The sequence below is a fragment of the Lutra lutra genome, chromosome 10 (genome assembly GCF_902655055.1).
Source record: "Lutra lutra chromosome 10, mLutLut1.2, whole genome shotgun sequence".
Classification (NCBI taxonomy): Eukaryota; Metazoa; Chordata; class Mammalia; order Carnivora; family Mustelidae; genus Lutra; species Lutra lutra.
In genome coordinates this window covers 100,599,850-100,671,938 of record NC_062287.1, presented here as the reverse complement: position 1 = coordinate 100,671,938, position 72,089 = coordinate 100,599,850, and the positions used below count along the sequence as shown (strand labels likewise).

Sequence of the window (72,089 nt, the reverse complement as noted above, 5' to 3'; positions counted from 1 at the left end):
AAATAAAACAAGTAGTAAGCAACCCAGTTGGGAAAACAAATGAATTACTAAAATGTCTACACGCTCATACCTGTGAGTCCTCACATTACAACTACTTATAGTTTATAAAATACAGTGTAGGAAATATATATCTTAAAATATTCTTTTTCAAATATTTCACTGGATATATTTATATGAAAGAATATTATTAAATATCATATAAGACATATACTGAAATTGTTATATGAAATTCATATGTATCTTGGCATTCTGTATTTTATCTAGAAATCCTAACTTTAACATTTTCTAGTTAATGAGACCAGTGATGATTTTTTTCAGATAGTTCTTTCTCTTCATTTATAATATCAAAATTCTACTATTGATTCTCACAAATCAAACAGATCGATGATGTCAGTCAATTCATAGGACTTAGTGTCCTAAAAAGACCATTCCTTTCCAGGAAACTACAGTTAACAAAAAATGTAATGGATTTTTTTGGTGTGTTAGAAAGAATTAGCTGTCAGTGTCCATGGTCAGAAGTCAGGAGTCATGGGAAATTGCCAAGACCCAGATGATAATCAAAATTAACAAGTCCTAGCCACTCACCTTTAATGAACTGGGTTTTCTTCTTCTAAATTACTTTTACTTTTTCTTTGGGTAGGGGCAATTTATGCTTTTCTTCTCCTTGTGATGCTCTCTGAGGAAATAGCATGCAATTCACCCAGATGATGATGCCCAAATCATCTGAGAGATTTTTAAAAATTGTTATGTGTCACCTACCAATTATCCAGAATACCCTACATATTCCCTAGTGAAAAATGTAAGAGACAACTCAAGGAAAGGAACAAACAGCATAGATGATCTGGATAGTTCCATGGAGACTTATGTGATAAAAGTGCACTTATGCATACAGAGCCAATGATTAAAGTAACAATGGAAAATACTTTGACATCAGCGTTAGCCCAGTAAAACTGGAACAGTTCCAGAAACCATGGATAACTTTGAAAATAACGTCATAATCAGACAGGATTTTTTCTTTGAATTTATTATTCAAATACAAATATATCAGTGGCCACTGGGTTAAAATATGTCATTTAACCTCAGTAAAATGGATGCTACTATTCCCATATTCAGAGAACCCCAAGCTCATGTAATTTGCCCAAAGTCACATGATTGACAAGTAGAAGTTTTGAAACAAAGTCTCATCTTTAAATGATTGATACATATGCCTTGTTCTTTCATATGGCAAACCTGTAATAATTACTGTAATGCAATTAGTTACTATAATGTTTACCTCAAGGGTGGTGTCTCCTGAGCTGAGATCCTACCAACCTTGGATCACTAATTCTTTTTCTGCAATGTCTAGTCTGCTGTTAAAAAGTGAACAATAAAATGTTTATGTCTGATATTACCACCTGCCCTTGGTAACACATTTAGATTCTCTATCATAATTCCTGTTTCTCTTTTTAATGTCCCTGTTTGCCTTTAAATTCTTGCAAATATTTGCAACTGTTTTAAAGCCCTTATCTGCTAGTTCTGCCCTTATCTGCTAATTCTATTATCTCTGTTGTTCCTAGGTCTAGTACTGATGATTTGTTTTTATCTGGGGTTATGTACAACTTTTTCCTCCTTCTTCAACCTGCAGAGAAATATAACTTTGCATGCTAAACACTGCAAACATTCTGCAGTTGAGTAGGGATTTTTTAAAAGATTTTATTTATTTATTTGACTTAAAAAAAAAAAAAAAGGCACAAGCAGAGGGAGCTGTGGAGGGACAAGCAGGCTCCTGCTGAGCAGGGAGTCCAATGCAGGGCTCCATTCCAGGACCGGGGGTTAGTGACCTGAGCCAAAGGCAGACACTTAACTGACTGAGCCACCCAGGGGGTCCCTGAGTAGGGAACTGTTCTTTAAACAATGTTGCATTTTAGCAAACTTTTTTTACTTGCAAATTGACTTAATCCTTCTGAGAGTTAGTGTTGAGCTCTGTTACAGTGCAGTATAGTGAATCTTTTCATCTGGGGCAAGTTCTCTCTTTTGCAGTCTGCACTGGAAGCTAGATATTCAATGTTTCCTCACTAAGGTTTGATAGAATTTGAATGTATCTCACCTGTGTGAATCACTCATTTTCATCATACAGATCCCTGGTAGATTCTTTTTCTTTTATAGTTGTTCCTGATCTGGGATTATGGGGTCTCACCTTAATATGTGCACTTTAGAAGTTATCCAAAATCTCAAACTCCATGCTGCATCCCTCTGCTTAGGTCTTCATAATCCTGTACTCAACTCCCATATTCCAGCGCTCAGCCCTTCCTAATCTGACCTTGTGCTTTCATTTCAACTTGACTACTGTGTTCTCCATGTGCCCCAACCACTGCCCCATGTCAGGAATCAGTTAAAATGCTCCTTTTCTCTAGATCGGAGTCCTGAACTGCCATTTGCCAAATACCTGAAAACATTTGTCACCTGTGTGTTAACAATTTTCCAGTTATTTCAGTAGCAGAGTTATTAAAATCCAATATTCCTGTTACAGAGATTGACAAGACTCCTGAGGAAACACATGCTACCAATTTCCCCTTATAGGTCTGATTTTTAGCATCCTTCTGGATGTAGGAAAGACGTTAGGGTTCAAAGCTCACAGCCAAGAAAGAATTCTTAAGATGTCTTTGAGGCAAAGAGGTGGTTTTATTAAAGCACAGGAGAGGATGCGTGGGGAGAAAGAGCTGCACTGGGGTCATGAGGAGTGGTCCATTTTATGCTTTCAAGTTGGGAGGGGTTAGGAATAATGTAAGCCTCCCAGGTATTTTGAAAACAAGGTTTCCAGGATCCTGAGGGGCTTGCTATTGTTAGGAAAGGTCAATAGTTAACTGTTGGGGTTGGGATAATGTTAAGCTAAGATTACCTTTTGCTTTTAGCAAAGTATTAACATCTAGACAGCTAAGTTCCTAGAGGAATGTCACTCTGTTATGGAACCTGGACTGGATCTGGTGGAAGAACCAAGGGCACTAAGAGACTTTGGAGGATCAAAGGTTTATTTAATACCAGTGGGCTCAAAAGAGGTTGTTCTCCAAGGGTCTGAGCCCCAGCACAAGCAGGGAGGGGAATTTATACCCTTCCACTTCTGCATACTTGGTACTTTCAGCGTGTAGGAAATGGGGTAGGGAAGAAGAACCCGGAAGGGCTTTGAGACAGGGACTGGATTCCCTTGCTGGTTTGGTCAGCCATCTTTAGAGCACAGTTTTTCCCTATCATTCCTCCCTTTGATTCCCCTTTAAACACCTAGTTTAGAGGGCATCATTATCATCTATTACAATGGCCTTGCAAGGCTAGTATTTGGGCAGTGGCTCACCTGGTAACAGTATTTTCTATGAACTTATCAATCCATCTTGTTTCCTAAGGCTGCCTAATAAGCAATAGTAATAACAAGTTTCTGTGAGAAGAGTCCAATCAGAAGGGGCAGCAATGTAAAGTCCAACTCCTGAGGTGAGGGTGTCCATGTCATGCTGACAAAAGCCAGGGACTACTGTGAACAGATGTCCATCAGTCAGTGGGGTCTCATCGAAGGTGTAGTCAGAGCAGGTCCATAGGATCTGGTTGGGTTTTCCATTGGTGTGATTCATCCAACTGGCGAAAACCTTCTTTACTCTAGAGTGGTGGACCCATTTGGTGACACCTAAGACCCTGAGGGCAGTAGGGGTGGTTAGAACAACAGTGTGGGTCCCTGTCCACCAGGGTTGGAGGGGGTCCTTTCTAAAGCTTCTCAGTAGATGTGTCTTCGAGTTTTTCCCAGGGCTTGGAGGTGTTGGGACACTTCTAAGTTTCCAATCTGTTCGAGGTCTCCTCTAAGCCTACTTACTATGGAGTGTGGTCTGCCATAGAGCCTTTGAGGTGAATTATAGCTGTGGCAATTTTTTAAATCCAGTTGAAGAGAATAAACAATATCAATGACCTCCAACAGTTATGCTCTACAGAAGTATGACATTCAGGTCCAGGCATAAAGGTAGTTGGATTTAAAGTCTGACATGTTTTAAGTATTATTTCAGGCATATCTATCAGTACAGCCTGGTATTTAGTAAGTTCTCCTCCATCATCCATCAGTGGCTTATGGTTTCTAAGATACTCTGGACCTGATGTGATGTTGTTAAAGTCAGGGGCTGTCCCATAACAAGCTTTGAGGCTCCTTTTACCAGGAGCACTGTTGTATGCTTAGCTAAAGCCTTTGTTTACAATTGTACCTCAATAAGGTGGCTTCTAGGATAAATATAACTGAAAAATACCATTAAGCTCTTTGTTTGAGGTATTAACATTCTAATTACAAAGGATCACTGGAAAGTGGGAGAAAACTTGTCTCAGGAGATAAGGCTATCCCCAAGTGCATTACCCAACCAATCATAAAGAAAGTGGTATTACCCATTATCTCCACAAGTCCATAGTTAACCCTATGGAGTGGGGTATGCTCTGGCTTTTAGGGAATGATTTCATTATCCCAGTCACACAGAACTGGTCAAGGTGATAAATTACACAATTGTTGGGGAGTCAGTCCCATTTTCCAGTTGTTTAATCATGTGCCATGGGGGCCTGTTATTTTTATCCCTGTTATTTTATTTATAATAAGCAAGAAGATTGTCTATGTATGAGTTACTGTGGTAATTTCTCTTAATTTTACCTCAAGTTATCTAGCCTTAGGTAAACAACAAACACTTAAAGAAAATCAAATCCATTATTTAACATCCACAAAGGTGGGGATTATTTCAACAATTTTTCCCTCTAAAATAACCCTCATTTCCAGAGGTACCCAAGTCAAGACTAATTTACTCAAGAAACAAGTCCAGTTCTAACCAACCTGGCCTAATTATTTACATAAGCTAAGCAAGAACAGTGAGTGATCAGATAGATCTTTTAGAATCTGCTTTGTTGGAACTTTATAAGAAATATCTAGGTTGAACATTTAGTAGCTTCTTTAGGCCAGAAGCCAAGCCATGTCCTAAGCCATGGACTTGCCATCAGACATGCCTGCAATACCTCTAAGATCTGGGCAGATTCCTCTTCATGAGGTCTTCAAAATATCCTGAACTTCCTGTACCTGCCAGGAAGTCACATTCTTTACTGACCTGGTAGGTTCCTGGGACCTCTGTAAGCAAGGTATCAGGCCAACAGTTCCAAAGGGCTTTATGGCTTCAGGTTTCATAAAGTCAACCTTAGCTCCTTAAAGCTGTCTGGTCATATCTGAGTCTATGTGTTTCTTTCTCAAATATGACTTTCCAGTAAAAGCCTTGGTAAAATAACCAATGTTTCTAATGGTGTCCTGTTACAGGTGAACAGATTCTTACTGAACTTATGCAAATGACTAGGATTGCCATGGAAGAAGGTATGCTTATGGAGACCTTTTTAGTTTAATTAGTTTAGTTTTCAGTTTCAGAGGGTTCATATAGAGGGAAAAAAGTTGCATGCTTTAATTTGCTTACAAATGATTGTTTTATCATGTCTCTGTAGGTCATAGAAATCTTACGTTTCCTTAAGCAGGAAGAGTGAACATTAAGGAACCAGCAATGTTTTTCAAACAAGGATCACAAAACTATAATCATCTTTTTAGTTCATTTAGTCCCATGTTACTGATTCTTGTTCAGTCTGAATGCAACTTCTTAGTTCTGGAAGTTCTTACTCATTTCAGTTTTAGGATTTTTAATATACTGAATACATATATCTCTCCTAAAAGTCCTTTATGTGAATCTCTTTGAAGATATAACTCACTTTATGAGAGAATTAGAACAATTTTAAGTGACAGACTCAAAATAGACATGGTTAATGATCTGATAGGAGAGTTCACTATAATACGATTGACAAGGAAACGCAGTTATTCTGTGATACATAACACTTCAACAGCCAGAACCAGAACATTACATACCAAAAAGGCAAGCCTAATTAGTCAACAAGACTTTGCTCATGATTTAAATCTTGGGGAAGTTTGTTTAAACCTTAGAACATTTTAAAGCACATGCCTACAGAGCATTAGGGATGTTAAAGTCCTGATAAACTCAAGACATAAAAACTGGTTTTTCTAAGCAGATGGAGGGAAAACAACTATTTGCGTTTTCTTATCAAGAGGAGACCAACAATTGAGAATACTTTGTCTTTTTGAACAGAGAGAAAATCAACTTTTTATACCAGTGTCTTTTAAAATTCATTTCAATCTTAGTCCATCCTGACCACACCTAAAATTCATTTCCAAAGATTTCCCATCACGAACCTTCTACAACTTTCTTTTGCATTCAGGTTTTGGTCCTAAGCCATTTCTTTCCAAACAAACATTCTCATTTAGGACAAAATTACCTTCTCTTACCTTCAACAAAATGTATTCCTACTTAACATATCTCCTGCTTTTCCATATGCAGAATTGTTTCCCTTATTTCCATCAGTCTTAGTTATAGTTAGCAGAATTTTGTACTCTTTAGAAACCTTAATCTCCAGTGAAGACTAAGGAGTAACCAATTGTGAACTGCTACACCAGAATTCTTAAACGGCAAATCTGTGAATCAGTTAAGCACAAAACATGTTTACCAACAGATTTAAATATCCTTAGTTCTTTGCAGTAAATCAAAAGTACAAACTTATGTCCAGTAATCACTGCTTTAGCACTTTATCCCATTTGGAAAAGACCTAGATGTTAAAAGATGTTAGATGTCCAACAAATTTAATTCCATTTATCATCCAACCAAAAGTTTAAGATTCAGGTTACCAAAGACTTTGAAAGCTACTTTAACAATCACCCATGAAAACTTTGATGAGACAATTACATTTTAGTCATCTTTTACTAACAACCCAACAGAGGTAATATAAGGTTATTTGACCTTCAGTAAACCTTGATAGAATAAAAGTTTCACATTTACCACTGATAACTTAAAAGACACATCTGTCTGAACTAAACCAACAAAGTTAGTTTAAATGCTGAATTGTGTTCCATCAGGATCTTCTCCATGGTCAATTTTCACCTGAGACACGTGGGGAAATCTGGAGTGGGTGATGATAGGTCCTGGGGAGCTCTTCTTGTTCCTTGACAGTGAAGGGAGGAGTCATGGTGCCTGAGGCACTGAGGATGGTCTAAAAGCCAGTTGCATGCTGCAACCAAGGTGGTACAGAAACAGGAAAAGGGGGGTGGGGAGGGGAAAGAGACAAAGTGCTTCCAGAGGGCAGAGAAGGCGTTCCTGGTTCAGGAGATCATTAGCTCCAGAGGAGCAGACTCCATGCTTTCCCACCCACAAGGGCAAGGGGTGGGGGTGGGGGATAGACAATCCATATTGGACCAGAGAAGATAGGGAATTTCCCAGAAACAAAGGAGTTTGGGTAGCTGCTTGGGAATATTCCTTCAAGTCCCCATCCTGAAGGATGCCTGGGATCGTGACCTGTGTGGAAGGCAGACACTTAACCGACTGAGCCATTCAGGTGCCTCCCCCACTTTCTCTTAAAGGTAAATATGAGAGCTCCTGTCATTTTACAGCCTGTTTCTGTCTGGATCAAGTTTCCTGTGGGCAGTCAGAGCTGCTAAATCAGGTATCTCCCCACACATGCCACTTACAAGAAGCAGGAGCACGGTCTTTCTGCAGCTCAGCTTTAGGCCCTGGGTGAGAGGACTGTGGTCCCCACACTTTCTGACAGGTTCATCCTTGTGCAGAGCTCATTCCTGTTGCTGCCCTTGATGCCCCCGGGCAAAGCCTCCCTGATAGACTTTTCTTCCTTACAGGTTTTGGGCTCTTTTACTTGGGTTACAAACGTCCTACTTTGGTCCTTCCTATTAGCACAGAATTGGACCCATGGGAGCAGACTTTGGGCTGTCTGAAGCCAAGAATCAATATACGGGAATTGGTCAGGGTGTCTGGGAGTCCAGACCATAATTTTGTAAATGACCTGGAGAGTGGGTAGGTCTTACGGTCCCTCAGCGGGCCAGATGACCCCAAAGATGGCCCATTCCAATTCACATAATGTGCCTAATTTTCCAGATGTTTTGATCCCATAGTCTCCTGAGAATCCCTTCTTAAAATTTTGAGCATACAGTCTAAGATGATAGGTTTTGAAGAGCTTCCACCCATGATGAACAGGGGGGCTCTCTTGGCATAAAGACAAATGAAGGGTGGGTGTCCCTCCAAAGGAGAGACCAGTCAGATGCCCACCTGTCTGCCATCCCAAAGGATACCTGTGTGCCTCTTAGCCATAGCGAGTCCATATAAACCCCGGACTGCTGCCCTGAAAGGGCTTGCCTTAGACCCTATGAAGTCACCACAGGAGCAGTTTAGGGTCACTCAGAATCCTTAGGCTTCTGGGTACCCTAAGGGAGCCCACCGTGGAGCCACAGAATCAGTCCGCCTGACAAACCAGGTCAAACTGCGCATTCACAAGGAAATTATTATAGTTCCTCCCCCCCAGGGGGCCCTGACCTGTGGAATTCCTTTTGGAAATTCCTTCTTGGCCCCCTTACAGGGGTGTTCCTGACCTGAAGGACCTCCCTGCCTGGGAGGCCCTACCTGTGAGACCTCTAAGAGGTCTCTGGGGAGGTGATCAGTCTTCCCATCCACCTTCAGCAGTAGGCCTGACTGGGTCCTGGGGCCCTGGGCTTTACTGGAATCCGACACTGGGACCAGGTCCTGACCTACCAAGTCTCCTTTGAGTCCAGGTGGGAACAGCGGGGTGGGCCAGCCTGAGGTAACTGGGTGGAAGACTGCCACAAATTAGGCAGGGCGCACCTTTTCCCTTAGATCCCTCATTACATCACTGCCCCACCATTGCCCCAAACCAGTGGCAACAATGTGCCAGCGCAGTTGGGTTTCCCAGTCAAGGAACCAAATGTTACAGAACCTGGACTGGATCCTGGTGGAAGAACCAAGTAGCACTGAGACTTTGGAGGATCAGAGGTTTATTTAACACTGGTAGGCTCAGAGGAGGTTGTTCTCCAAAGGTCTGAGCCCTGGCAGAAGCAGGCAAGGGAATTTATACCCTTCTACTCCCACATACTCGGTACTTTTGGCACATGGGGTATGGGGTAGGAAAGAAGAACCCGGAAGGGCTTTGAGACAGGGACTGGAATTCCCTTGTTGCTTTGGTCAGCCATCTTAGAGTACAGTTTTTCCCCTATCAAGTCTGCCTGTTTCAAGGACTTAATAATTTTTCTTCTGCCTTTGTTCTCCATATCACTTCTCATTATCCCTCATGATCATTATCCACTCTTTTTCAGATCAGATTTCTAAATATTCTGATGTAAATGTCTTTGGGAAGATACTTATTCTTCAATCTTTCTAAAAGTGAATGTTCCATTATTTTTGATAACCTCTTATCTCTAGTGCGCAGCATAATGCCTAGAGTATATCATCCATCAGTAAATATTAGCCTGATGAGTGTAAGTGATTTGGGAAGCAAAGGCAAAAGAAAAAAAAAAATTCCTAATTGCCTAAAGTTCATTGACAAGCACTTGAAACAAATACTGAGTCACCTTCCTCTGGGACCTCAGCTGCAACAAATGTTAATACTTTGCCAAAGGCAAAAGGCATTCTTAGCTTAACATAACCTTCCTCTGGGAGCTCAGATGCCTCATTGTTAATACTTTGCTAAGAGCAAAAGGCAATTTTAGCTTAACATTATCCCAACACCCCAGGGTCCTCTAAATCTACTTTAACATATAAAAATTCCTTTTGAAATTTCCTTTATCTCTATCCCTCAAGATGCATGTTCACAATCATCCTCCAAACATATGACTCACTGATCTCCATCTGAAGGGTCTCATGACTGAATTTTAACTAAACAGTAATAAATGACCTTTTCCTAACAATAGCTAGTCCCCTCAAGGTCCTAAAAACCTTGTTTCCAAAATACCTGGGATGCTTATGCTATCCTTAACCCACTCAACTTGAAAGTAAATAATGAGCAGCTCCTCATGACCCCAGTGCAGCTCTTTCTGCCCATGGATCCTGTCCCCATGCTTTAATAAAACCACCTTTTTGCACCAAAGATGTCTCAAGAATTCTATCTTGGCTGTTGGCTCTAAACCCCAACATCTTCCCTACATCATAAACACTGACTCTGAACAGGATTTCTAGCAAAATTTCTGCCAACTCATTCTGCATGTCAAACTGATGCATGTCAAACTGAGAATAGCGATAGGTGTCCTAACCATCAGAATTTGCTTGTTTACTGTGGATGTATGTGTTGCTTTGAAGTAGTAACATTTGTCAGTTTCCTTATCTTGAACATCTGGGTAAAGACAAAGTTTGTAACAAACCTAGAAACATCTATTTATCATTCCAGTAATTTACTTTTCTATTGAACAGCTTATCTTCATTATTGTTCCTATTATAGTTTGCTGAATTTCAAACATCTCCCCAAAGATAAAAAAAATTTTTGATTGATATTTTCTTAAGTTTTTTGTAGCATGTGAGTTATTATGCCCATTAGGGCAGTATACGAATCATGGGAAAATGTAAAGTCCTTTGAGAAATAGTGTTTCCTAAGCTTTCATTAGTTACCCTATAATGTGGGAGTGGTGCTTGAGTTCCTCAGAGGCCCTACTAAAGTGTATATATATAAATATATAGCTGTCCCCTATCCAAATATATTCAAATTCATCCTCTTAGAGGAAAAAAATTGAATATGCTAAAACTGTATTTATTAGTTTGTTATTCTGCTTTTTGTGCATTAATAGATACGATTTGCCTTCAATTATTGTACCTGGGGTTATCTTCAGATATATACTAATATAATCACTCTGTATATTCTATTATCATTAACTTATCATAAACTTAAATTGAAAAGCCAGAGAAAAAGATATGAAGTTTCTTTTTTTTTTTTTTAAAGATTTTATTTATTTGTCAGAGAGAGAGGGAGAGAGAGCGAGCACAGGCAGACAGAATGGCAGGCAGAGGCAGAGGGAGAAGCAGGCTCCCTGCTGAGCAAGGAGCCCGATGCGGGACTCGATCCCAGGATGCTGGGATCATGACCTGAGCCAAAGGCAGCTGCTTAACCAACTGAGCCACCCAGGCGTCCCAGATATGAAGTTTCTAAAACTGAAAGTTTAAAGTAGTTTTTGGTAAGTTCAACTTCTTTCATAATTTTTTAATCTGGAATTTCCTCATAGGAAGTAGATCAGTTAGAAAATTCGTTTTAAATCTGACAGAATCATATGGGTGTTAAAATGTTAGAGGTCGGGGCGCTTGGGTAGCTCAGGTTCCCCACAGGATCTGGTGGGGAATCTGGGCATGATCTTCATAATCCAAATCACTCCTAAGCTCCACACACCCATGTACTTTTTCCTCAGCTGCCTTTCATTTGTAGATGCCTGCTATTCCTCTGCAATTGGACCAAAAATGCTAATCAACCTTCTAGTTGTGAGGGGAACCATTACTTTCTCTGGGTGTATGGTACAACATTTGTGTTTTGGGGTGTTTGTTACCACAGAAGGCTTCTAGTTGTCAGTGATGGCCTATGACCGATATGTGGCCATTGTCAACCCTTTACTCTACAGGCTAGCCATGTCTAAGAGGAAATGTGTAGGGCTGGTCACTGGGTCATGGATATGTGGAATAATTAACTCATTAATACACACAGTAAGTTTAGGTAGACTGTCCTTCTGTAGGCTGAATGTTGTCAGTCACTTCTTCTGTGATATTCCCTCACTCCTAAAGCTGTCTTGTTCTGATACTTCCTTGAATGAATTGTTGCTCTTAACCTTCTCTGGAGTCATTGCCATCGCCACCTTCTTGATTGTGATCATTTCCTACATGTTCATTGTTTTCGCTATCCTGAAGATCCGGTCAGCAGCAGGCGGACAGAAAGCCTTCTCCACCTGTGCCTCCCACCTGACTGCTGTGACCATATTCTATGGTACCTTAAGCTTTAGTTACATCCAGCCAAGTTCCCAGTATTCCGTAGAACAGGAGAAGGTGGTTTCTGTGTTCTATACACTAGTGATTCCCATGTTAAACCCACTTATTTACAGTCTGAGAAACAAAGAGATAAAGGGTGCTGTGGGAAGGGCCATAGAAATGAAACATTTCCCCTGTTAATTTCAACAGGTTCCCTGCTAACCTACAACAGTCTACCAGTCAGTTCCTACCTCAGTGAATTTCATGAATGTGAAAGTTTTTAAGGATTGTACAGAACTTTTTATCCTACACACTTACACTTACTTGTAATACAAGCAGACAACCAGAAAAGGCAAGCTATTTTATTCATATAGTGGCATCATAAAAACAATAGTTTGTCATATAAGTCTTCTGATATTCTAGTGTGTGAATTTCTGAATCAATGCAAAATACTGTATTTCATATTTTGTGTGTGATTTAGAGAAAATAATTGTATAATAACATTTGCAAGTAAGGACATAAAAAGAGTATTTATTAAAAATATTTTTTTTCTCAAAAACCCAAGACTATAGATATAATCCTATAGCTGATATGTGCCTTCATTAACTTGTATTTTATTTTAAAGAGTGCTTGTGATATTGCAATTTGTAATAAGAAGTGTATATTTGGGGCACCTGGGTGGCTCAGTGTGTTAAGCCTCTGCCTTCTGCTCAGGTCATGATCTCAGGGTTCTGGGATCAAGCCCTGCATCCAGCTCTCTGCTCAGCAGGGAGCCTGCTCCCTCCTCTCTCTCTGCCTACTTGTGATCTCGGTCTGTCAAATAAATAAATCAAATCTTTGAAAAAAAAAAAAAAAGAAATGTATATTTGGTCTTCACCCAATTTCTGGCACAGAGCTCCAAAAACCCTTGGAATCTGGAAAGGGATAAGAGCAAAAAAGATGTTTTTTATTATGTTAATGAGGTAATTTTTGGAAAGTACCACAGGATGGGGGCTGTTGCTAGGGGAACAGAACATGAATAGATGGGTGGAAGTTTCAGTTCTACCCCCTGATTTCTGGGGATGAGAGAGGGGTTGGAGGTTAAATCAGTTATCAATGGCCAGTGATTTAATTAATCTTGCTGTGTAATAAAGCCTCCATAAATTCCCAGAAAGAATGGGTTTAGAAGGCTTCCCGGTTGGTGAACCGGAACACTTCCAAATGCCACTGTCCCAGGTCCTAAACTCCATGAGGGCAGAAGCTCCGTTCTTTGGGACCTTCCTCTGTGTATCTCTTCATTTGACTGTTGGTTTGTATCCCTTGGCATTCTTTGTAACACACCAGTAATCTACTGTCTGAACTGTTTATCTGAGTTCTGAGAGCTGCCTTAGGAAAGTATCAAGCCCATGAATGGGATCATTGGAACCTCTACTTTGGACTCAGTTAGTCAGAAACACCAGTAACAACCTGGTCTTGGGTTGGGTGAATTGTAGGACTTCTTGGTGGTGGGAATTTCTTGCCACTAACATCAGCAGAATTGAGCTGACGAGGAAGGCTTTTCAAAGGCTGCCAAGAGCTGCCTGAGCAATGTCAGAAGCTCTCAGTCCTGACCACCAGTATGTAATGTTCTGGCTGAAAATTATATAAAGATTTAACAGTGAAAAAAGAGGTGGGAAAACCACACACACACACACACACACACACACACACGCTGAAATTTGGGTACAGTCATTCCATTTCAGCGTTTCAAAAAGCTTATTTGGTCCATGTTTCTTGCTTTTCTAGGTTTACTTTCTGAAGAGAGAGGTTGGTTGTCCTCCCAGTACCTTTCGAGATTGTTACAGGAGCCTCAAGATTTCCATTTCAGATGTTTCATTTCTAGTTCTGTGTGTAGGATCACTAAAAGAGCAACTTTCTAATCAAATTCAAAACCTTCCCTCTTTTTAAGCATCCTCTTCCTCTTTATTCAAGATTTAAAAGCAAAAAATGGTAAGAACACATGCTGGAAACTTATCATTTACAAAAATTCCACTGAATAAACTTAAAAATCAGACTATGCAAGCTAACATGTACTTACTGGCTTAGTTCTGCAAGTACGCAGTGATTTGATAGCTTTCCTTCATTTAATAATGTCAACTTTTACTATTAACAAACAAAATAAATCTGAGGAAAATATATTTGCATTAAATTGAATGAATTAAAATTTTTCTGTATTTTTGAATTCTAATACCGTTAAGGTCAGTAGTTGCCATCTGCGATCCTCAAAGCCCATGAGTCAGTTGAAGAAATATTCAGGTGATTTTTTGTTGCTAATTTGTAAATGATAGGCCAGGCATATTAAACTGCTTAACAAAAATCTCTATAAACAAGAAAAAAATGACACCTCGGGGCTCAGTCGGTCAGGATTCTGCATTCTGTTCAGGTCATGATCCTGGGATCAAGACAGCAGGGAGTCTCCTTCTCCTCCTCCTTCCTGCTCATGCTTTCTCTCACTATCTCTGTCTCTCTCAAATAAATAAATTAAATAACTAAAAAAATTAATAAATAGGAAAAAATTTTCATATATTCCTGTAATAAAATTGTACAAATTTACAATTATAAAATGATTGTATTTACAAATAGATTTTGGAGTGCATATGATATGGATATAAATTGTTTAAAAATATTTATAACAATTAATCAGGAGAAATAAGAAGCTGGTGCCATAAAATTATTTCCAACAATGTAACAGTTGTCATAATTCTATTATTAACAAGGCATACTGTCAGTATATATACAGAAGGTATGCATAACTCATTTTACTGTGTTTCACTTGTTGCACTTCATAGATTGTTTTTTGTTTTGTTTTGTTTGTTTTTTCTTTTACAAATCAAAGGTTTGTGGCAATTCTGCATCAAGCAAGTGTATTGGCACCATTTTTCTTTCATTATTATTATATTTGAACTACTGCAATCTCATAATAAAACTTGAATGGATGTGAGGCAGATAGAACAGGGAAGTGCTGGGGAACTCTAGGAGGAGGAAGGGCTGAGAACAAGGCGTCAGGTCAGCATTTCCCCGTTCCATCTACTTCATTCTAGAAAGTCAGGATTTCCCTGTTCTACCTGCCTCATTCCAGAATTCCCCCAGTCTCCAGTATCAGATGGAGTTGTCTCTTCTGGATGAACAGAGGAAGTGGTTCTCTTGAGATGGACACTTCTCTTGGTAAAGATGCTGTGAAGATTGTTGAAAGGACAACAATGGATTTAAAATAGTACGTAGGGACACCTGGGTGGCTCAGTGGGTTGAGCCGCTGCCTTGGGCTGGGGTCATGATCCCGAGGTCCTGGGATCGAGTCCCGCATTGGGCTCCTTGCTCAGCGGGGAGCCTGCCTCTTGCTCCCCCTCTCTCTCCACCTCTGCCTGCATGTGTGCTTTCTCTCTCTCTTTCTGACAAATAAATAAAATCTTAAAAAAAATAATAAAATAAAATAGTACGTAAATGAAGTTGATAAAGCAGTGCAGGGTGTGAGAGGATTGATGCAAATTTTAAAGTAGTTCTACCATGGGAAAAATGCTATCAAAAAGAATTTTATGCTGCAGAGAAATTCATTTGTGAAAGGAAGAGTCCATCAATGCAAACAATTTCATTGTCTTATTTTAAGAGATTGTCTCAGCCCCCCAACCTTCAGAAACCACTGCCCCATCTGTCAGCAACCAGCAACACGGAGGTGCTACCCTCCACCAGCAAAAGGAAGCTCAGAGCTCTATCAGATGATGGTAGGCATTTTTATCAATAAATGATTTTTTATTTTTATTTATTTTTTAAAGATTTTATTTATTTATTTGACAGAGATAGAGAGAGAATGTATAAGGAGAGGGAACAGGAGATGGAGAGGGAGAAACAGGGTTTCTCCCGAGCAGGGAGTCCAATGTGGGGCTCCATCCCAGGACTCTGGCATCATGACCTGAGCTGAAGATAGTTGCTTATCTGACTGAGCCACCCAAGTGCCCCAATAACGTACCTTTTAAAATTAAGTTATGTACATGGTTTTTTAGACATAATGTCATCACATACTTAACAGAGTACGGTATAGTGTGAACACAACTTTTATAGGCGCTGGGAAATTCCTGAATTCATTTCAAGGACTTTAGTGTGATACTGGCTTTATTGTAGTAGTGGAACTTAATCTGCAATATTTCCAAGGTACGCCTATAGAGTATATTGAGTATTGTCCTGATTCATGTAACTATCCCAAAGCTGCCGACCACAATGATTAGGCAAATAAAAGGAACAATGTACAACTCAGAAATGTCTATCAACCCCATAAAAAGAAACTTCACGAATCAACTTTATATAGATTGTCATTGAAAGAGCTGCTGGAAACCAGAGGTGTCAACAGAAACCAAGTGGGGAATATGGACATATATTTTCATCTGGCAGTCATAATACAGTTCCCTCCCTCCCCTGCTAGAGCATTGTCAGAGAAAGTCAATTAAACAGGAATTATAATATAAAATCCAGTGTCTTATAATATAAAAATGCTCAAGTTTCAGATGTTAGAGACACCAGACACAAAGGTACAAATATTGTATAAATACACTTATATGACATGCCTGGATGGGTGAAGTCACAGGGGCAAGAAAGAAATTGTTGTTGCTTGAGGCTGGGGTTTGGAAGTATTGACAGGAAGTGAAGGCTAACTACTAATAAGCACAAGTCCTCTTTCTGGGATAATGAAATGTCAAACTGATTGTGCTGTTGTTTGTACAACTCTGTGAATACACCATAATCACTGAATTATTTAATAGGTACTAAATTCTTTTTTTTTTTAAGATTTTATTCAGTTTCTTGAAAGAGAGAGAGAGAGCACACAAGCCTGGGTTTGAGGGGGCAGAGGAAGAAGCAGACTCCCTAAAGAGCAGGAGCCCAGTGTGGAACTCAATCTCAGGACACTGGGATCATGACCTGAGTCAAAGGCAGCTACTTAACCGACTGAGCCACCCAGGCGCCCCAATAGGTATTAAATTCTTTATGGATAGACAAAATATGTCAAATTTGCTGACTTTGTAAAAAATAAAACCTTGAAAGATATCTTTTTATTGTTCTATTTCTAAATCACTTTTTAAAAAATAAGTCTAAAAAATGTGGTACAATGAAAAAAATAAAATAAAAATAAGTCTATAATTTTTATGGAATCAATGTGCACTGTCATGGCTGAGGAAGAATTCTATGAAGGGGTAGGTTTTTAAAATGCCAACATTTTCTATGTCAGAATAAAATCTGTATTTTTCCTTTGTCTACTCTATGGTTGACCTATTTCTATTATTCTGAGTTATAAACCAGTTTATTGAGCTATGAACTATATTAATAATCAGATTCCTCTGACCATATATTTTGCTATTATTTCATGCATCCCATCATGATATTTAAAGAATATCATGCAAAATACTTTAATCCTTCTCATCAAGGAGACAATAAAGGTAAGATTGACTGTAAATATAATAAGAACTTCTGTTCAGATATGACACAGGAAAGAATGGGACGGCATGCCCACATTGGGCATGTGTCACTCACACATACTACAAATTTGAATAGAGTTTCTCCTGTAACATGACTTCTGAGGCTTCTCTACCTCCCTGCATTCCTATCAAGCTCTCTAGTGGTTCCTCTTTCTCCAGGGAATGCTGAGATATACATGGCGCCTGCTGTCATTTCCCATATCCTTCTTTCCCAGTGGTGCTCTTCTCCAATTAAGAAATCATGTGCAGATGTAGTTAAACACCTGGGAGTATTATGATTATTGTGGGTCATTAAATATTTAATGAATCACATATCATTCCTTATTCTAAATAAAATAACATTTAAATTTATACTCAAGCTTCTTAACTAGTAATCTCTGTCTCATATTTTCAGGAGCTCTTTCAATGACAACCTGTATAGGCTGATTAGTAAATTTTTTTTTTCATTAGATTGATAGAACTATAGCTTATTATTTGTATCTGTATAATCACTGTGGTGGGCAGCCTTTGGATGCTTACATGAATCAGGGCAATCTTCAATATATTGTACTTCTTTGAGGAGAATGGCACGCTCTAAAATAATGTTGGCCAACCTTGCCAACTGCATTTGATGGTCTGCCTGTCCCCACTGTATCATTTAGGAATGTTTTTCCCATACATGTAATGGATCACTCCACAAATACTGGCTGAAGATAGAGAGTTTCATTTAAAAATAAGTGATGGGGGGCACCTGGGTGACTCAGTCGTTAACTGTCTGCCTTCAGCTCCTTCAGTCCTAGGATCAAGCCCTGCGTTGGACTCCTTGCTCTGCGGGAGGCCTGCTTCTCCTTCTCCCACTCCCCCTGCTTGTGTTTCCTCTCTCACTGCGTCTCTCTCTGTCAAATAAATAAATAAAATCTAAAAAAAAAAATAAAAATAAGTGATGGATTGTTGAGATTCATGGCTTTCACTAGCTCCATAGCACAACAATATCAGAGTCAATATATTCTTTTGTCCTAAGTGGATTTCCCAAAGGGCTGAAGCTCAGATAAAATTTCTGCAAAGCCGAAGGAGCAGAACATGGTAGAGAATAAGTATTTCCCTACAGGCCTCTCTTTCATTTGGGAAGGAATATCTATCTCTCATACTGTCCCTAGTAGAATTCCCATGACAAATCAACGGTAGACTTTTGGCATTTTTTGGAATTCTACTTCTTCTCCTCCTTACCCTTCATTTCTCAAAGGCAGCCAAATATCTTAGAACAGAAATCATTTCCTAAAATAAAACCTCCTTGTTCGTTTCTTTTCAGGATGTTTCTGACAACATAATGCCAATTCTTGTCCTTCTTCTGATGTATTACAGATTTACTCAGGCTTTGTCCTGCATTCACTTTACTACGGCTTTCTATTTGAGCAAAATTGCTCATATAAAATGCCTGATTAGTTAAGTACTGAGTTAATTTATTTATTTTTCACTAATTTTATTTTTTTTTAATTCTTTTTCATTCTTAAAGATCTTACATATTTATTTGACAGAGAGAGTGAAAGAGCACAGAAGTGGGGAAGGCAGAGGGGGAAGGAGACTCCTCGCTGAGCACGGAGCCCAACATGGAGCTTGGTCCCAGGACCCAGCGATCATGACCTGAGTCAAAGGCAAAGCCTTTACTGACTGACCCAACCAGGCGCCATATCTATGCAGATATGGCTTTCACTATTTTATTAATTTCTCTGCTGTTCCTCCTCTTCTAATCTGACATCTGGCAAAGTGACAGGTTATTCTCTGTCATCTTTGGGATGACATCAGTGAAGCATAAAAATGACATTAAGAGACAATTCTTAAAGGCATGAAGTCTCCAGTATGAACTAGACCCCCGGCTTTGAACCTAACACCTCATGCCTTGGTGTGTACTCTGACAATTAACTTCTCTGAAATAATATTTCATAATGTAAAAAATAAAAATTTTAATATACTCTATTTCAGACATCTGTTTTGAGGAAAATTAATCCATACTTGAAGGATGCCTGTTATATAGTACCCCAAAATGAGATATTATTACCCAATAATTTTTATGACAATCACACAGATTCTTTCAAGTAGATCAACAGTTTGATAATATTTATCATCCCATGACACTGTTCATGAAGTATTTTTTTTTCTATTTTGAGATTATTTTTTAGAGAAGTTCTAGCTTCACTGCAAACTTAAGAAGAACAGAAATTTCCCATATATTCCCTGACCCAACAAATGCCTAGTCTTCCATCCCATTACTCACATCTCCCACTAGAGTGGTACATTTGTTACAATCCATGAACCTACACGGTTACATCATTTTCACTGAAACTCCATCATTTACAACAGGGTTTCCTTTGGGGTTTTACTTTTTCTTTTTCTTTTGTAATTTTATTTTATTTTATTTTTTCAGTGTTCTAAGATTCACTGTTTATGCACCACACCCAGTGCTCCATGCAAGGGCTTTGACCTTCTATTGCTTTGAACAAATATATAATGACTTGTCTCTACCATTATCGTTTCATACAAAGTATTTCTGCTGCCCTAAAATTTTTCTTTGCTCCTCTATTCATCCCTTCCTCTGCTCTAACTCCTATCAGACATTGATCTTTGTACTGTCTCCATAGTTTTACCTTTTTCAGAGTGTTGTATAGTTGGAAGTTGGAATCATACATCTGTTCACTTAAGGTTGCACCATATCTTTTCATGGCGTGGTAGTTCCTTTTTACTGCTGAATACTATTCCATTTTCTGCATGTGTCCTAGTTGGCTTACCCATACACCTACTGAAGGGCATCTGTGTTGCTTTGCATCAGCCCTTTTAAAATTTTATTTCAATGAATTCTTTTTATTAAATGACCATTGGTTAAACAGAAGCTGTAGTAGGACCATCCTGGAGAAGCATATCAGTGCATGACACAGACTTCTTAGCACGTGTCTCAGGAGTATCATCATTTTGGGGGCTAAGATGATTATCTGGCGGTGACAAATCTCTTGATTTCTGAGTTCGAGACAACTCAATAGTAAGTCTCTCTTTAAGGTTATTTATTTGTTGGATGTAGCTAGTTTGTGCTAATTTTATTGCATAATGGTGAACAAACCAAATATTACAAAGAAATAACTTCAGTAAAATCCCAGAACTATTAATAAGAATAAGGAAATGAACGAATGGGAAATCAAAAATAAAAATAAGTGCATGGGAAAATGTGGAGTGATGTGGAGCAACTATGCACAAAAGGCAAGATCAGTATGTCTTTGCCATCTATTTGTCCTCATTCACCTTAGATATGTGGCATAGTGGGAGGATGGGGTGGCTGGAGGATGGACAATGGGGAAGGTGTGTGCTCTGGTGAGTGTTGTGAATTGTGTAAGACTGATGAGTCACAGACCTGTACCCCTGAAACAAATAATACATTATATGTTAATTAAAAAATAAAAATTTTTAAAAAAGAAAGAAATGTGACATAGTGCAAATGACAGGATTATTTCCCTCAGATTCCTCCAAGTAGGACAATCAATAAATGTAGTTAGATGATGACAACCAATTAAAATATAGTTTGCAATCAATATTGATAAATATTGGGAAAGATCAATCTAAGGAAAGAGAGGCAATACAATTAATGCACTATAGAATAGTCCTCTTATGCAAGGATACAAAAACAACAGAGGCATGCCTTTTAAGTAAGGATAATTATTCTTTTTAAAAAAGATAAGGAAATGTTACAATATTCTAAACCAAACAGCCAGTTATTAAGAAAGAACAGGAGCTCCTTGGTTAAGTGTTGGACACTTGGTTTTGGCTCAGGTCATGATCTTATGGGTTATGAAATAGAGCCCCACATCTGGGTCCACACTCAGCTTGCAATCTGATTGAAGATTCTCTCTCTCTGTGCCTCCCCCACCAAATAAATAAACAAATCTGAAAGATAAGAGAGAACGAAAGAAAGAAAGAAAGAAAGAAAAGGAAAAAGGGAAAGAAAGATGGATCACTGAGGAAAAAGTGCAAACTGAGAAGCCCTCAAAATATTACCTTAATTTGAATATCCTCTAATATCAACAACATGGACTTTTTGAGACAAACCAAGTGCCAGTCAGATTGCTGGATTACAAAGTATGTTCAGCTAATAGACTCATACACTGATGAGGAAAAAAATGGGATCCCAATGCTTGTAATAAGGATGTTTGAATAAACTAATGAGTACTTAAAATCATTAGGTATCACAGAAACAACCAGTATTGACTTTAATTCTAAAACATACCTGGGAAGCGTATGAAAGCTAAAACAGAAGGAAAGGGCTTACACATGCAAACAGACACATACACACACGCACACATGCACACACACATACATAGGGACTGCAATTTTATTCTAGTAGGTGAAAAAAACAGAATCTTTGACAACTTTGTGTGTGTGTGTGTGTGTGTGTACATTATCTACCATATTCTACAGTACTATAGTATCTATTTGATTAATGTATATACTCCACCTTTCTCTCTGAAGGAAGGCAATATTTTTTTAGGAAGGCAAATTTTTTACTGTTTTGTTCACAAATCAATTTACAGCAGTTTGAAGTGTCTAGCATATGTAAAACAAGAGATAAAGATTATAAATAGATAATATATGTTGAACTCATTTGTATTTATTTTCTTTGGAGACACATAGAACAAAATTTTAAGTCCATAACCTAGTTTATAGGAATCATATTAGACAGTGAATTTTAGGAAAAAATACTAGTTATTTTTTTCCACATCCTTTGTCTTGCATATTTTACATCCTTGTTCCTCAAGCTATAGATCAAGGGATTCAGCATGGGGATAACAAGGGTATAAAATACAGATGCCACTTTATCAGTGTCAGAGGAATGACTGGACTCGGGTTGCACATACATAAATATCAAAGTCCCATAGAACACTGTGGCCACTGTCAGGTGGGACCCACAGGTGGAAAATGCCTTGTGCCTACCCTCAGCTGAGTTCATCCTAATGATGGCTACCAGGATCAGCAGGTAAGACACAAGAACTATCAGAAGGGATGAAATCAAATCAAAGCCAGCTAAGACCAGAATAATTATTTCAGTGTCCTGTGTATTTGAGCAAAGCAAAGATAACAAGGGGACACAATCACAGTAAAAATGACTGATGACATTGTAGCCACAGAAGGATAAACTAAAAATATTTATGGTGACTAGGAGAGAAACAAATGTGCTGTAGAGGTAGGGGACGGCCACCAGCACATAACACACCCTTTGGGACATGATGACAGGGTACAGCAGAGGGTTACAGATGGCGACATAGCGGTCATAGGACATTGCTGTTAGAATAAAAAGTTCACTAACAATGAACACAAGAAAGAAAGCTAGCTGTACAGCACAAAAATAATAGGAAATTGTATTTTGATCCACAACAAAATTTACTAACATTTTGGGTCCCACAGTTGTTGAATAACCAAGATCCGTAAAAGCCAGGTGTCTGAGGAAGAAGTACATGGGTGTTTGGAGCCTGGAGTCCACCTTGGTGAGGATGATCATGCCCAGGTTGCCCACCACTGAGATCAAATAGATGATGAGGAACAGCCCAAATAATGGAGCCTGCAGCTCGGGTTTGTCTGTGATCCCCATGAGAATGAACTCATTGAGCACCGTAAGATTTTGAGTTTCCATGCAGGCTTATCAGGAAACCTATTCTGGATAGAGACATCAGCATGGTCAATAGATTTCATGCATTATCACCTGAGTGATTTTTAGCATGCAAAACTAGCATGAAAAATACATTCAAACTTTCCAATTTCAGATATTTGAAAATAAACCCTTCTTGAAAGAACACTAATACACATAAACACAGATAGTGGTTGTCAACTGAAATGATTTTACTAACCAGATAATATTTTATCAGAAGACATTTACGTTGTCACAACTGGAAGATAGGGTACTACTGGCTAATGACAGTTAAAGGTCAGTTATATTTCTGTTATATAATAAAATATAATGTATTATATTATATTTCTAAATATCCTACAAGACCCACTATCCTGCCCAAAATATGAATAGTGGCAAGTTTGAGAAACCAAGATGGTATTGATAGATAGATAATAGAGAGGGAGAGAGAGAAGGAGAAAAAGATACATAGGTAGATACAGACACATATAGATATATAAATATAGATACAGATATAGACATATAGACATATGAAACATTTAAAAAAATCAAAAGTATGTTAAAAATTTGAGTGTAACATATAAACTATTTTGTGCCATATTTTAAAGTTTTCTATTAAAAAAAGTTTTCTATTAGTCATTGATATAATTGTAATTACACATTGGTGTTTATAAGTTGCACTTAATGACTTAATACATGTCAATATATAATAAATTATATTATATATTGACATATGTATTATGTATTAAAAAAATGTACAGGACCACTACTTCAACACATACTCCCATAAAATCCTTTATACCCACAGGTGATACAGGCTGACAGGTGAAACAGTGGACACCTTTGACAGATATTGGACAAGTGAATAAATAAAACTATAACAGATTATACTTGAGAATTGTCTTTTTTGCATAAATATAAGATATATTTATATTGATATAGTCTGTGTTATACCCCTATTTATGGCATATATGAGGTTCACTTTGGGCCAATAATTTAACTTGTTTAAACCTTTTTATTCTCCTTTACAAAACAATACTTCCTACATAGAGCTATTGAGAGGGCTGAGTGAAAATCAAATGAACCAGTGTGCCTACGTAGTAGTTTTTTGTTTTTGTTTTTTAAATGGTGACCATAACTTAGTTCAAAGCAGATTTCTTTATGTGTATGTATGTAAATTCTTCTGCACTGTGAAATATATTCTTTGTCTGCACTATGAAGATGAACAGGAAATATGTCAAGTAATATGGAATGCGACGTAATGGAGGCACTGCCCTGACCCCTTCTCTGTAACTAAATTCAACCATCAAGTTGTTATTCTTTTAATTTTTATCTTTTAATTTTCTTAACTATTTTAACAAAATACTAATATTTTATTTTGATATAACATTTCTTTTTTTTTTTAAGATTTTATTTATTTATTTGAGAAAGAGAGAGTGAGAGAAACCATGAGAGGGGAGAGGGTCAGAGGGAGAAGCAGACCCCCCACTGAACAGGGGGCCTGAAGCAGGACTCGATCCTGAGACTCCAGGATCATGACCTGAGCCAAAGGCAGTCACCTAACTAACTGAGCCACCCAGGAGCCCTTGATATAATATTTCTTAATACATTAATCTTCCTCTAGGAGCATTTTCATTATAATTGTCATGTACTAACTTGCATGTGACAAATCAAATACATTTCATCATGCAAGAACCTATGAGAAAATGAGGAAACCCGGGAAAATTGGGAGAATGAGGAGCACCTGGATGGCTCAGTGGGTTACGTGTCTGCCTTGGGCTCAGCCATGATCTCAGGGTTCTGAGATTGAGCCCCCACTTCCTTACTCTTAGTCTCTCTCCTGGCTCTTCATCCCTTCTCCCTCTGCCCTTCCCCAGCTCCTGCTAGCTCTCTCAATCTGTCTCTCAAATAAATAAATAAAATCTTTTTTTTTTTTAATGGATGAATGAGCAGTCACTGGCATTGTTTTTATATGATAAAAATTCATTAAAAAACTCCTTTTGGATAAAGAGATACTGTAAAAAAATATTATACAATACCATAGAAGTGAAATAAAATAGACTAAAGATGAGATCTGCATGGATTTTTTTGATATTACATTAAATTCCTCTATACCTTAGGACCACAAGAACTTTCATAAGACATATATACATTATAATTAGATAAAAATGTGTTTGACTATTCCTAATGATAAACAGATTAAGAATATACCAGTAATAACTGGGTGGCAGATTAAGGTAAGAGAATTATTAAGTTTAAAATACTGCAAGCAGGATCCTTTCTTAAGAAAAAAGAAATAGAGGGGCACCTGAGTGGCTCAGTCAGTTAAAGCATCGGACTCTTGGTTTTGGCTGAGGTCATGAACTCAGGGTTCTGAGATCAAGCCCAGAGTCAGGTTCCCTGCTCAGTATGGAGTCAGCCTGTACCTCTTTCCCTGCTCCTCCCCTACTCATGTTCTTTTCCTCAAAAATAAATAAACAAACAAACAAACAAATAAATAAATAAATAAATGCAATCTTGAAGAAATAGAAATGGTACTGGTTATAATGATGAAAACTTACATTATGAAATAATGGAGCATTATAATTGATTTACATAATCACAGCAGTCTCTGCTCTATAAGAAATTAGAAACATATAATTTTATGACATTAACTATAACAATGATTCCATAAAATCTGCATTTAATTTGCTTAAAATATTGCTTCTAATGTTGTGACCTCCTGGTCACCCTGCCTTGATGTATGTGACTTTCTTACATCAGAAAGATGGAAACATGTATTAGTTGGTAGTAATTTTAGAAAACTATTTTCAGCAAATGTGATAAGAAGTGGTATAAACCTTGTTTTTTGTCTGTTTTGTTTTGCAAGTATGAAAAGTTGAGAAAAATCATACTAGGTAAGTTCTAATTGTCCTGTAAACTAAGGAAAGATAAACATGCATTTTTATTTTCCTCTAAGCTTTAGAGTTCTAGGGAAAGAACCAAATTGCTACTTCATATTTTAACACCTTTATTGAAGACCGATGGTAATTTTTTTTAAAGCTACATTCTTTGAGATAATTGTATCTGCTTCTTGTCAGATCCTACTTAAAATTGAAGAACATGCTGAACATTGTACCATCACCATAAAACTGGGTACTTAAAAGTCTGCTAATATCCAAATAATGCTTTTCACATCTCAGTGTGAGGTGGAAATCCCTTTTGTCTCATTAAGCAATCTGGAAAGAATCATACATATATTTTTATTTAAATAATCATTAAATCTTAAATTATCTTGAGAGAATCACAAAAAAGAACCTGGGGCAACTAAATAACTAAGAATTTGGAAAGATATTAAAATGCAAGGCTGAATACAGGCAGCTTCTTAATTTTGCCGATTTTTAAAAATGGATATCTCTTAGTTCTGCTTCATTTGCTCTCAATTTTGGCCTGCATTGGAGATAAAATTATTTACATAAAAAATAGTTTGCAAGCAATAGCATGACTTTGCTTCAAAGATGTTTCTGAATACTTAGTCTGCGGATCCAGGTGAAAAATACTCAGAAAAATAATGTGAATAGAAAAGGATAGGTGTCCAATTCCTGCTCAGGCATCATGGAGTAGTAGAAAGCAACGCAAAGCAAAACAAAACAAAACAAAAACCCAAAAACGAAATTATAAATGCCAGGTTTTACTGGAGCTTTGCTATTGAATTAAAGCATAACTTTGCTTATATCACTTGATTATTGTTGATGTTGGTAACATAAGATAGCCCATAAAATATTCTATCATTTTACCTGCAGTGAAGCCTCTGTTTTGACTCCCTCATGTGTTTCTTACACAGCATAGTGAGAACAATTTATGGATTTTTTTTAACCTTTTGAGACTCTCCCTGAGGAGATTCCAAGCAATTTGTTGACTATCCCTAATGTATTTCAGAGCATAACATAATATCTGGAGATTGTCTTTTTAATTATTAGAGAAAATTTGTACTTTCTGTCTTTTTAAATTTTTTCCATGTCTTTCTTTCTGACTTCCTTCCTGAATTCCTTCCTGACTTCCTCCCTTTACTCCCCCTCTCTCCCTACCTTCCTTGTTTCCTATTCTTTATTCTTGGTTAACTTTCCTTCTGTACCACAGGGGACTCTTGATTAAAATATCATATCTGTGGGACATACCATCAAGAATCTGCATTTCCATGGTGGTCTCCTCAAATGAATGGCACTGGGTAGAAGAGTTAAAATACTGTCCTGTCACATTATTTTAAAGTTTTTAGGGAAGTAAAATAATACACTATGAAAATTAAGGTGGGTGCTACTTCCTTGATTTGTTGCTCAAGTTGTTTCACTTTTCTTTCAGGGACAGAAAGTAGTTACTGTTACTTCTCATTTCCATCTGAGTTTCCATCTGTCTGTTTACCACTTCTCCTTTACTTTTTTTTTTTTTAAAGATTTTATTTATTTATTTGAAGGACAGAGATCACATGTAGGCAGAGGCCGGCAGAGAGAGAGAGAGAGAGAGAGAGAGAGAGAGAGAGAGGAGGAAGCAGGCTCTCCACTGAGCGGAGAGTCCGATGCGGGGCTCGATCCCAGGACCTTGAGATCATGACCTGAGCCGAAGGCAGAGGCTTAACCCGCTGAGCCACCCAGGTGCCCCCTCCTTTACTTTTTAATTTTTTTCCTTTTACTGTATATTGCACCATTTCAGTGATTCCATTCTGTGCATCCTCCCCCCCACTCCAAAATGGATCTATTTCCTTGCCAGAGAGTCCTATCCCGCTGTCCCCTTATAGCGATGCCCACTGACTCCCCCCGGCCACTGTTCCTAACTCCTAGTAATCACCAATCTCACTTCCATCACTATATTTTTGCCATTTAAAGCGTGTTTTATAAATAATATACCATTTGTAATCTTTTGAGATTAGATTTCTTTTTCATTCAACAGAATCCTCTTGAGATTCCCTTGTGTTTTGTGTAAATAAATCATTTGTTCCTTCATTGTTGCTGAGTAGTATTCCATGATATTAATGACAGAATTTCTTTAACCATTTACTCACTGAAAGGCATTTGGGTTCTTTCCAGTTTTCAACTATGATGAGTAAAACATCTATAAACATTCACTTAAAGATGATCGCATCTTTCCTTTAGGATAAATATCCGGGAGTATGACTGGTAGGTTGTTTTAATTTAGATCAAGTCCAGTTTATCAGTATTTACTTTCATAGATTATGCTTTTTATGTCATGTCTCCTTCACACTTTTTTTTTTCACCAACATCTTATTCATTTATTTGACAGAGAGAGAGAGAACACAAGCAGGGTAAGAGGGAGAAGCAGGATCCACCCCCCAGCACCGAGAGGAGAGCCAAACGTGGGGCTGGATCCAGAACCCAGGATGGTGACCTGAGCTGAAGGCGGACGTTTAACCTACTGAGCCACTCAGGAGCCCCTTGGGTCATGTCTTTAAACTCTTCACTAGCCCAAGGTGTTGAATATAGGCTTTCCCCTATATTTTAATATGAGTTTATTATAGTTTGCCAATTTACACATAAATTGTCATTCAATCTTCATATAAGGTTTAAGCTAACATTATTTGTTTGTGTATTTTATCTTCTGTAATCCAATTACAATATCACTATTTTTTTAGAAGACTTTATTTAATTATTTAGAGAGTGCAAGTAGGGGGAGAAGCTGAGGGAGAGAGAGAAAATCTCAAGCAGAGTCCATGCAGAGCATGGAACACTTCAGGGGTCTTGATCTCAGGATCCTTAGATCATGACCTGAGCTGAAATCAAGAATTGGTTGCTCAAATGAAAGACACCCAGGCACCACAACATCAATTATTTACACTTGATCTTAGCCAAAAGGCTGAGAAATGATAACACCATTTTTTAAAAGTTATTGTCCTTTTCTTGAATTATCTTTCTAATTTTTAAAATAATTAGTTGAACTATGTCCAAAGGTTTATTTCTATTTGACATTGATTCATGTGTTTGTATCTCCACCAATGTTGTGTAGTCTCCATTGTAGGTCTACATAGTAAATCTGAACATGGAGTGGATGATTTTCTTCCTCCTTATGCTACACGTTAAAATGTGTTTAATCTCTGCTAGTTTCTTGAACTTGCACATAAATTTCAGTTTAAAGTTGCCTTTACAAAAGTCTTGCTGGTTTGCATTTAACCTACAGATCAGTTTATAAAGAATTAATATTTTAATGTAATGTCTTTAAATCCATAAACTTAATATGTCTACTAATTTGTTCAGATCTTTTTTGATTTCTTGAATCACTATTTTGTAGTTTTCTGTATACAGATCCTGTACATGATTTGCTTGTTTCTACTTGCATAGTTCAGTGTATGTGGGGGGCTGTGAATGTTTTATTTTTTAATTTCATTTCTATATGTATATATAGAATGAAATTTGTTCATTATTCATGTATCATGGATCCTTGGTGGACTCCATAGTTTTCTTTTAGACTTTTGTTTTTCAGATTTGTGGAAATTTTCTATTAGATAACATGTCATTTGCCTAATTGGATTGGTATCATTTTTTTCTTTCCACATTGTATATATGTTATGTTCTTTTCTTGCACTTTCTGGGAATTCCTATCTGATCTGTTTTGTATAAATATAGATGATTGCAAATTTGTAGGTTTCTTTTATTATAATGTCATCATAAATTATGTAGTCTTTTTGTTCTGGCATCCTTTACTCGGCAGAATTAGTTTGAGATTATCCCCATTTTTGGATGTGCCAATCCTTCATTACTTTTCATTTCAAGAGGCATTCCCTTGCTTGGACAGCCTGCAGTCCATTCGCAAGTGGATGAACATTTGGTTTGTTTCTGGTTTGGAGCCATCACAAATAAAACTTCACTAAAACTGTAGGGGGAGGAAAAAGAAAATCCTCCTTTATCACCTTAATGTTTCCTCCTGGCCCTGAGATTTAAACTGATGCAAGAGATTAATAGGACCAATGCATACAGATTTTATTTAGTAATTGTTTACTTGTATGTGGGAGTTGTTGCAAGAAGAAAGGAGACCCAAGAACTGGCTCAGCCTAAGTGCTTATAAACAAGGTTGAACAAAGACCTGCAATTATAGAAAAGTAACTAACATTTTGGGGAGACGGAAGGCAGATAAGAGTTATCTTTCCTTAAGATTTTATGTATTTGTGTGATGGTGAGAAAGAGCAGGAGAGAGTGCAGGAGCAGGGGGAGCAGGAGAGGGAGAAGCAGGCTCCCCACTGAGCAGGGAGCTCAATGTGGGGCTGGAAGCATCCCAGAGCCCCAGCATCATGACCTGAGCTGAAGATGGATGCTTAACCACTGAGCCACCCAGGCACCCTGAGAGTTATTTTAACAAGCTCTGTTTGTATAGGTTTCTCTTGGCTTCTGGGTCTCTGTCTCTGGTGATGAGAATTATTATTTTTTTTCCTTCTAGATTAAGGAGGGCATCTTTAAGATGGTAATTTCATTTCCTGCTTTCAGAGAGAAAAGGAGAATTCAGAGTGCCTTTCTTGCACTTCCAGTGTCTTCAGTGTCTTTGGCTCAAAGTAATCTATATATCAAAGCAACAAGTTTGGGAGTGATACGTTCTGAATTCTTTCAGTTGCTATGGACATTTGGATACAAATCTCATGAAAGTTCCTGTTCTTCCATACACTCATCAACATCTAGGTGTTCTAATAGTTTTATCGTGTTATCTCATTGAGTTTTTAAATTGAATTTCATTAAATTGAAGTTTCATTAAATTTCATTAAAATGGAGTTCATTAAATTGAATTTCATTGAGAACAATACTGAGCAACCTTTTATGTTCATATTTGCCATCTTTATGCGTTGTTTGGTGTAGTCCTTTCCAAATGTTTTGCCCTTTCTAGAGGTCTATCATCGAGTTTTGAGACTCTGTATATTGTGGAACTAGCCTTTTACGAAATACATTATTTGAAACTGTTGTCTTCCAGAGCATAAACTGGTTTTACACCTTCTTAGGAGTGTCTTTTGAAGAGTAAAATATATCCTTTTGATGTCATACAATGTATTAAAATTTTGTCTTATTGGTTTTACTTTGGGAATTGTATTAAAGAAATCTTCACAAAACCCGAGATCATGGATATTTTCTACTATGCTTTCTCCTGAAACTTTTAGATTTTTAGGTATTACATTTACTTCTATGATCCATTGTTGGTGAATCTTGATATGAGTTACAGTTTGACATTCAATATTATATAATTAGTCTAATTAGTCCATAATCATTTGCTGAAAGGTCTAGTCCTTTTCAACAAATGATCTTTTTTTTTTTTTTTCCTTGTGGAAAATGTATTATTCATACTTGTGTGGGTACATTTCTGGTCTACCAATTTTGTTTCATTGATCTCTGTCAATTTTTATACCAATGACACACCCTTTTAACACTGTAGCTTTGGAATAGAGCTTGAGATCTGTTAGTATTTTCCAGTGTTTTTATTCCAACTGCATTTCTCTTTGCAAGTTAATTGAGCTAGTCTAGGTCTTTGCATTTCTCTCTGTATTTTAGTTTCAACTTCCCAATTCCTACCAAAGAATAATGCCTGCTTGGATTTTGTTTGAATTGCATTGAATCTATAGGCATATCTGAGGATGTTTGATATTTTAACAATATTGAATCTTCCAGAAAACAAACATGGTCTATTTCTCACTTATTTACATCTTCCTTAGCATCTTGAAACAATATTTCTTAATGTTCTGTACATGCATTTTTCATATTTAAGTATTTTACAGTTTTGATACATTTGTAGCAGATATTTTAAAATTCCATTTCTAGGGGTGTCTGGGTGGTTTGGTTGGTTAAACATCTGACTTTTAATTTTTGGCTCAGGTTGTGATCTCAGCATTGTGATAGTGAGCTTTGTGCTGGGCTCCAGAATCAGCATGGGATCTGCTTGAGATTCTCTCTCTCTGCTCCTCCCCTACACTCTTTCTGTCTTTCAAATAAATAAATAAATAAAAATATTCCATTTCTAATTTTTCCTTGGTAGTTTATAGAGTTAGACATTATTTTGTGTACTGATCCTGTTTTTGAAATGACACTAAATTCACTTTTCAATTCAGTAACTGTTTTCTATAGATTCCAATAGATTTCTGCCTTCACCGTCTTGTCAGTCTATCAATAAACACAGTTTTATTATCTCCTTTTCAACCTGGACATGTTCTATTATTTTTTTTCCTTGCCATATTGTGTTGAATACTAACATCAGCACAATGTGGAATAGAATCAGAAAGAAGAGTCCTCCTTGCCTTGTTCCTGATCTGATGGCAATGCATTTCACTTTTTAAATATGGTATATGATATCCACTGTAGGTTTTTCATTTAAGAAGTTTTAAGAAGTTTAAGTTTTAAAGAAGTCCCATTTAATACTAGCATGGCCAAAGTTTTTGCTTTTAAGAAGTCCCATTTAATACTAGCACGGCCAAAGTTTTTGCTTTATTTTTTTTAAGGTGTTCAAATATATATATATTTTAAATTTACATTTAAAGTAAAGTTTTGTTTTTAATAAATATTGAGATTTCACTTAATGCTAGTATGGTCAAAGTTTTTACTTTTAATGGATTTTGTAACTTTAAAATGTTTTGAAAATTTTTTTCAAATTTCTCAAATTTTTTTAATGAAAAATTATTTTCCCTGTTTCTTTTTTTAAAAGATTTTATTATTATTTTTTTTTCCCAGTCACAACCGAGAACTTTATTGGACATGGCTCGGCTCCGGGCCTGGCAGGCCCAGCGCTCTGGCCCTGCGGCCCTGGCAGCAGGGGCTGAGGAAGGGTGGTTCCATCCAACGAGTCTCAGAGCAGACAGTAACCCCACGACGCAACACTACCTAAGATTACTATATAGTTGGGAGACGGAGGGCTGCTCCACAGACGTATGAACAGGTCAAATCTTTATAAATAATAAACATCCAGTGAAGAGAAAATGACAACTCTAATTCATCCTTATACACAGAGAGAGAGAAAGAGTGTGTAGGAACATGAAAAGAGAGAGGGGCAGAGGGAAAGGGAGATGAGTGGAGAGCCTGACAGTGTTCTTGATTCCAGGACCCTGAGATCATAACCTGAAGAGAAGACAGATGCTTAACTGACTGAGCCACCCAGGTGCCCCTCCCCCCACTTTAAAAAAAATCTTTTTAGTTTTTAATATGGTGATTTTATTTTTAAATGATAAATCATCTGTACATTTCTGGAATAAGCTTAATATTGTGCATTATTATCTTTACATACTGTTAGATTCCATTTGCTAAAATTATTACAATTGTTGCATAAGTAATCATGACTGATACCCTCTGTTCTTTTCTTGTCTTATGATGCTTTTGCTTTTGATATCAGGGGAAAGTGCCCCTCAAAGAAAATTGAGCTTCATTTCAATTTTCTAGAAGAAAATATATAATTGGTTACTTCATTTTCCCTAAGCACTTGGAGTTCCCCAGTTAAGACTCCTAGGCATGATTTTAGATTAGAGACAGTTAATTTTCATATGTATTTCCATATTGAGATCTATTAGATCTTGGATTTTTTTATACAGTATTTCTTAGTGTCCATGTACATAAAAATTTTTAATGTACCCTTCTTAGTTTCCTAACTGAAAGCATAGATTGTTTTTAAAGATTTTATTTATTTATTTGACAGAGAGCCAGATAGCAAGAGAGGGAACACAAGCAGGGGGAGTGGGAGAGGAAGAAGTAGGCTTCCCGCTGGGCAGAGAGCCTGACATGGGGCTAGATCCCAGGACCCTGAGATCATGACCTGAGCCAAAGGCGGACACTAAATTATTGAACCACCCAGGAGCTGCAAAACATGGACATTTTTATAGACACCCTTAGTATCTTCAAATTTTTTGTACTTTCTGTATGTACAGTTATGTACCAATTCTTTATTTTTTGAATTTTTCCATTTTATGGAAAAGTATTCAACTTTCTGAAATAACTTAATATTGAAATAGAGACTAACTTTTAAAATAAAATCTATTATCAAAATTTGTAAATCTCAATATCTTTTGTTCTCTTTCTGGTTTATCATCTGAGGGATGATGAAAGGTACAACAAGATTTATTTTAGAAGTGGGATAGTGGGTTATGTTGAGTTATTTTATATTTTCAAATCCAGATATTGGAGACTTTTATTTTCTTCTATTACAAAAGTCATAGTTATTCACTGAAGATAATGTGGGGAAATATATAACCAAAATATTAGTTTAGACCTTTTCAAATATCTTAGCAGCCACCAAAAACTTGTGTTTGCTACTAGAAAGCAAAATATTTTCTTACATTGATACTCGCAAAGTTCATACTCAGTATATATTTCTCTCAATAATGAAAAAATTAGGGGCGCCTGGGTGGCTCAGTGGGTTAAAGCCTCTGCCTTCGGCTCAGGTCATGATCTCAGGGTCCTGGGATTGAGCCCCACATCGGGCTCTTTGCTCGGCGGGGAGCCAGCTTCCCCCTCTCTCTCTGCCTGCCTCTCTGCCTACTTGTGATCTCTCTCTGTCAAATAAATAAATTTTTAAAAAATAATGAAAAAATTATATAAACCCATTAGTAAGAGTTATCTTCACATAAAAATACACATATAGTGGGTTTTCATTCCAATGAATAATTTTTATTCAAATTTTACAGATTACACAGAAAATTTTATTCCATTATGGAGGACAGATGAAACCGCCCAGTTTCTCTGTGATGTGAATGATGACAAAATGTGCTAACAATAAGAAATAAAGTAAAAATTTAGAAGGGTTAGGAGGAAGTTTTCCAGAAGATATAACAATTACTAATGGAAATTGTTTCATATCTTACTAAACTTTTACTAGAAGTATAGTATAGATCAAAATATGGGATTATCTCCTTTTTCTTCCTAATGAGGGATTATCAAATCAATGCAGTGAATAAATGGACCCTAATAAAAATATTTTATATATTTATATGAGCCAATATTGAGGAAAATTATCCCATGAAAAAAGCAACAAACCTAATTCAACGTAGAGTAGACCTCTTATGAAAACTAATTTTAAATAAATATTCTTATTTTTCAGAGAGAAGAAAGTGTAACAATCCCATTAGACAAAAAAAAGGAATTAGAAATCAAGATTCCAAAACAACATAAAATCAAACATCAAAAATTAGAAGCTTGTAAGGGAGACCTCAATAAATTTATCTTTTTTTCTCCAACTTTGAGGTATAAATGACATAACAAGTGAAAAGTGTATGATGTGTTGATTTGATACACTTATATACTACAATATGATTACAATTTAGCATTAGGTAGTGTCTCCGTCATGTTACATAAGTACCATCTTTTTTTGTGGTGAGGACATTTAAGATTTACTGTCTTAGGAACTTTAAAGTATATAATGAAGTACTGTGAACTATAATCAAGAAAATTTATCTTAATTTGTATATCCACTGATATAAAGAAATGGGCAAATTAAGACAAATGAGATGTTGCACTGATTTTGTGAGTTACTGAGTTGCTAATTATGTTGAGTTGATAGATTTTCTAGGGCTCCTAAGCAAATGCATTGATGAGGAGAGCAGGACCTTGAGATCCCACACATGGTACTGGAGCTTTTGAGCAAATTCACATGACTGATGACTTCCAATCATTGTGCTACACTGAATCTCCTTGAAACCACAATAAGTGTGATTTCAACACATGCCATAAAGAGAGTATAAAGACAGGTAGCTGGGTGGCTCAGTCATTAAGTGTCTGACTTCAGCTCAGGTCATGATCCCATGATCCTGGGATCAAGTCCCACATGGGGCCCCTTGCTCAACAGGGAGTCTGCTTCTTCTTCTCCCTTACCCCCTTACCACCCCCCCGCCAATTAGTGAGCACATTCTCTCTATCTCTCTCTCTTAAATAAACAAATACATACATACATACATACATACATATGTGTTTTTTTTTTTTAAGAAGATTGTAAAGGCTAAAAGAGAATGAACTTACACAAACACACATGCCTATGCATAGTCACTCATACAGACACTGGGAGATTTGTTCTATTAATTGCGAATAACACCAAATCATCTGATCTCCCTTTTAGTGCCTTCCATTCTTCCTCACCCCCCATGGCATGCCCACTCTCTTACCTGCTCTTATGGTCTATGATGTCTTGACCAATTCAACTGTACTATAAATTGTACCTAATTATTATAGTTATAATTTATCTCTTCCCCTCAAGGAAAACAAGTATTTTTCCTGTTCTGTTTACTAATATATTTATAGCACATAGAATTGTGACTGGCACTTGGAAGAGAACCTCTACATGTTTTCTGAACTCACTTGTGTTTATTATTACTTATAGAGACATACAGAACAAATTTTGAAGCCCATAACCTAATTTAAGGAGACTGTATCATATATATACTTTAAGAAAAAGATTGCAGAGTTTTTTCCACATTGTTTGTCTTGCATATTTTACATCCTTGTTCCTCAAGCTATAGATCAAGGGATTCAGCATGGGGATAATGAGAGTGTAAAATATTGATGTCACTTTATCAGTGTCAGAAGAATGACTGGACTCAGGTTGCACATACATAAATATCAAAGTCCCATAGAACACTGTGGCCACTGTCAGGTGGGACCCACAGGTGGAAAACGCCTTGTGCCTACCCTCAGCTGAGTTCATCCTGATGATGGCTACCAGGATCAGCAGGTAAGACACAAGAACTATCAGAAGGGATGAAATCAAATCAAAACCAGCGAAGACCTGAATTATCATTTCAGTGTCCTGTGTATTTGAACAGAGCAAAGATAACAAGGGGACACAATCACAGTAAAAATGACTGATGACATTGTAGCCACAGAAGGATAAACTAAAAATATTTATGGTGACTAGGAGAGAAACAAATGTGTTGTAGAGGTAGGGGACGGCCACCAGCACATAACACACCCTTTGAGACATGATGATAGGGTAGAGCAGAGGGTTACAGATGGCCACATAGCGGTCATAGGACATTGCTGTTAGAATAAAAAGCTCACTACCAATGAACACAAGAAAGAAAGCTAGTTGTACAGCACAAAAATAATAGGAAATTGTATTTTGATCCACAACAAAATTTACTAACATTTTGGGTCCCACAGTTGTTGAATAACCAAGATCCGTAAAAGCCAGGTGTCTGAGGAAGAAGTACATGGGTGTTTGGAGCCTGGAGTCCACCTTGGTGAGGATGATCATGCCCAGGTTGCCCACCACTGAGATCAAATAGATGATGAGGAACAGCCCAAATAATGGAGCCTGCAGCTCGGGTTTGTCTGTGATCCCCATGAGAATGAACTCATTGAGCACCGTAAGATTTTGAGTTTCCATGCAGGCTTATCAGGAAACCTATTCTGGATAGAGACATCAGCATGGTCAATAGATTTCATGCATTATCACCTGAGTGATTTTTAGCATGCAAAACTAGCATGAAAAATACATTCAAACTTTCCAATTTCAGATATTTGAAAATAAACCCTTCTTGAAAGAACACTAATACACATAAACACAGATAGTGGTTGTCAACTGAAATGATTTTACTAACCAGATAATATTTTATCAGAAGACATTTACGTTGTCACAACTGGAAGATAGGGTACTACTGGCTAATGACAGTTAAAGGTCAGTTATATTTCTGTTATATAATAAAATATAATGTATTATATTATATTTCTAAATATCCTACAAGACCCACTATCCTGCCCAAAATATGAATAGTGGCAAGTTTGAGAAACCAAGATGGTATTGATAGATAGATAATAGAGAGGGAGAGAGAGAAGGAGAAAAAGATACATAGGTAGATACAGACACATATAGATATATAAATATAGATACAGATATAGACATATGAAACATTTAAAAAAATCAAAAGTATGTTAAAAATTTGGGTGTAACATATGAACTATATTGTGCTATAAAGTTTTCTATTAAAAGTAAAGCTTTCTATTTGTCATTTATATAATTGCAATTGCACATTGATGTTTATAAATTGCATTTAATAGTATGACTTAATGCATATGTCAATATATAATAAATTATATTATACAATTATATAATGATTACAAACAATAATTTAAAATTCAAAAAATGTACAGAACCCACTACTTCACCACATAGTCCTATAAAATCCTTTATACCCACAGGTGATACAGGCTGACAGGTGAAACAGTGGACACCTTTGACAGATATCAGCCAAATGAATAAATAAGAAAACTATAACAGATTGTAGTTGAGAATTGTCTTTTTTCCATAAATATAAGATATATTTATATTGGTATAGTCTGTGTTATACCTTTATTCATGTCTTATTTGAGGGTCACTTTGGGCCAATAATTTAACATATCTAAAACTCTTTATTCTCCTATATAAAACAAAACTTCCTACATAGGGCTATTGACAAGGATGAATGAAGATCAAATGAACCAGTGTGCTTACATAGTGTTTTTTTGGTTTTGTTTTTAAATGGTGACCATAACTTAGCTCAAAGCAGATTTCTTTATGTGTATGTTATGTAAATTCTTCTGCACTGTGAAATATCTTCTTTGTGCTATGATGATGAACAGGAGATACGTCAAGTAAGATGAAATGTGACATAATTCAGGCACTGCCCTGACCCTTCTGTAACTAAATTGCACCATCAAGGTGCTATTCTTTTAATTATTTATCTTCTAATTTTCTTAACTATTTTAACAAAATGCTAATATAAGTTTATTTTGATATAACATTGTATGTGACTTTTATGTGACAAATCAAATACCTTTCATCATGCAAGAACCTAGGAGAAAATGAGGAAACCTGGGAAAATTGGGAGAATGAGGGACACCTGGATGGCTCAGTGGATTACGTGTCTGCCTTGGGCTCAGGCCATGATCTCAGTGTTCTGGGATTCAGCCCCCACTTCCTTACTCTTGGCCCCCTTCCTGGCTCCTCATCCCCTCTCCCTCTGCCCTCCTGTAACTCCTGCTCGCTCTCTCAATCTCTCTCTCAAATAAATACATAAAATCTTTTTTAAAAATTGGCTGAATGAGCATCACTGACATTGTTTTCTTATCTTTTTTTTTTTTTAAGATTTTATTTATTTGACGGACAGAGATCACAAGTAGGCAGAGAGGCAGGCAGAGAGAGAGGAGGAAGCAGGCTCCCCTCAGAGCAGAGAGCCGGATGTAGGGCTGGATCCCAGGACTCTGGGATCATGACCTGAGCAGAAGACAGAGGCTTTAACCCACTGAGCCACCCAGGCGCCCCTGGCATTGTTTTCATATGATAAAAATTTATTAAAAAACTCCCTTTGGATAAAGAGATACTGTACTTTAAAAACGGAATAAAGTCACAATATTATATGATACCATAGAGGTGAAATAGAATAGACTAAAGATGAGATCTGCACGGATTTTTTGATATTACTTTAAATTCCTCTTTACCTTACAACCACAAGAACTTCTCCAAACTATAATGCATAGCAAAGATATACATTATAATTATATAAAAATATGGCTGACTATTCCTAATGATATACAGATTAAGAATATACCAGTAATAACTGGGTAGCAGATTAAGATAATTGTTAAGTTTAAAATATTGCAAGCAGGATCCTTTCTTTCTTTTCTTTTTTTTTTTCCATTTATTTGACAGACAGACCACAAGTAGGCAAGAGGCAGGCAGAGAGAGAGAGAGGAGGAGGAGGCAGGCTCCCCGCCGAGCAGAGAGCCCAATGCGGGGCTCGATCCCAGGACCCCGAGATCATGACCCGAGCCGAAGGCAGAGGATTCAACCACTGAGCCACCCAGGCGCCCAGCAGGATGCTTTCTTAAGAAAAAAGAAATAGAGGGGCACCCGGGTGGCTCAGTCAGTTAAAGCATCTGACTCTTGGTTTTGGCTGAGGTCATGAACTCAGGGTTCTGGAAACAAGCCCAGAGTCAGGCTCCCTGCTCAGCATGAAGTCTGCCTGTCCCTCCTTCTCTGCTCCTCCCCCACCCATGTGCTTTCCCTCAAAAATAAATAAATAAATAAATAAATAAATAAATAAAATTTTAAAGAGAAGAAATAGAAATGGTACTGGTTATAATGATGAAAACTTACATTATGAAATAATGGGGCATTATAATATAGTTGCATTACATAATCACAGCAGTGTCTGCTCTACAAGAAAATAGAAACATATAATTTTATAACATTAAGTGTAACAATGATTCCATAAAATTTGCATTTAATTTACTTAAAATATTGCTTCTAATGTTGTGACCTCCTGGTCACCTACCCTGCCTTGATGCATGTGCCTTTCTTACATCAGAAAGATGGAAACATGTTTAGGTTGGTAGAAATTTTAGAAAACTATTTTCAGCAAATGTGATAAGAAGTGGTATAAACCTTGTTTTTTGTCTGTTTTGTTTTGCCAGTATGAAAAGTTGAGAAAAATCATACTAGGTAAGTTCTAATTGTCCTGTAAGCTAAGGAAAGATAGACATGTATTTTTATTTTCCTTTAAGCTTTAGAGTTTTAGGGAAAGAACCAAATTGCTGTTTCATAGTTTAACATCCTTGTTAAAGACCTATGGTAATTTTTGTAAAGCTACATTCTTTGAGACAATTTTATCTGCTTCTTCTCAGATCCTACTTAAAACTGAAGAATGTGCTGAACATTGTACTATCACCATAAACTGGGTTCTTAAAAGTCTGCTAATATCCAAATAATGCTTTTCACATCTCAGTGTGAGGTGGAAATCCCCTTTTGTCTCATCAAGCAATCTGGAAAGAATCATACTTATATTTTTATTTAAATAATCATTAAATCTTGAATTATCTTGAGAGAATCACAAAAAAGAACCTGGGGCAACTAAATAACTAAGAATTTGGAAAGATATCAAAATGCAAGGCTGAATACAGGCAGCTTCTTAATTTTGCCGATTTTTAAAAATGGATATCTCTTAGTTCTGCTTCATTTGCTCTCAATTTTGGCCTGCATTGGAGATAAAATTATTTACATAAAAAATAGTTTGCAAGCAATAGCATGACTTTGCTTCAAAGATGTTTCTGAATACTTAGTCTGCGGATCCAGGTGAAAATACTCAGAAAAATAATGTGAATAGAAAAGGATGGTGTCCAATTCCTGCTCAGGCATTATGGAATAGTAGAAAGCAAAGCAAAGCAAAGCAACGCAAAACAAAACAAAACCCAAAAACGAAATTATAAATGCCAGCTTTTTGCTGGAGCTTTGCTATTGAATTAAAGCATAACTTTGCTTATATCACTTGATCATTGTTGATGTTGGTAACATAAGATAGCCCATAAAATATTCTATCATTTTACCTGCAGTGAAGCCTCTGTTTTGACTCCCTCATGTGTTTCTTACACAGCATAGTGAGAACAATTTATGGATTTTTTTAAACCTTTTGAGACTCTCCCTGAGGAGATTTCAAGCAATTTGTTGACTATCCCTAAAGTATTTCAAAGGATAAGGAAATGTTTGGAGGTTGTCCTTTTTTAATTATTAGAGAAAATTTATACTTCCTGTTCTTTTTTTTTTCTCCAGATCTTGCATTTGCTTTCCTTCCTGACTTCCTCCCTTTACTCCCTCCCTTTACTCCTTCCCTTTTTCCCCTCTCTCCCTACTTTCTTTGTTTCCTATTCTTTACTCTTGGTTAACTTTCCTTTTGCACCACAGTGGACTCGATTAAAATATCATATCTGTAGGACATGCCATCAAGAATCTGCATTTCCATGGTGGTCTCCTCGAATGGCACAGGGTAGAAGAGTTTAAATACTGTCCTGTCACATTATCTTAATGTTTTTAGGGAAGTAAAATAATACACTGTGAAAATATGAGTTGCTACTTTCTGGATTTGTTCCTCAAGTTGTTTCCACTTTTCTTTCAGGGACAGAAAGTAGTTACTCTTACTTCTCATTTCCATCTGAGTTTCCATCTCTCTGTTCACTTCTCTTTTTATTTTTTTTCTTTTACTGTATATTGTACCATTTCAGTGATTCCATTCTGTGCACCCTTCTCCCCCTCCAAAACGGATCTATTCCCTTGCCAGAAAGTCCTATCCCGCTGCCCCTTTATAGCAACACCCACTGCCTCTGCCTCTCCCACTGTTCCTAACTCCTGGTAGTCACTAATCTTGTTTCCATCACTGTATTTTTGTCATTTAAAGAGTGTTTTATAAATAATATACCATTTGTAATCTTTTGAGATTGGACTTTTTTTTTCATTCAACAGAATCCTTATGAAAATCCCTTGTGTTATGTTTAAATAAATCATTTGTTCCTTCATTGTTGCTGAGTAGTATTCCATGATATTGATGACAGAATTTCTATAACCATTTACTCACTGAAAGGCATTTGGGTTCTTTCTAGTTTTCAACTATGATGAGTAAAACATCTATAAACATTCACTTAAAGATGATCGCATGGATATAATTTTTCATTCCTTTAGGATAAATATCCAGGAGTATGACTGGTAGGTTGTTTTAATTTGGATCAAGTCCAGTTTATCAGTATTTACTTTCATAGATTATGCTTTTTATGTCATGTCTCTTTCACTTTTTTTTTTCAACATTTTATTCATTTATTTGACAGAGAGAGAGAGAAAACACAAGCAGGGTAAGAGGGAGAAGCAGGATCTACCCCCCAGCACTGAGAGGAGAGCCAAACGTGGGGCTGGATCCCAGAACCCGGGATGGTGACCTGAGCTGAAGGCGGACGTTTAACCTACTGATCCACTCAGGAGCCCCTTATATCATGTCACTAAACTCTTCTCCAACCCAAGGTGTTGAATATAGGCTTTCCCCTATATTTTAATATGAGTTTATTATAGTTCGCTAATTTACACTTAAGTTGTTATTCAATCTTTGTATAAAGTTAAGCTAACATTATTTGTTTGTATATTTTTACTTCTGTACTCCCAATTACAATACCACTATTTTTTTAGAAGATTTTCTTTGTTTATTTATTTATTTAGAGAGTTCAAGTAGGGGGAGTAGCCTAGGGAGAGAGAGAAAATCACAAGCAGATTCCATGCAGAGCATGGAGAACATCAGAGTGCTTGATCTCAGGATCCTTAGATCATGACCTGAGCTGAAATCAAGAATTGGTTGCTCGAAAGACAGACACCCAGGCACCACAACATCATTTTTTTACACTTGATCTTAGCCAAAAGGCCGAGAAGTGATAACACCACTTATTTTAAAGGCATTTCTCCTTTTCTTGAATTATCTTTCCATCTTTTGGAAAAATTAGTTGAACTAATTCAAAAGGTCTATTTCTGTCTATTTGATGTTGATTCATGTGTTTGTATCTCCACCAATGTCATGTAGTCTCCATTATATGTATACATAGTAAATCTGAACAGGGAGTGGATGATTTTCTTCCTCCTTATGCTACACGTTAAAATGTGTTTAATCTCTGCTAGTTTCTTGAACTTGCACATAAATTTCAGTTTAAAGTTGCCTTTACAAAAGTCTTGCTGGTTTGCATTTAACCTACAGATCAGTTTATAAAGAATTAATATTTTAATGTAATGTCTTTAAATCCATAAACTTAATATGTCTACTAATTTGTTCAGATCTTTTTTGATTTCTTGAATCACTATTTTGTAGTTTTCTGTATACAGATCCTGTACATGATTTGCTTGTTTCTACTTGCATAGTTCAGTGTATGTGGGGGGCTGTGAATGTTTTATTTTTTAATTTCATTTCTATATGTATATATAGAATGAAATTTGTTCATTATTCATGTATCATGGATCCTTGGTGGACTCATAGTTTTCTTTTAGACTTTTGTTTTTCAGATTTGTGGAAATTTTCTATTAGATAACATGTCATTTGCCTAATTGGATTGGTATCATTTTTTTCTTTCCACATTGTATATATGTTATGTTCTTTTCTTGCACTTTCTGGGAATTCCTATCTGATCTGTTTTGTATAAATATAGATGATTGCAAATTTGTAGGTTTCTTTTATTATAATGTCATCATAAATTATGTAGTCTTTTTGTTCTGGCATCCTTTACTCGGCAGAATTAGTTTGAGATTATCCCCATTTTTGGATGTGCCAATCCTTCATTACTTTTCATTTCAAGAGGCATTCCCTTGCTTGGACAGCCTGCAGTCCATTCGCAAGTGGATGAACATTTGGTTTGTTTCTGGTTTGGAGCCATCACAAATAAAACTTCACTAAAACTGTAGGGGGAGGAAAAAGAAAATCCTCCTTTATCACCTTAATGTTTCCTCCTGGCCCTGAGATTTAAACTGATGCAAGAGATTAATAGGACCAATGCATACAGATTTTATTTAGTAATTGTTTACTTGTATGTGGGAGTTGTCGCAAGAAGAAAGGAGACCCAAGAACTGGCTCAGCCTAAGTGCTTATAAACAAGGTTGAACAAAGACCTGCAATTATAGAAAAGTAACTAACATTTTGGGGAGACGGAAGGCAGATAAGAGTTATCTTTCCTTAAGATTTTATGTATTTGTGTGATGGTGAGAAAGAGCAGGAGAGAGTGCAGGAGCAGGGGGAGCAGGAGAGGGAGAAGCAGGCTCCCCACTGAGCAGGGAGCTCAATGTGGGGCTGGAAGCATCCCAGAGCCCCAGCATCATGACCTGAGCTGAAGATGGATGCTTAACCACTGAGCCACCCGGGCACCCTGAGAGTTATTTTAACAAGCTCTGTTTGTATAGGTTTCTCTTGGCTTCTGGGTCTCTGTCTCTGGTGATGAGAATTATTTTTTTTTTCCTTCTAGATTAAGGAGGGCATCTTTAAGATGGTAATTTCATTTCCTGCTTTCAGAGAGAAAAGGAGAATTCAGAGTGCCTTTCTTGCACTTCCAGTGTCTTCAGTGTCTTTGGCTCAAAGTAATCTATATATCAAAGCAACAAGTTTGGGAGTGATACGTTCTGAATTCTTTCAGTTGCTATGGACATTTGGATACAAATCTCATGAAAGTTCCTGTTCTTCCATACACTCACCAACATCTAGGTGTTCTAATAGATTTATTGTGTTATCTCATTGAGTTTTTAAATTGAATTTCATTAAATTGAAGTTTCATTAAATTCCATTAAAATGGAGTTCATTAGATTGAATTTCATTGACAAGGATACTGAGCAACTTTTTATGTGCATATTTGCCATCTTTATGCATTGTTAGGTGAAGTACTTTCCAAATGTTTTGCCCATTCTAGAGATCTATCATTATCATTGAGTTTTGAGACTCTTTGTATATTGTGGAACTAGCCCTTTATGAAATACATTATGTGAAACTGTTGTCTTCCAGAGCACAAATTGGTTTTAAACCTTCTTAAGCATATCTTTTAAAGATATATATTATATATTTTGATATATATCAAATATAAAAATATAAATATATATTTATACAAAAGATAAATACATCTTTTGAAGATATATATCTTTTGAAGGTATCTTGAAATATATCATCTGGTGTTGTACAATGTATCAAAATTGTGTCTTATTGGTTTTACTCTGGGTATTGTATTAAAGAATTCTCTACAGAACCTGAGATCATGGATATTTTCTACTATGCTTTCTCCTGAAATTTTTAGATTTTTAGGTATTACATTTACATCTATGATCCATTGCTGGTGAATCTTTATATGAGTTATAGTTTGACATTCAATATTCTATATATATGCATCTAATTAGTCCATCATCATTTGCTGAAAGGTCTAGTCTTTTTCAACAAATGACATTTTTCTTTTGCCTTGTAGAAAATGTATTATTCCTACATGTGTGGGTACATTTCTGGTCTCCCAATTTTGTTTCATTGATCTGTTTCTCGATTTTTATACGAGTGCCACATCCTTTTAACACTGTAGCTTTGGAGTAGAGCCTGAGATCCATTAGTATTTTCCAGTGTTTTTATTCCAACTGCATTTCTCTTTGCAAGTTAATTGAGCTAGTCTAGGTCTTTGCATTTCTCTCTGTATTTTAGTTTCAGCTTCCTAATTCCTACCAAAAAATAATGCCTGCTTGGATTTCTATTTGAGTTGCATTGAATCTATAGGTATATCTGAGGAAGTTTGATATTTTAACAATATTGAATATTTCAGAAATAAACATGGTATATTCCTCACTTATTTACATCTTTCTTAGTGTCTTATAGCAATATTTCTTAACGTTCTTAACATACATGCATTTTTCATATTTAAGTATTTTACAGGTTTTTTTTTTTTTAAAGATTTTATTTATTTGTCAGAGAGAGAGGGAGAGAGAGCAAGCACAGGCAGACAGAATGGCAGGCAGAGGCAGAGGGAGAAGCAGGCTCCTGCTGAGCAAGGAGCCCGATGCGGGACTTGATCCCAGGACGCTGGAATCATGACCTGAGCCGAAGGCAGCTGCCCAACCAACTGAGCCACCCAGGTGTCCCAGTATTTTACAGTTTTGATACATTTGTAGCAGGTATTTTAAAATTCCATTTCTAGAGGTGTCTGGGTGGTTTAGCCGGTTAAACATCTGACTTCTGATTTTGGCTCAGGTTGTGATCTCAGTATTGTGAGATAAAGCTCCGTGTTGGGCTCCAGAATCAGTGTGGGATCTGCTTGAGATTCTCTCTCTCTGCCCACTCCCCCCGCTCTCTCTTTCAAATATAAATAAATATTCCATTTCTAATTTTTCCTTGGTTATTTATAGAGTTAAACATTATTTTGTGTACTGGTCCTTTTTTTGAAATGACTCTAAATTCACTTTTCAATTCAGTAACTTTTCTAAAGATTCCAATAGATTTCTGCCTTCACCATCTTGTCTATCAATAAACACAGTTTTATTATCTCCTTTTCAATCTGGACATTTTCTATTATTTTTTTTCTTGCCATATTGCATTGAATACTAACTTCAGCACAATGTGGAATAGAATCAGAAAGAAGAGTCCTCCTTGCCCTGTTCCTGATCTGATGGTAATGCATTTCACTTTTTAAATATGTATATGATATTCACTGTAGGTTTTCATCAATGCTCTTTTTCAGTTTTAGGAGGTCCCATTTAATACTAATGGCCAAAGCTTTTTTTTTTTTTTTTTTTTTTTTAAGGTGTTAAAATATATTCTTTTTTTTTTAATTTATATTTTAAGTAAAGTTTTTGTTTTTAATAGGTATTGACATTTCATTTAACGCTAGGATGGTCAAAGTTTTTACTTTTACTGGATTTTGAAACTATTAAATGTTTTGAAATTTTTTTTCAAATTTCATTGCATTTTTTTAATGAAAAATTTTTTCCTTTTTTTTTTTTTGAGAGAGAGAGAGAGCATAGGAACATGAAAGTGGAGAGGGGCAGAGGGAAAGGGAAAAGCTGAGTGGGGAGTCTGACAGGGTTCTTGTTTCCAGGACCCTGAGATCATAACCTGAACAGAAGACAGATGCTTAACTGACTGAGCCACCCAGGTCCCGCCCCCCCTTATTTTTTAATCTTTCTAATTTTTTAATATGGTGATTTTATTTTTAAATGTTAAATCATCTGTACATTTCTGGAATAAGCCTAATATGTTGCCTTATTGTCTTGACATACTGCTAGATTCCTTTTGCTAAAACTCTTATTACAATTGCTGCATAAGTGATCATGACTGATACTGCTCTGTTCTTTTCTTGTCTTAGGATGCTTTTGCTTTTGATATCAGGGGAAAGTGCTCCTCAAAGAAAATTGAGCTTCATTTCAATTTTCTAGAAGAAAATATGTAATTGGTTACTTCATTTTCCCTAAGCACTTAGAATTCCCCAATTAAGACTCCCAGGCATGATTTTAGATTAGTGAGTGTTATTTTTCATATGTATTTCCATATTGAGATCCATTTCATCTTGGATTTTTTTAATACAGTATTTCTTAGTGTCCATATACATAAAAATGTGCTATGTACCCTTCTTAGTTTCCTAAACTAAAGCATAGGGTTTTTTTTTAAAGATTTTATTTATTTATTTGACAGAGAGCCAGACAGCAAGAGAGGGAACACAAGCAGGGGCAGTGGGAGAGGAAGAAGTAGGCTTCCCGCTGGCCAGGGAGTCTGACATCGGCTAGATCCCAGGACCCTGAGATCATGACCTGAGCCAAAGGCAGACACTTAATTACTGAACCAACCAGGAACTGCAAAACATGGGCTTTTTTTTTATAGACACCCTTAGTATCTTCAAATTTTTTTTACTTTCTGTATTTTAAATTTTGTTAATCTTTCTGAATCATCATGGCATAATATATAAAATTCTAATGTTCTTCGTAATTTCACACAAAAATTTCAGTTATGTGCCAATTCTTTATTTTTTGAATTTTTCCACTTTACGGAAAAATATTAAACTTTCTGAAATAACTTAATATTGAAATAGAGACTAACTTTTAAAATAAAATCTATTATCAAAATTTGCAAATTTCAATATATTTTGTTTTCTTTCTGGTTTACCATTTGAGGGATGATGAAAGGTTCAACAAGATTTATTTTAGAAGTGGGATAGTGGGTTTTGTTGAGTTATTTTATGTTTTCAAATCCAGATATTGGAGACTTTTATTTTCTTTTATTACAAAAGTCATAGTTATTCACTGAAGATAATTTGGGGAAATATATAACTAAAATATTAGTTTAGACCTTTTCAAATATCTTAGCAGCCACCAAAAACTTGTGTTTGTCCTAGAAAGCAAAATATTTTCTTATATTGGTACTCGTAAAGTTCATACTCAGTATATATTTCTCTCAATAATGAAAAAATTATATAAATGCGCTAGTAAGAGTTATCTTCACATAAAAATATACATATAGTGGGTTTTCATTCTAATGAATAAGCTTTATTCAAATTTTACTGATTACACAGAAAATTGTATTCCATAATGGAGGACAGATGAAACAGCCTAGTATCTCTGTGATGTAATGATGACAAAATGTGCTAAAAATAAGCAATAAAGTAAAAATTTTGAAGGATTAGGAGGACGTTTTCCAGAAGATATAACATATACTAATGGAAATTGTTTCATATCTTACTAAATTTTCACTAGAAATATAGTATAGACCAAATTATGGGATTATCTCATTTTGCTTCCTAATGAGGGATTATCAAATCAATGCAGTAAAACAATGGACCCTAATAAAAATATTTTACATATTTATATGAACCAATTTTGAGGAAAATCATCCCCTGAAAAAAGCAACAAACTTAATTCAACATAGAGTAGACCTCTTATGAAAACTAATTTTAAATATTTATTCTTATTTTTCAGAGAGAAGAACATGTAACAATCCCATTAGACAAAAATAAATAGTTAGAAATCAAGATCCCAATACAACATAAAATCAAACTATCAAAAATTGGAAGCTTCTATGAGATACCTCAAGACATTTATCTTTTTTTTCTTCAACTTTATTGAGGTATAAATGACATATAGCAACTGTAAGGTATATGATGTGTTGATTTGATACACTTGTGTACTACAAAAATTTGCTACAATATTATGTACTACAATTTAGCATTAGCTAATGTCTCCATCATGTTACATAAGTGCCATCTTTTTTTTTTTTTTTGTGGTGAGGACATTTAAGATTTACTGTCTTAGGAACTTTAAAGTATATAATGGAGTACTGTTAACTCTAATCAAGAAAATTTATGTTTTTAAAGATTTTATTTATTTATTTGACAGAGAGATCACAAATAGGCAGAGAGGCAGGCAGAAAAAGAAAGGGGGGAAGCAGGGTCCTCACTGAGCAGAGAGCACCATGCAAGGCTCGATCCCAGGACCCTGAGATCATGACTTGAGCTGAAGGCAGAGGCTTTAACCCTCTGAGCCACCCAGGTGCCCTAAGAAAATTTTTCTTAATTTGTATATCCACTGGTATAAGGAAATGGGCTGATTAAGAAAAATGACATGTCGCACTGATATTGTGAGTAACTGAGTTGCTAATTATGTTGAGTTAATAGATTTTCTAGGGCTCCTAAGCAAATGCATTGATGAGGAGAGCAGAACCCTGAGATCCCGCACATGGTACTGGAGCCTTTGAGCAAATTCACATGACTGAAGACTTCCAATCATCCTGCTACACTGAATCACCTTGAAACCACAATAAGTGTGATTTCAACACATGCCATAAAAAGAGTATAAAGACAGGTGGCTGGGTGGCTCAGTCACTAAGTGTCTCCCTTCAGCTCAGGTCATGATCCCATGGTCCTGGGATCAAGTCCCCCATGGGGCCCCTTGCTCAGCAGGGAGTCTGCTTCTTCTTCTCCCTTTCCCTTACCCCCTCTCTCAATTCGTGAGCACATTCTCTCTATCTCTCTCTCTCAAATAAATAAATAAATACTTTTTTTTAAAACGAAGATTGTAAAGACTAAAAGAGAATGAACTTACACAAACACACATGCCTATGCACACTCACTCACACAGACACTGGGAGATTTAGTCTATTAACTGAGAATAACACCAGAATCATCTGATCTCCCTTTTAGTGCCTTCCATTCTTCCTCATCCCCCATGGCATGCCAACTCTATTACCTGCTCTTATGGTCTATGATGTCTTGACCAATTCAACTGTACTATAAATTGTACTAATTATTATATTTATAATTTATCTCTTCCCCTCAAGAAAAGCAAGTATTTTTCCTGTTCTGTTTTCTAATATATTTATAGCACATAGAATTGTGACTGGCACTTAGAAGAGAATCTCTTCATGTTTGTTGAACTCATTTCTGTTTATTATTACTTATAGAGACATACAGAACAAATTTTGAACCTCATAAACTAATTTAAGGAGACTGTATCGTATATATACTTTAAGAAAAAAGATTGCAGACTTTTTTCCACATTGTTTGTCTTGCATATTTTACATCCTTGTTCCTCAAGCTATAGATCAAGGGATTCAGCATGGGGATAATGAGAGTGTAAAATATTGATGCCACTTTATCAGTGTCAAAGGAATGACTGGACTCGGGTTGCACATACATAAATATCAAAGTCCCATAGAACACTGTGGCCACTGTCAGGTGGGACCCACAGGTGGAAAACGCCTTGTGCCTACCCTCAGCTGAGTTCATCCTGATGATGGCTACCAGGATCAGCAGGTAAGACACAAGAACTATCAGAAGGGAGAAAATCAAATTAAAGCCTGCTAAGATCAGAATAATCAATTCAATTTCATGTGGATTTGAGCAGAGCAAAGATAACAAGGGGAGACTGTCACAGTAGAAATGACTGATGACATTGTAGCCACAGAAGAATGAACTAAAAATCTTGATGGTGACTAGAAGAGACACAAATGTGCTGTAGAGGTAGGGGACTGCCACCAGTATGTTACATACCCTTTGGGACATGATGACAGGGTAGAGTAGAGGGTTACAGATGGCCACATAGCGGTCATAGGACATTGCTGACAGAATGAACAGCTCACTAATGATGAATAGAAGAAAGAAAGCTAGTTGTACAGCACAAAAACAGTAAGAGATTGTATTTTGATCCACAACAAAATTTACTAACATTTTGGGACCCACAGCTGTTGAATAACCAAGATCAGTAAAAGCCAGGTGTTTGAGAAAGAAGTACATGGGTGTTTGGAGCCTGGAGTCCACCTTGGTGAGGATGATCATGCCCAGGTTGCCCACCACTGAGATCAAATAGATGATGAGAAACAGCCCAAATAATGGAAACTGCAGGTCACGATGGTGTGTAATTCCCATGAGAATAAATTCATTCAGCATTGTCCAATTCTGTTTTTCCATCCAGGTTTATTGGAACATCTATTCTGGATAAAGAAATTATCATAGTCAATAGATTTCATGCATTAACTCCTGGGGGATGTTTTAGTATGGCAAAGTAAAGCAAAAAATATACATCCAAACCTTCCAATTTAGGATATTGGAAAACAAACCCGTTCCCCCACAAAGACTACTATCTTATGTGGAGAAAGAAAGAGAAATGAAAATAGATGGGCAGTTCTCAACTGGACCCATTTTACTCCACGAAGAATATTTTCCAATGTCTAGAGATGTTTTGGCTGTCACAACTGGGAGCTGGGATGCTCCTGACTTCTAATGGTTAAACACCTGTTAAGCAAGCACAAGCTGCTATATATCTTATTATATCCAATATTTAGGCCGTAACAATATCCAGCCAGGAATAACAACAGTAAGAGAGTTAAGACACTCTGATGATATAGTTAGATAATTGATAGAGAGATGATACATGATAGTTAGATAGCTGATACATTGATCAATATGGATATTAAAACAAAAATAATAAAGTTAAAACTTTAGGGATTAGAAACATTGGTGATCGTTTTTCTATTCTTTAAATATTCTATCATTTATATGGCACAACCGCAAAATAGCATTTATAAAATACATCATTTATATGACCTATACATATGTCAATTATGTAGTAAAAATTTAAAGCCACAAACTACCCAGATGCATAAAACTCACTTCTCAAAACATAGTCTTAGGAAAGATATGCCAACAGGTGAAACTGGCTAGAAAGTTGGCATACTTGACAGGTATTTGACAGGTGTATGAATAAGGAAAGCATAACAGACCACAGTGGGAATTATTTTTACGGTGAAGCATACCAGGATATACAGTTTCTGCTGTATTTAATTTATAATATATACAAAGGGTTAACTTGAGCAAAACGTGTAGGTTATGTGAAACTCTTTATTCTCATATATAAAACTGATATTTCCTTCAAGAGTTTTTGGGTAGGATAAACGAAGTTTTAATAATTTAATGTATCGATGTTACCTGGAAATAGTTCTCAAAAATCAAGTACCTTGTGGACTTTTGTTTGTTTGTTTGCTTGCTTGTTTGTTTTTTAATTGTGACAGTAACTTACTAGAAATGCTTCTGCTCTCTTTACATACCTGTACTTCCTTTGGACTGTGACTTAAGTTCTTTGTCAGGGCTCTAGTGTGAGTAAGTGAGGAACTGTTTAAGCAGGATGTAACATAAACAGCTCGTCCCAGTCCCTACCTCACTCCATATCACATGACTAAATTTGAATAATCGTGTTGTTATTCTTTGGAGTACTTATCGTCCACATTTCTTATCTATTTTAATAATGTTTTAATGTAAGTTATTTTGATATAAATTCGCTTAAAATATTATTCTTGCTCTTGGGGTATTTTCATTAAAATAGAGATATACTCACTTGTACGTAACAGTTCAGATGCACGTTATTGAGCAAGAAACTAAGGGAACATGGTGGTATTGGGAGGGAAAAAAAGGCTACTGGCAGAGGTTTCACATAATGAAGGTTCATCAAAATTCCCTTTGAATTAAAAGATATCATGCTTTAAAGAAAGTAAAAGTTGAAAGTCACTGTGATACACAATATGATAGGAACAAAATAAAATACACTGAAGATGAGGTATGTGTGGACCCCTGGATGTGATTGAAATTCTTCTGTACATTAAGTCTGCAGGAACCCCTTCAAGCTATGAAATAGCACATAATGGAGATAAGCATATAATCATATTGAATGTATCTAAATATACTAAAAACCCACAGTTAAGAAATTATGCCAGAGTGAGAGATGGATGGCATGTTAAGTTAAGAGAATTACTTTTGGTTTGAAAAATTGTGAGGGTGGGGTCACCTGGTTGGCTTAGTCAGTTAAGCATCTGTTTTTGGCTCAGGTCATGATCTCAGGGTCCTGGGATGGAGCTCCACATCGTGCTCCCTGTTCAGCAGGGAGTCTGCTTCTCCTTCTCCCTCTTCCTCTGCCTCTCCCATGGCTTGTGCTCTCTCTCTCTCTTGCTCACTCTCTTTCTCAAATAAATAAATAAAATCTTTAAAGAAAGAATATCTCAGAGATATTTAAAAAATAAATAAAAAATTGTGGGAATCAATTTTTTTTAACAAAAAAGGAAATGGTACTGCCTGCAATTAAATTCCAATCAGAAGTCTCTGAGTGAGCTATATATAAGCAGACAGAAGCATACAATTCCACAACATTAAATGTGAAGCTAAGTACATGTAATTTCCACTTAAACTCGGTTGCAAACTTGCTTGTAAGTTTGTGACCCCTTGATATTCTATACTGCTCTGATGCACACACCCTTCTTACATTAGAATATGATAATGTGTTCCAGTACATAATAATGTTGGAGAAATATTTAGTAAATGCAATCAAAAAGCAATATAAATCTTGGGTTTTGCTTGTTTCTTTCTGCTTTATTTTGTTTTCCTTTGCAATCATGGAAGACCAAAAAAAAAAAAATAGTTTTAAAATAAGGATTACTAGTAATCCTTTTATTTTTAAAATTAAATTTTTAAATTTTTAAATGCTCCAGAGAGAGAGTGAGAGTCGGAGAGCATCAGAGAGAGGAAGAGAGACACTTTGTAAACTGAGAGTGGAGCCCTATGTGGGGCTTGATCCCACTACCCTGAAATAATGACCTGAGCTAAAATCAGAGTCAGGGGGCGCCTGGGTGGCTCAGTGGGTTAAGCTGCTGCCTTCTGCTCAGGTCATGATCTCAGGGTCCTGGGATCGAGTCCCGCATCGGGCTCTCTGCTCAGCAGGGAGCCTGCTCCCTCCTCTCTCTCCGCCTGCCTCTCTCTCTACTTGTGATCTCTCTCTGTCAAATAAATAAAAATAAAATCTTAAAAAAAAATAAAATAAAATAAAATCAGAGTCAGAATCTTAGACTGAGCCACCCTGTGCCATTAAATAGCATTTTAAGTACCAATTTTTCTATGAGGCGAAGATAAAAGCATTTCCTCTCACCAGCTTTGGAACACTATGAAAAGAATCACATTGCTTTTCTGTAGTTTACTATCTCTGTTGAATATTTGATATTTATTTTTCTAAGGATATATTCTCTGACATAATTATGCCTGCTTCCTCTTAGATCCCACTGGAAAATAAGGAAAATTGTGAATATTGTTCCATTACCACAGAACTTGATACTTAAGTGCCTTCTAATATTCAAATAATGCTTGCAAACCTCAGCGTGAGGCAGAAACCCCTTTTGTCCTTATCAAGATATCAGGTGATAGTTACATTTATACATTTATTTAAATAGTCATCAAATATGAAATTCTTTTGAGAGAATCATAAAAAGTGTCTGGAGACAGTAAATAAGTATTTGGAATGACATAAAAATGAGAGAAAATACCTGTCATTTTTTAATTTTGTCAATTAAAAAAATTTCACTTTCTTCAGCTGTGCAAAGTTTGCTCTCAGTTTTGGTTTCCATTTGAGATAAAACTATTCATATTTAACATAAGTATTTTATAACAGTATGAAAATGGAGTTTCATTTAGCCTCTCATCCCATGTGAAAACATTAAAAAAATTAAATGAGGGAAAAAGAAGTAAGTTCGATACCCTCTCAGGCACTATGGCTACTGGAAAGGTAAGCAAACTAAATCAGAAATGGTCACATTTTGCTAGGGCTTTGCCATGGAGTTCAAGTGGAACTTTATCAGCATCACTGAAACATTGTGGTACTTGATAACATCAGGTACCACTCAAATAGTCTGTCATTTTTACCTGTAATGAAGCCGCTGTCCTGACTCCCATATGTGTTTCTTAACATGGCATATAGAGATCAATTTATGGATTTTCTTCACCTTTTGAGACTCTCCCTCAGGAGATGAGAGCAATTTGTTTATTATTGTTAAAGCATATGAGAGCATTAAAAAAATTGCCTGGAGGTTGTCCATTCATAAGCAGGGACAATTTGTACTCACCAGTGAATAAATTATCAATCTACTTACCTGTCATCTATCACCTATTTATCTATCCATCTATCAATGATTTAAGTATTTATTTATTATTTATTTCTCTCCTATTTTTCACTCTAACTGAACTTTTCATTTGCACCTCACAGGACTCTGGATTCAAACGTCCTATATTTAGACCAGGCCAATCGAGAGTCCCCATTTCCACACTGGTCTCCTCAAATGGGTGACATAGTGAAGAAACAATAAATTCTGTTCCATAACATTATTTTAAAATTGTAAATGGAACAAAAATTATACATTATGCAAATGTGATGGGCTGTTTCCTCGATTTTCATTTTTGTTTGCAGTGCTCTTCCCCCTCCCCAAACGGAAATTAGCTAGGCATCCTTCTCATTGCAGAGTGAGTTGTCATCACTGACTCGTTACTACTGCTGCTTTGATTTTACCTTTTCTCCTTAATTTCACATTGCAGCAATTTATTTATTTCCTTCTGTCCAACCCCACTCCAGGTTTTCTTTTCTGTCATGAAACATGCTCTGTGGTACTTGGTATATGCCTAGATTATCAATTTGTCTGTCCAAAAAGTACAATATGTTCCCTATATGTGTAACTATGTGCATGTGTTATTTTTCTATAAATTTCATTGCTGCATTTAAGTCACTTTTACTACTTGCTGTGTATAGATGAGAAGATACATTTTGCTTCTTTATGTATTAAAACCCATGATATGTATCTAACGAATTTCACTTAACTTTTTATCCATAGTTTGTCTCCAAATCTCACCTATCACCAGCTTTACAGTGTGGTGCCTCAATGAACACTCTTGAGATTGTTCCCTTAAAATTTTTATGTAAAAATAAATAAATAAATAAAAATTGTATATATTCATTCTTAATAAGAGAGAGGAAGATATATTCATAATTTTCCAAAATATTTCAGATGTATTATCCCAATTCCATCTTGTATTAATAAGTTCAAGATGCGTGTCTGGGTAGTTTAGTCAGTTAAGCGTCCAACTTTGGATCTCAGCTCAGATCTTGATCTCAGGGTCGTGAGTTCAAGCCCTGTGTTGGGCTTCACGCTGGGCATGGAGTTAAATAAATAAACAAACAAACAAACAAATAAACAAAAACAAGACTTATCCTGAATCTTCCCCTTCAAGTCAGGTGCATAAATTACACCTTCTTGTTAACTGTGCATGTATAATGTTATAAGTATCTTTCATACAATTTATTATACTGCTTCCCTTTTCTTTCCAAGTTACCTAACAGACATCTCATTTAAGTCTTACTGGTCTGTTTTTACTGTCACTTTTCCTTTGCTTTTGGATATTGAGATATATATATGGCACAAAAATGAGATTTTAAAAAAAAAATTAAGATTTTTATTTATTTATTTGACAGATAGATCACAAGTAGGCAGAAAGGTAGGCAGAGAGAGGGGGTAATGGGGAAGCAGGCTCCCTGCTGAGCAGAGAGCCCGATATGGGTCTTGATCCCAGGACCCTGCAATCATGACCTGAGCCAAAGGCAGAGGTTTAACCTACTGAGCCACCCAGGTGCCCCAGATGTGATGTCTTGACATATGTGTATACCTATGCAACTTTAAAAGCTGTCAAGATAACAAACATATCCATCACTCCCAAAGTTTCTTAGTGTTCATATATGTTAACTCCATTCTACCTTTCCTGCCTCTTACCTGACTGAGACAACTTGAATCCGTCATTTCCAAAATATTTTTATATTCAAATAATTATAAAGTAATAGACTCAATAAAAACAGTATAAAGTAATCTTACCCAATAATAACATCTTGCACAACTTGGAGTATGAGTATGAGTGTGAGTATGAATGTGAGTATGAGTGCACAACCAGGAAACTGACAATGCTATAACACACATACTTTGTTCAGATTTGACCAGTTTGGGGTTATTCTTTCACGTGTTTGTGTACATTCACTACTCTGCACTTTATCACAGGTTTACATTGTAACAACCACTGTAGTCAAATTGCAGAGCTATTCCATCTCCACGAAGGCCCCTTTTGTTACTCCGTTAAAGCCACACCATCTCCCCACCTCTTGGGCAACTGTTCCTAACCATTGGCAGCTGCTAAAATTTTGTCACTTGAGCAATGTTTTATGACTAATACACAAGTTATAATCCTTTGGGATAGTCTTTTTTTACTTAACTTCATTCTTTTGCGTTCCATCCCTGCTTTTTGTGTGTGTATACCATTTGTTCTTTAAGATTGCTGAAAAGTATTCAATGGTATTGACGGTACTATATGTTAAACCATTTAGTCATTGAAAGACATTTGGGTTCCTTCCAGTTTTCAACTATTATGAAAAAGGATTTTATAAACATACTCTTTTTTTTTTTAAAGATTTTTTATTTATTTGTCAGAGAGAGAGGAGAGCGAGCAAGCACAGGCAGACAGAATGGCAGGCAGAGGCAGAGGGAGAAGCAGGCTCCCCGCCAAGCAAGGAGCCGGATGCGGGACTCGATCCCAGGACGCTGGGATCATGACCTGAGCCGAAAGCAGCTGCTTAACCAACTGAGCCACCCAGGCGTCCCTATAAACATACTCTTAAGATGATTGTGTGAACATGAATTTTGATTCCTTCGGAATCATTTCCAAGAATGGTTGTTTTAATTTTGATGAAATGTAATTTATCATATGTAGTTGTGTACACTGTGCTTTTGATGTGTTGTCTACAAACTCTTGGCCAGTCCCCAGGTCCTTTAGAGATTTATCCCTGTACTTTTGTCCAAGCATTTCATAGTTTTGCATTAAAGTTATTATCTGTTTTGGGGTATGTCTTGTATAAGATTTATGTCAACACTATTTGCTTTTGTCTGAGGACATGCAAAGATTCCAGAATGATTTTTTAAAAAGTTACTATTTCTTCTACTGAATTAGCTTTGTACCTTCATGAAAAATTAGTTGTACTTTGTGTAAAAAATCTATCTCTGGGTTCTCTATTCTGTTCCTTTGCTTTATATGTCCTTTTTTCCACCAGTGCCACACAGTTTTGATTATTACTGCTACGTGGCAAGTCTTAACATGGGATAGAGCATTTTCCTCCATGATACTCTACATTTTTACACATATTTTAGCTACGCTAAGTCCCCAGTCTTTTATAACCATTTTAGCATAAAGTCATCTATAGCTATAAAATATCTTGCTGGGATGTTGTTTCAGTTTATATTATATATAAATCAGTTTGGGAAGAATTGGTATCTTTAGTACGTTGAGCTTCTAGTTTATGAACTCAGTATGTCCTACAATTTATTCAGATCTTTGATTTCTTTAATCAGCATACTTTTCAGCATACAGACCCTGCACATGTTTTCTGAGTTCTAAGTATTTCATTATACTGGGGTGATTATAAGTGTTTGTTTTTTTTTTAATTTTGGTTTCTACAAAATATTTGTGCATTGCTCTTGTATCCCATCATCTTGCTGAACTCACATTTATAGGGGGATTCCTGGAGGCTCTGTATTAGCCAACATGTCATTTGCTCTAAGGACGGTCTTAATTCTTCCTTTCCAAGCTGTGTGCCTTTTAGGCCATTTCCTTGTACTCTCTGGGATTTCTCTTTTGATCAGTTCTGTATAACTACAGATGAGTTTGGATTTTAGATTTCTTTTCTGTTTTTCTTTTTGTAAATTATGTAAGTTTTTTACTCTTGTAAGTCCAGTGTCCTTTACTCTGCATAATAATTTTGAGAGTCATCCATATTCTTGTGCATATGAATAATTTATTACTTTTTATAGCAGAGCGGTATTCATTTGTTTGGATATTCCATAATGCATTTATTCATTTTCAAGTGGAGGAACATTTGAATTATTTCCAGTGTCTGACTATTATAGATAAGGCTTCTGTGGACATTCATATACATACATGCGATGCCATGTGCTGTCTTTTCTCTTGGGTAAATACATGATAGTGGAATGCTTAAATATTTAGATGCTTGTTTAATTTTTAAGACGATGAACCTTAAACCAGATGGTTTTTAAATCTTTATACCATTTTAAGTTTCCACCAACAATATATGAAAGTTTTAGTTCCTCCACTTACCAACTAGATATTATACTTGGTATATAGTGTTATCTCGCTGATGTTTAAATTGAAATTCATTAATGATGATAATGTTGAACAACTTTTTATGTTAGTAGCACCTCTTGATTTCAAATTATTATATTCTATGAAAAGTGCAATATTTTATGATGTGGACTGTGTATCTACTTAATAATGGAATAGAGACTAATTTTAACTGAATGAAGTATATTATCAAAATTTATAAATCTTAATACTTTTTTTTCTCTTTTTTGGCTTACATCTGAGAGCTAATCAAAGACACTTCAATATATATTTTAAGAGTGGGATATTGTGATCCTTTAATTCATGGTTTGATTTTTCAAATTTATATATTATTAATATTTCTCTGTAACTCTGTCCAACATATATAATCTAAGTAATATGTATTTTCTTATATTTATGTATGCATATCTCATACTTAGGTATATAATTCTTCTTAAAAATTAAAAAGTAAACCATAAAAACACTCTTAATATTTATCCTTACATCCACATGTCCTGTGTATATATATATATATATGTTCTAATGAATTATTTTTATTTGAATTTTGTTGAATTCACAGATAATTCTTTTCCATGATGATGGACTCAGAAAACAATCCAATCTCTCCATGATGTAAATATGTCTATTGAATGTTAAAAACATAATAAAAATAAACAAAATATAAAGGGATTTGGGGAGGATTATGTAGGAAGTGTGTCCAAAATCAACACTAAGTATATAAATTGCTATGTATCATATCATATGTTCACTGTCCAAATTATAGCCTCTTCTCCTTTTGTTTTTTTCAGGCAGGATCATCAAATCAATGTAGTCAAACCATACATCCTAATAAAAATATAGCGCACACTCATTTGAACCAAAATGCAGAAAATTGACTATTTCAAAGATGCAACACCCTTATTTATGACAGAGTAGACCTTGTATGTAAGCATACAAAAACAAATAGAGTACGACTTTTTTAAAAAGATATTTATTTATTTATTTATTTGAGAGAGATCCTGCAGGTGGCAGGGGAAGAGGGGAGGGCAGGGGAACAGGGGAGCTGCTGAGGGATAGGGAGCAGAATGGGAGCCACAGACTCTCTACTGAGCAGGGAGCCAGACAGGGGGAGATCCTAGCACGGTGGGCTCATGACCATAACCTGAGCCAAAGACAGACACTTAACCAACTGAGCCACCCAGGCGCCCCTAGAACATGACTTTTACAGAAAAGTTATCCTTGTTTTTCAGAGAGATAAGAAAGAGTAATTCCACTGGACAAAGTAAGTGTTTAAGAATCAAGATCAAGTTGGTAGGAAAATAGAAAAATCTTGGTAGTATCTATGGCAGACTGCATGAAACTTAATTCATTTGCTGTATCAAAATGGACAGATTTGGACAAAATTAGATGCTGTGCTGATCTTTTAGATTGTTGAAGTGCCAAGTCTGTGTAGTTGAGAGGCTCTCTAGGGCTCCTATGTGAAGATAATGTCACTCATGAGGAAAGACCAGGTCATAAAGACCCCCTGGGGAATGGAGATACTTGAGTAATTTCAGACGGCTGATGACTTCAAGCGAGTGTAATACACTGAACCTCCTTAAAATAATAGTCAAGTGTGTTTTAGACACCCTACAGAAGTCTACATAGGCTAAACTCAAATGTACTTACAGAAAAACACTACATACATATCATACATAGACACTGGAAAGTTTATTTGATAGTTGTTAACAACATGAGTCATTTTAATTTTAACTCTTTTCCTGTACTAGGTATCCTTCTTTACTCCCACACAGCATACCACATTCCTTGCTTGGTGTTATAGTCTATAGACTCCTTACGCATCCTACTTTCCCATCCCTGAGAAAGGGAAAATATATATTTATATTTTTATTCAAAATGTGAATAAAGAATTAGGGTACATGGGAGTCAATCTTTAGATATATTTTGAACTCATTTATCCTTACATTTCCCTCTGAACATATAGAAATGCTTAATGCAGATAGTCTATTTCATAGGAACCATATGGTGTACAATAAACTTAAGAAAAGGTATTGCATAACTTTTTCCATATCCTATGTAAAGCACACTTTACATCTTTGTTCCTCAAGCTATAGATCAAAGGATTCAGCATAGGGATAATGAGGGTATAAAATACGGACTCCACTTTATCAGTGTCAAAGGAATGACTGGACTCGGGTTGCACATACATAAATAACAAAGTCCCATAGAACACTGTGGCCACTGTCAGGTGGGACCCACAGGTGGAAAACGCCTTGTGCCTACCCTCAGCTGAGTTCATCCTGATGATGGCTACAAGGATCAGCAGGTAAGACACAAGAACTATCGAAAGAGATGAAATCAAATCCAAAACTGAGAAAATCAAAATCATCAATTCAATTTCATGTGTATTCGAGCAAAGCAAAGTTAACAAGGGGAGACTGTCACAGTAGAAATGATTGACAATATTGTAACCACAGAATAATGAACTAAAAATCTTGCCAGTGATTAGAAGAGACACAAATGTGCTGTAGAGGTAGGGGACTGCCACCAGCATGTAACACATCCTTTGGCACATGATGACAGGGTAGAGCAGAGGGTTACAGATGGCCACGTAGCGGTCATAGGACATTGCTGACAGAATGAACAGCTCACTGATGATGAATATAATGTAGAAAGCTCCTTGTGTGGCACAAAAATAATAAGAAATTGTGTTTTCTTCCACAATAAAACTTACTAACATTTTAGGTCCTACAGTTGATGAATAACCAAGATCAGTAAAAGCCAGGTGTTTGAGAAAGAAGTTCATGGGTGTTTGGAGCCTGGAGTCCACCTTGGTGAGGATGATCATGCCCAGGTTGCCCACCACTGAGATCAAATCGATGATGAGGAACAGCCCAAATAATGGAAACTGCAGGACAGGACGGTGTGTGATTCCCATGAGAATAAATTCATTCAGCACTGTCCGATTGTGTTTTTCAATCCAGGTTTATTGGAAAACCTATTCTGAATAGATAATCAGCATAGTAAATAGCTTTTATGTTATATCATCTGGTAGTGTTTTTTGTTGTTGTTGTTTTTCTTTGTTGTTTTGATTTGTTTTGTTTTTATCTGGTAGTGTTTTATCCTGAATACAAGTGAAATAGCAGTGTCAGAAGTCTATGAGTGAGCTGTAAGAAAGCAACAGAAAAATACAGCCTTGTGTAACATTAAATTATAAACACGTTTCTAGAAAATCTACATTTACCTCACATAAAACATTGCTGATAAGATTGTGAGCTTCTGAGAAACTATCCTATAACCCAGTACACATGCTCTTTTGTCAAAAATCCTGAACTACTGTTAGGAAAAATTGTTTTAAATGAGCAGAAAAAGAAATGATGTAAATGTTGAGATACAATGATGAAAGGCAGGAAAAAGTAACATTGTTGGCGAAAGAAAAAAAGCAACATTGTTACTGCTAATTTTGTGTGAGATAAGGAAATAGAAAAGGACTTTCTCTCACTAGTTTGAGACAACTAGGGAAAGTGGCAAATTGCTTTTTTGGTAGTTCATTTTCTATTTCGATGATCAGATCATTGTTTCTTTTTAAGTTACACTCTTTGAGAAAATTATCTGTGCTTTCTGTCAGATTCCACTGGAAACTGAACACTCTGTACCTTGTACCATCACCATAAAACAGGGCACTTAAAAGTCTTCTGACCTTCAAATATTGCTCTTCATATCTCAGTGCGAGATAGAATTTCTCTTTTTTGCTTATTATAAATTATTTTAAAAATCACCTTTATAAATAAGTTGATTTTAATAACTCACAATATTTTTGAGAATAATATTTTTTTGAGAATAAGGAGAATATAGTCACTAAATGAGTGAGGATTTAGGTATCAAACAAACACCTGAATAGCTCAGTTTCATAATTTTGCCACAGTTTTTCCTTTCCTTTTTTTTTTTTTTTTATTGCTAATTCTTTAGTTAGGTTTTATGGTCACTCAGTTTGACCTGCATTACTTATATGACCTAGTATTTATAGGACACATATATTTACATAAGCAATATGTCCCTGACATTTCCAAAATGGCTATTAGCACTTGTGAAAATACTTGAACAAGTGAGGTGAAGAGACAGGAATGCATTCTTGCTCTGTCAAGCAGTATCAATAGTAGGATGCAGAAGTGAATCAGAAATCCTATGCTTTGATACGGAATAAAAGTGTTACCTTGCAAAGGTCACCAAAGCTATTTGGATATTGGTATAACACAGCACCACCTGAAATACTCTGTTTACCTGTGATGAAACCTCTGTCTTGGCTTCCCCGTGTGCTTCGTAATATGGTGATGTGAGATCAATTTATGGATTCTTTGTTGCCCTCTGAGACTCTCCCTGAAGACATGCCAAGCAATTTCTTGATATCCCTAAAGCATTTGAAAGCTTAATAGCATTCAAGGAGGGTGTTTTATTAATTGTCTAGAACAATTTGTATTCACCAATGAATTAGAATTTTTTGTTAGTTTGTGTACTACATTCATACATCTTATTCTTAACTCCCCCCCCCCCCCGCTTTGATTGATAATTTTATGTGTGCACTTGGCTAGGCTAGGGTGGCCAGTTGTTTAGTCAAAAAATTCATCCAGCTGTTGTTATAAAGATATTTTTCACTTGTGATTAAAATCCAAATTAATAGACTTTGAGTATAGCCTTGTACCTTCTGAAATGTAGGTGGACCACATCCAATCAGTTGAAAGTCTTACAGAGCAAAAGTTGAGGTCCTCCAAAGACAAAGAAACTACGCTCCTGACTGAAATATAGAAAATCTACCTTAGTTTTCCCTCTGTACTCAAGATTGCAGTGTCAACTCTTGCAATGCTAGGCTACTCCACAGATTTTGCCTTGCCATTTCCAACAATCATATGTGTTAATTTCTCAAAATTTCTCCCTCTCTCTCTCTCTCAAACCTATATTACCATGTATTTTTATATAATATATATGTATTAACACATTATGTAAAATATTTCACATATATGAAATATCATATATATATTATATATACCTGTGATATATAATATATAATATATGTATTTTCTCCTCCCTTTGGTTTTATTCCTCTGAAGTATTTTTACCAAAACAAACAACAAACATATAGGGAAATGAATTAATCTGCGTTATTCATACACCACGCTTGCCAGTGTTCCTTCAGTTCTACAATGGTCTCCTTAGATGGATGACATGATGGACTCCTCAGATAACACAGGGAGTCATTTTTAAACATTTTAAAACACTAAAAGATAGTGTTTAAAAAATCATTATTCGAATGATTAAATGAGGGGCACCTGGGTGGTTCAGTCAGTTAAGCATCCAAATCATGGTCTTGGATCAGATCATGATTTCAGCGTCTTGAGATTGAGTCCCCCATGGCCTGGTGCTCAGTGCATGTTCTGCTTGTCCCTCTCCCTCTGCTCCTCCCACCCACCACCCTCTTAAATAAATAAATAAAATCTTAAAAAAGTAAAGAATTAAGTGAACTAAAAGTAATAAGATACTGTGTATATAAGTAATAAGATATTGTGCTGTGTCCTTTACTTTTGTCTGTCTTTCTTTCTTTCTCTCTCTCTCTATTTCTTTCTTTCTTTGACTAAAGAGAGTGAATTAAGTTACTCTTACTTCTCATTCTCTTTTCACAGTAAATTCTCCTCATCTGTTTAGGTCTTGTCTTTCATTTTATTTTTCTATATTAGAGTTCAGTATTGTTTTTCCATCATGCCTAATACCCATTCCCAATTATTTTTCTCTCCCTTGTCACCTGCTCTACTGTACTTAACATATATCTTATAAGATCAATATATTCTGGAAAAATATGATGTTTTATATGCATATGTTTTGCTATGTTATTTTGCTATCAATTGTGTTGTTGCATTTTAAGCCACATTACCTATTTGTGATGTTTTCATGTTGTGATTCTTTTTCCTCCTTTCTTCATTACATTGGATGATATATTACACATTTTATGGATCTACTCTTGGTATTTGCTTGTCTCCAACCTCAGTTATCAGCAATACTATTCCAACACAGAGTTCCGTGAAAAACCTTGACTAGCCATGTTAATGTGTTCCAGACAAAATAATCCGTTGTATACATTTCACATATCTGTCTCTGGCTGTGTGTGTATGTGTGCATGTGTGTGTTGATATTCATGTAGATCCACCTACATGTATGCATATGACTGCACATAAACAGCCACAACACAAGAAGATCGCTAAGGAAGAGAAAACAATTCATTTAATTTTGTTAACTATTCCAGATTTGTTGTACCGGTACTGATATCCTCTTGCACCAGCATATAGATGAGGTTCTTGGGTCGTCACATCTATGACAGGTGCCTGAATTATGTTCTCTCCTGTTAACGGGACAATATTTTATTAAAAAGATTTAATCAATTAATTAATTAATTTAGGGGGAATGAGGGAACAGGGAAAGGGGCAGAGGAGAGGAAGCGAGAATCTCAATCAGATGCCATGCTTAGTGTAGAACCTGAATCAGGGATTGATCCCATGGCCCTGAGATCATGATCTCAGCCAAAATCAAGAGCTGGTCACTTAACCAAGAGCCACCCCAGCACCCTCTTAATTGTATAATAGTTAAAATATGTTTATGTTACTGACTTTTCCCTTGGTTTTTGTTTGATCTCTTGGCATGGTTAGAAATGAAGTAAAACAACTTACATAGGTATCATTGAAAATAGGAAACTGCACATATATGAAGTATAAAATTTGATAAGTTTTGACATATGTATGTATATATGTATCTCTCTATGTAATACTTCCATTCCATCTCATCTACCCTGTAATGTCTCAGACAGGCTTGGGCTTAATTTAGCTTTCTACTATTTTGAAATAGTTATAGAATTATAAGAAGATGGAGCAAAGGAGCCCAGAGTTCCTGCATCTCACTTAGTTTCTACCAGGAGTAACAACTTGCATCAGTATTGTACAATATAGATTCTACCACGGAAATTATGAAATTAATATTGGCACAATACTCTGCCTATTTGGGTCACCATCTCATTTTTGTGTTTGCAAAGAATTATATATACATATATATGCATATATGCAATTTTAATCAGATGTAGAGGGGTATAATCAGCATAACCATCAACATACAGGCTTATTCCATCACTATATGGGTCACCTATGATTCCTTCATACCTAATTGCTCTTCCCTTCCCTCATTCCCTTGTCCTTAACGCCTGTCAACCACTAATCCGGTTTTCATCACTATACATTTCTGGGTGCAAAATTCTCAGCTGACAATTATTTGTTTCAATATTTTAATGATGTTGCTCCACTGTCTTCTTACCTGCAGTGCTTCTGATGATAAATCTGTTATTCTTTGTTCCTCTTTCTGTAAAGTGTCTAGTGTCTTTGCTTTTTAATGGCTTAATATTTTATTTATCATTGGCTTTGAGATATTTAATGATGAGTTGCCTTCAGGTCTGTATGTTCCTTTTATCTGGGGTTTGTTAATCTTCTTGAATCTGAGGTCTTTTAACTTTCATCATGTTTGATTACTTTTCACCTGTATTTTCTTCAAATAATTCTAATGACATTCTTCTTTGGGAAACCTTTCATATGCATACTTGGTTAGTTGAAACTGTCTCACAAATTATTATTATTCTTTTTATGTTTTTGGTTCTTTTTGCTCCCTTTGTCTCACTTTGATATTTTATTGCTATATCTATAGACTGACTAATCTTTACTTCTGTGATGTCCAATCTACTGTACCTACAATCCCTTTTATCTTTTACCTTGAACATGGTATTTTTTTCTCTCTAATATTTGAAATCCTTTTTTTAAATACCTTCCATGTCTTTAGTTATCTTTTTGAAAATATGATATACAATTATAATAACCATTTTTGTCCTTGTTTGATATTTCAAACATGTGCAAATTCTTGAACAGTTTCCATTGATTGGTTATTCTATTCATTATAGATCATGTCTTCCTGCTTCCTTGTATGCCTGATAATTATAGAATGTATTTCACACATTGTGAATTTTTCTTGATGGATACTGGATACATTTGTATTTTAGCAATAATCCCTCAGTTTTGTTCTAGGATATAGTTATTTTGAAATAGTTTAATCCTTTTGGATATTGCTTTTATAATTTCTTAGGTGGGACCAGAGAAGTGTAGAAGTGTAGGGCTAATTATTCCTCTTACTGAAGGAAGACCTTCTCGAGTACTTTACCTAAAGCCCCCAAAACTGTGAGGTTTTCTACTTCTTGTACAATACATTCTCACAATTTCTACCTCTGTTTGAGTTTCAGATACTGTTGCCTTTCATCATCTTAGATGATTATTTCTTTCACCTGGATGGTTTTCTCTTGCATGTGCTGATCACTAATCTGTCCAATAATCCAGGAGGATTCTCTGCAGAGATGCAGTGTTTTTTCTTTGCACAGCTTTTCTAGTGCTGGCACTCTATCTTACAAAATTCAACTACCATAGACTTCCTGGACTCTCAACTTTGTTTCTTCAGCTCATCAGGAAGGTGGCGCAATCATGGGATTCATCTCATTTGTTCCTTATCTGTCAGGGAAACTGGCATTTGTTGCTTGATGTCAATGTTGTGACCACTTGTTTCATATTTCTTGTCTCTGTTTTTGTTTGGTTTGGTGCTTTTTTTTTTTCCCTTATCTTAATGGGAAGTTAAGTCCATCTTAATTGAAAGCAGAAAACAGTATTCAGCATATCTTAAGATGAGTCTTGGAACTAGTCTTTCCATTCTTTTCAAATCATTAATTTCTCTTTTTATGCTTCTTATACCCCACATAAATATGAAGAAATATTGAGATTTCCTTAAAAATGTGTTAAGAATGTAATCACTTCTATCCTCCGACTCTACTTGTCCTGGATTAAACCTCTATTCTCTCTCAGATGTAACATGATCAATCCCCTCAGTGTCTTCAATTTCCCATCTCAGAGTTTTCCATCCATTATTTGCACAGCAGTGATAGCTGTCCTTATCAAAGATAGACCAAACCACTCCTTAGCTCAAATTCCTCCAAAGGCTTTTTTATCATTTGGAATAAAAGGCAAGTTTTACAATGGCCTATATAAGTCCTACAAGATCACATTCTATAAGTTCATCATATCTCTTTTATTTCTTAGTCACATTTATGTTCCCACCACCTTTGACTCTGGTGTTCCTCAGCACATTAGTCATTGGAACTGCTGCAATGTTTGGTCCCCATGGAACAAGCTTCTGATAGGTAGTCAGAGTCTATCCACTTAGCTCCTCAAGTGTTTGTTTCAATGCTATCTTTGCAGAATGCTCCCTGATAACCTTAATTAAAAGGTGACCCACATCCTGGCTACTGGCTCTATCCCATTTGCATATAGCTCAATCCAATCCATCCCACTGTATAGACCACTTCTCATGCTGTCTATTTTCTGCAAGCCCCATAAAGAGAGGGATTTTTGTTATTAAACTTCACAGTATATGTTTATTTCCTTGATTAATTAATTTACATAGTATCTATCAGGTATCTTCTTTGTGTGTGACTTTTACTATGCTAGACTGTTATAGATAAGGTTGTAAAAAGAATATATGGAGTCTCTGGTTTTATAAAAATAAGTGTTTAGTGGAAGAGACAGACAAATAGGGTAGTGCCAGAACGTGTAGGAATAGTACTTGACCTAGAACTGAAACTAAATTAGGTTAGTATCTGAAGGATGAGAAAGAAGACGCAATCTGTTGGTGATTATCCTCATTTGAATTTTGATAATAATGTATATTTTTCTTTATTTCTATGCTTATCACACATTGATTCTTGCTCACCCCCCGGAAATAACAGAGTAAGACTACAACAAGGTTAACTACACTATACATTGACTAATACATAATTTAGTGTTAGTGTGCCCTACAGTGAATTTTAAGTAGAACATTTGCAAACATTCTGCAGGTCCTATATAGGGCATTTTTCACCTCTTTGTTCCTCAAGCTATAGATCATGGGATTCAGCATGGGTATAACCAAAGTATAAAACAAAGAGGCTATTTTATCAGTATCAAATGAATGACTGGATTTGGGCTGCACATACATAAAAAACAGAGTACCATAAAATATGACTATCACTGTCAGATGGGATCCACAGGTGGAGAAAGCCTTGTGCCTGCCCTCTGCAGAGTTCATCCTGAGCACGGCAACAAGGATCAGCATGTAGGACACAAGGACTATCAGAAGAGATGACACCAAATTAAAAGCCGAAAAGATCAAAATTATCAGTCTAATTTCATGTGTGTCTGAGCAGAGCAAATCAATCAATGGTAGACTATCACAGTAGAAATGCCTGATGACATTATAGCCACCAAATGATGAAAGGAAAATTTTTATAATGGTCAGCAAAGACAGAAGGATGCTGTATAGATAGGGGATTGCCACCAGCAACTGACATAATCTATGTGACATGATGACTGTGTAGAGCAGAGGGTTACAGAGGGCCACATAATGGTCATAGGCTATTGCTGACAAAATGAAAATTTCACTAGTAATAAATATACTAAAGAAGGTGAGTTGGGTAGCACACCAGGTATAAGAGATGGTAGGCTGATCTACAGCAAAGTTTGCTAGCAGTTTGGGTCCCACAGCTGTTGAATAACCCAGATCAGTGAGAGCCAGGTGTCAGAGGGAAGAAGTACATGGGTGTTTGTAACCCGGAGGCTATCTTGGTGAGTATGATCAAGCTCAGGTTACCTACCATGGAGACGAGGTAAAATGTGAGGGAGAGTCCAAACAGTGGAGTCTGCAGCTCAGGGGGTCCTGTGATTCCCATTAGAATGAATTCTTTCCATATTGTTAGATTGTGCTTCTCTGTACAGGCCATTTGGGAAACCTGTACTGGGAAGAAATATACAAATAATCACTAACTTTCAGGACATATGATTGAGATGACCACTGTAGTAAGTGATTAAAGGCTGAAATCTTGCAATTATGGCCTGTTGCTTTATATTGGCTGTCTAACACCCGGCAGCTCAAGTCTCTCTCTACCAGCTCAGCTAAGCTCTTCACAGCTTTCTTAGACACCAAAAGCACAAACAACAAAAGCAAAAATAGATAAATGGACATAATCAAGATTTTAAGAAAACAAACTTTTGTGCATCAGAGAACACTATCAAAGGATGAAAAGATGACCCACACAGTGGAGGAGGTTGCCAATCATTTTATCCAGTAGAGCTCTGTTATATAGAATATATAAAGATTCTCCAATTCAACAGAAAAAACAAACAAACAAACAGTGCAAATTAGAGAACAGGCTAAAGACTTGAACAGACATTTCTCACAGAAGATAAACAAATGGTCAATAAACTCATGAAGAAAGATTTAACACCCTTAGTCATTAGAAAAATGTAATTCAAAACCACAATGAATGAGATACCACCATACACCCCATAGGATTTTTTTTTAAAGGATTTTATTTATTTATTTGAGTGAGAGAGTGAGCAAGAGAGAGAGAACACTACCCCACGGGGAAAGCCAGAGGGAGAAGCAGACTCCTCACTGAGCAGAAAGCCTGATGCTGGACTCCACCCCAGGACCCTAGTATCATGACCTGAGCTGAAGGCAGATGCTTACCCAACTGGGCCACCAGGCACCCCTAGGATGGATATTAAAAAAAAAAAAAAAAAGAAAAAGAAAAAGAAAGAAAGAAAAAAAAGGAAAATTATAAATGCTGACAAGGTGTGGAGTGATTAGAACCTCTATGTATCTTGTTGGCAATATGAAATGATACACCCACTATGAAAATGATTTCATGGTGACTCTAAGTTAACCATAGAATTGCCATTATAACCTGGAAAATCCACTTTTAGATCTAAAGAGTACAAACTTGCTGCCTCACAGTAAATGTCTAGGTTTAACCAAAAATTATAATAAAGATGTTTACAATCTTGTATTCACCCAGAAACTTCAGTTACCAGAGCAGATTATCAAAGAGATTGCTAAAACACTGAGGGTGTATTAGACATTAAAGAGGTACTGGAGTCACTGGTTTGAGTTAGTTACAGAGACAAGTGCATTCCACTCACCTCTGAGGAGGAATCTCTTTGTTTTCCCATGTATTCCTAACACAACCCCGGGAGAAGGATTTATGTGTATCTTTCCTCCTTTGAGGCTCTCCCTGAGGAGAAAGAATACGAGTTAATTAAACCTGGAGGTTAATGAAACTGTGATATATCTGCTAATTATAAAGGACATCTTTATATCTCCCTACAAATAAAGTTCTCTTAGATACCTTTCCACATGGTGTCTCCTGGTTAAGTCTTTCTACTCTAATGGAGAGATCTGGAATCCAAACATTGTATCTATAGGAACGATATTTTCATTTTTCTCCCAACCTGTAATTGTCTCTTGTTAATACAATGGCTTTTTAGGATTTCATGGACGAGAA

General features: G+C 36.3%; 6 protein-coding genes and 1 pseudogene across 6 annotated transcripts in view; 1 reads left to right on the top strand and 6 right to left on the bottom strand.

The window, feature by feature from the left end:
* Positions 1 to 620, bottom strand: part of LOC125080090 (olfactory receptor 8K5-like) — a 5,580-nt gene extending 4,960 nt beyond the window's left edge. Inside the window, 1 exon segment of the mRNA XM_047693933.1 lies at positions 586 to 620. The gene's annotated coding sequence lies outside the window, so the exon portion shown is untranslated.
* A 4,699-nt stretch (positions 621 to 5,319) lies between these two features.
* On the top strand, positions 5,320 to 12,020 carry LOC125079857 (olfactory receptor 5J2-like). The gene is given in 4 exon segments (XM_047693582.1): positions 5,320 to 5,344; positions 7,646 to 7,889; positions 8,449 to 8,551; positions 11,157 to 12,020. Coding segments are annotated over 4 exon segments (1,236 nt in total).
* A 9,984-nt stretch (positions 12,021 to 22,004) lies between these two features.
* LOC125080091 (olfactory receptor 8K3-like) lies at positions 22,005 to 22,946 on the bottom strand. Its single transcript, XM_047693934.1, has one exon. It carries the CDS (start codon positions 22,944 to 22,946, stop codon positions 22,005 to 22,007), a length of 942 nt encoding a protein of 313 aa, XP_047549890.1.
* A 13,353-nt stretch (positions 22,947 to 36,299) lies between these two features.
* LOC125079856 (olfactory receptor 8K3-like) lies at positions 36,300 to 37,253 on the bottom strand. Its single transcript, XM_047693581.1, has one exon. It carries the CDS (start codon positions 37,251 to 37,253, stop codon positions 36,300 to 36,302), a length of 954 nt encoding a protein of 317 aa, XP_047549537.1.
* Positions 37,254 to 50,662: 13,409 nt separating this feature from the next.
* On the bottom strand, positions 50,663 to 51,604 carry LOC125078938 (olfactory receptor 8K3-like). The gene has a single exon (XM_047692215.1). It carries the CDS (start codon positions 51,602 to 51,604, stop codon positions 50,663 to 50,665), a length of 942 nt encoding a protein of 313 aa, XP_047548171.1.
* A 10,084-nt stretch (positions 51,605 to 61,688) lies between these two features.
* On the bottom strand, positions 61,689 to 62,633 carry LOC125079093 (olfactory receptor 8K3-like; the record flags this gene model as incomplete). Its single annotated transcript, XM_047692462.1, has 1 exon — positions 61,689 to 62,633. A coding segment is annotated over one exon (945 nt), but the record flags the coding sequence as incomplete, so codon positions are not given.
* Positions 62,634 to 65,916: 3,283 nt separating this feature from the next.
* Positions 65,917 to 70,526, bottom strand: LOC125079855 (olfactory receptor 8K3-like; annotated as a pseudogene).
* Between the last annotated feature and the right edge of the window lie 1,563 nt (positions 70,527 to 72,089).

Bases quoted from the DNA above. Each gene is read 5' to 3' on its own strand.
- LOC125078938 (XM_047692215.1), bottom strand. From the start codon at position 51,604: ATGGAAAAACAGAATTGGACAATGCTGAATGAATTTATTCTCATGGGA.
- LOC125079856 (XM_047693581.1), bottom strand. From the start codon at position 37,253: ATGGAAACTCAAAATCTTACGGTGCTCAATGAGTTCATTCTCATGGGG.
- LOC125080091 (XM_047693934.1), bottom strand. From the start codon at position 22,946: ATGGAAACTCAAAATCTTACGGTGCTCAATGAGTTCATTCTCATGGGG.